Consider the following 72,089-nt stretch of genomic DNA (forward strand, 5'->3'; position numbering starts at 1 on the left):
ACTCAACTCGCTGAGTCTGGCGTGGACTCGCCGAGTGTCTACGAGGACCCGATTCCTCTGAGTCCCTTCCGACTCACCGAGTCACTCACCCGACTCGGTTACTCAACCCCGGGTTCGAAATCACTGAACAACCTGCACCAACTCGTCGTGTCTGGAAATGGACTCGGCGAGTGCATTCCATGCACAACCCCAAACGACCTTCTGAGGTCAGATCTGCTCCACTAACTCATAGATCCAGTCCTTCCAAGCTTATTTATCACGTAAAGTTCATGTCTTGGCGCTCATAACACACCTAATGACTCATAAATGGTGTTTTGACCTCAAGCACCAAGATCCCAAACCAAAACCTCCATGGATTCATAAAAAGCTTGGACAAAGGGACACTCTGGACCTCCAAGGGTCTAGATCCAGAACCTAACTCGCTTAAGGGACCAAGGAAGCACTAGATCTAGCCACAAAAGGGCTCAATAAGCCCTAAATCAACATGAACATCACCTTAACAGAAAATGGTTCGAAAATAGTACCTCAAACGTGATGTTCTGGACCTCAGATCTTCAGGAAGTTGATCCTCTTGTTTCCCCTTGGCTATAGCTTCCTTTCCCTTGCTAGATAACACCTCCAAGGTCAACAATGGCTCCTTCTCTCACTCCAAACGCTCAAGCTCACTAGGGTTTCGCTCTGGGGACTGGTGAGCACAAATGACGGCCATAAGGCCCTTTAAATAGGCCCCAAACCCGAGAAATTAGGGTTTCATTAAACAGCGCAGACTCGTCGAGTCCGGTCATTAATCCGGGTGAGAAATCGCGTCTCTACTCGGCGAGTCTACGCACCAACTCGCCGAGTTCTTCCACAAAACTCAAAATAAAATGAATAAATATAATACCTGAAATTCCGGATGTTGCACTTGGTGCCTTCGGCCTGAAAGTATAGTGAGGAGAACTCACCTCACACTGTTGATTCTCACAAAAAGAATCTCTAGGCACTGCCTCGCTAAAATCCCCATGCTACAAATCACCATAATAATTATCCATCAATAATCAGATTTGGTCCATACTAATTGTCCCAACTGGGGTAAAAGGCCTTTTTAACGTCAATTCAGCATGACCCAAACCTAGGTCCAAACCAGCAATCCAAAGGTCCAAAGATCCAAATAAACACTCAAGGACCATACATGCCCAATTTTCTAAATTGGGCCCAAACCCTTACATGGTCCTTACCCTAAGGCCCACTGGTTTTCTCTACTCCAAACTCTTGCATTCAGGTGGCCCAACAAAGCCCCAAGCCATAAATCCCATAGAATATCCCAAATAAGAGGCCCAAACATGCAAAGTCCACCAGAATGAATACGCGGGGCATACTCAGAACGTACGCGCAATGTACTCACTTAAGGGCTTATACACTAATCTTACCTACTTTTACGTCCAACATACTCACCCATTCAACCCAAAACTTGATTTCATCACTTAATCCCTTAAGACATAGCTCCAAAACATAGATCTGACTTCCTTGAGCTGGATTATCCTGTAAAGTTGCTAAATTTCGGTTCATGCATGGCTAAATGAAGCTCTTAAGCTTAAAGAGGACTTAATAAGTCTGTCAAGTCACTAGTATGCCTCATTCGCAAAGCCATACTATAAGGGGGGGGGGGTATAAGAAAGCAGCTTATAAAATGACCGCTATTGGGGGTCCAATCTCACCCACCGCTCCCATGGATGCTAGTGGGTCGTTAGACGAATAGATTTGACAGGACATAACCTCTTAAAAGTATGATGCTATTAAAGTACTAAAACCTTTTAAATAATCCAAACTCTAGTTACTTTAGGAGAAAAATGTGAAGTGCATGCTAGTCCATGAAAACACACATCACTCTTTATATGTCATTAGTGGAGCGTGCGTGGTTAATCGACACACTAATTTAGGACTATAAAGTTGAGTGACGGACAAATCGAAAATTGTCATTGTTAATTGACTGTGTGTGATTTACCAGCATATTAATTTGAGATGATAAATGACATCGAGGTTGTCAAGTGGGTTTGCATGGTTATTCACATCGTATTTGTGATCCTCGGCATCCCAGTCACAAATTTGAAGAGCATAGTCTGATATTAAACATGTCATTGATAAGATTCAATGAACCTTAAATGATCTGGGAGTTTCATGCTAGATTGAAATTGGTAAACTTGTATTACCTACCTTGATAAATTCACAATTAGATTACGGCATCCCCCTTCTTTATTATGAATTGTATTTTGTATCCTAGCATTAAATATTTATTTTGGGTTAAAATATTAAGGATTTATATCACTAGCTAAAAACTATGTCTTTTATTAAGATGTTTGGAAATGGTGAACTCGTTGCTACTCAAGTCGGCTCCTCCAACTCAAAATTGTATCTACTATCGATTTTGTCGAAAGAGAAGCTCATCAATCCCAACTACATCGACTGGATGAGGAACTTGAAGAAGACTCTTTGATATGAGGGAAAGGAATATGTACTCGAGAATCCTCTTTTCGAAACAAATCATTCCACCTCCGCTCTTGAGGAAATTGCCTCATAAAACAAATACTCTAATGATGCCACAAAGGTTGTTTTCATCATGGTGTCCACTATGGCACCTGAACTGGACAAGTTCTATGAAGAATATTGACCATACAAGATGCCTCTCAACCTTGCTGGAAAGTTTCACAAGAAGGCAAGACAAGAGCGCTTCAAAGTGCTCAAAGCATTCATGGCGTGCAAGCTCAATGAAGGAGAATTTGTTTTCCCTCATGTAAAAAAGATGCAAAGGTACATGGAGCAACTCCATAGTCTCAATGTGTTGTTGATGAGTTGGCCATTGACATGGACCTTAACTCATTACCTCCTAGTTATGATCAGTTCATTCTAACTTATTATTTGAACAATACAGAGAAGACATTGACTGAGCTCCATAATTTGTTGCAAATTGCTAAATCGAGGATGAACAAAAATCATGCCTCTACTGCAACAAATGCTCCTGTCTTGGCCATTAGATCAAGAATAGGGAAAAGGGGGAAGGCTCATTCCTGGTCTGGCAGGCAAGGGAAGGCCGATGTTGGAGGGTCTAGCAGTGGGTCAAAGTCAAAGCCCAACTTTGATGTCACTACGGCCAGTGATCCAAAGGAGGCCACTTGCTTCCATTATGGAAAAAAGGGTCGTTAGAGAAGAAGCTTCCCTGAGTACCTACAAGACACGAGGGATGGCGTGATCAAGGTTTCCTCTTCTGGTATTTAAATTATTCAAGTTAATAACACAAGACATTCTCATTCTTGGATCCTTGACACATGATGTGGTTTCCACATTTTTTCTGATTTGAAAGGGCTAAGTGAAAGTGAGGAGGTAGAGTATGAGAAGCTCAATATAATCATGAGGAATAGTCAATCTTCACTTTACCAAGATTGGAACATATGGGCTTGTGCTTAGTAGTGGTGTTAGGGTTAATTTGATTAACTGTTGTTATTTGTCAAATATGACGTGAAAAATTATTTCAATTCATGCACTATTCAGACAAGGTTTTAGATATTCATTTGATAATGAACTTGGTTCCATTTCTGCTTATCATAATGGAATTTTTTTTTTTGAAGCTTTATCTTATAGTGATGTGTATAAAACTATGACTTGTGTTGACAACCTAGGCAATAGTGTGTTTTATATTGGTTCGTCCAATGGTGTGGAAAAAAACATATTTGTGGCATTGTCGTCATGGGCACATAAACAAGAAATGCATTTCCCAAGTCCAAAAGGATGGAGTTTTGGAATCATTTGATTTTAGAACAGATGATGAATGTGAATCTTACCTCTTGGGAAAGTTGACGAAATCATCTTTCACTGGAACATGTGAAAGAGGTGAAGGATTGTTTGACTAAATCCATACGGATGTATATGGCCCAATTAGATCCACCAGAAGAGATGTTAATCGATACTACATGACATTTACAGATGATTACAACATATATGGTTATATCTGCTTAACCAAACCTAAATTAGAAAACTTTGAAAAGTTCAAAGAGTTTAAGCACAAGGTCGAGAATCAATTAGGCACGAAGATAAAGATGCTCAGATCTGAAAGACGTGGTGAGTATCTTAGTATCGATTTCCATGACTATCTAAAGGTATGTGGAATCGTTTCACAATTAACTCCTCCCAGAACACCACAACTTAATGGTGTGGTTGATAGGAGAAATCTAACCTTACTAGATGCGGTTCATTCTGTGATGAGTTCGGATTTTATTCCTATTCATTTATGGGGCTATGACTTAGAGACAACAGTCTATATCGTGAATCTTGTTCTAACAAGGAAGGTTGCCAAAACACCTCATGATATGAGGACATGGAAAGCTCCTTCACTTGCACATATCAAGATTTGGGGTTGTGAAGCACTCGTAAGACGAGAGACACGCGACAAACTTGAACCCCAAGCCGAGAAGTGTTATTTCATTGGCTACCCACAGAAGTCCTTTGGATACTTGTTTTACAGAACTAGTGAGAATTTAGTCTTCGAAGCTCTAAGAGGAGTCTTTCGTGAGAGATAGGTCATATTCAATGAGGACAATGGGAGTGCTATTGATCTTAATGAAATTAAAAATTCATCCAATGAAGGAACCTCATACAACACTAGCACTCCACAAGAGGAATAGGTTCCAATTGAGCTAGTTGACAAATCATTACCCCTTTGTTGTTCCAGTTGGTTTAGTATGTCACCCGAGTTCTATAGTTTCTATATTACTTCAGATGGTGACACGTTTTTCGGTGATCATACACTAGTAAATTTGGATGAACCTGCTAACAACAAGGAAGCAATGGCAAGCCATGAGGCTGCTAAATGAAAGGAATCAATGGACAATAAGATTCAGTCCATGTATGATAACCAAGTATGGAACATGGATAATCATGTACCTGGTCGAAAGACAATCGGGTGCAAATAGATCTTCAAGAAGAAGGACGGCATGTATGGGAAAGTACACAACTATAAAGCTAGGCTGGTGGCAAAGGGATTTACTCAAACCTAAGGGATTGACTATGATGAGACCTTTTCACCAGTAGCTAACATAAACTCTGTCAGGACTATGCTTGCTATAGTTGCATTTCATGATTATGAAATTTGGCAGATGGATGTTAAAATCACTTTCCTTAATGGGAAACTATTTGAGGACGTCTACATGAGTCATCCAAAAGGTTTTTGTGTATGCCAAGTTTTCTAATAGGGTATGTAAGCTTAAGAAATCCATTTCTGGATTTAAATAAGCATCTCGCAGTTGGAATCTTTGCTTCCATGAGAAAGTCAAAGAGTTTGGGTTCTCTAGAAGTGAAAAAGAGTCATGTGTATATGTCAAAGCTAGTCGGAGTATAGTGACTTTCCTAGTCTTGTATGTTAATAACATACTCCTTATAGGAAATGATATTCTGACCTTGCAAGAAGTTAAGTCTTGGCTTGGAAAGTGTTTTGCTATGAAGGATATGGGGGAAGCGTCCTATATTCTAGGAATAAGGATTCATCGGGATAGAAATAATCGTCCTATTGGTCTTAGCCAGAGTACATATTTTGATAAAATACTAAAGCGTTTCAGTATGTAGAATTAAAAAAAAAGGGAATTGCCCATTCATAGTACTATAAAGTCGAGTAAGACTTAAAGTCCAAGTACTAATAAGGAGATAGTTGACATGAGCCGAGTTCCATATTCTTCAGTCGTAGGATCAATTATATATGCAATGACATGTACTCGCCCTGATGTGTCTTATGATTTAAGAATGGTTATTTAATTTCAATGAAATCCTAGAAGAGCCTATTGGATTGCGGTGAAGAATATTCTTAAGTATCTACAAAAAACAAAAGACATGTTCCTAGTTCTTGGATGCAGTGATACATGAAGTGTAAGTGGTTGCAGTGACGCCAGTTTTCAAACAGACCGAGACAACTTTTATTCATGGTCTAGTTGGGTGCTCTTACTAAATGGAGGAGCGATTACTTAGAAAAGTTCCAAACAACACATGGTGGCTGATTCCACATGTGAGCCTGAGTATATTCTAGCGAGTGAAGCATCAAAGGAAACGGATTGGCTGAAGAAATTTATCGTAGATCTTGGAGTCGTTCCAACTATTCAAGAACCCATAGAACTGTTGTGTGATAATGACGATGCGGTTTCTTTGACAAAAGATCCAACGGATCATGGTAGATCCAATCATATCGACAGAAAGTACCACTACATTCAACATCGGGTAGAACAAGGACACGTGATGGTAAAGAGAGTATCATCAGAAGATAATGTTGCATATCCTTTCGCAAAGGTTTTGATCAGAGTCAAACACTACCAGCATGCTAGGAGCATATGCCTAAGAGACGATATTAGTTTGATTAGTTAGGTGATACATTTGAAACTTGTAACAAAATAAATATAATTGATTTGGTGAATGAATAATAGAGAATTATTTATGATTATTGTACTGTCTTATTCAATTATTTATTCTTGTGTTTCTTTTTACATGTTTACACTTCCTGAGTAGTTTGAATTATTTGAACTTACACAGTCGTTCATATTTTTGGAAGTAAGTAGTGAATTAAGATTAGCATGTTTACACTTCCTGAGTAATTTGAATTATTTGAACTTACACAGTCGTTCATACTTTTGAAAGTAAGTAGTGAATATATCTATCATGAATTGATTGTAGATTATCGATTAAGGTTAAGACGTTGCAACCTAAATCGTTGCAATATTCATGAGTACTTTAAAAATAGGGATTTTAGTTATTGGATAAACCCATGCTTAGCGATTACTTCATGGATCTTGTCACGAATAATTATAAGACGATAACATCTACTATTCTTAAAGCAAAGATATGTGTTTCATATTTTACAGATTAGTTATGCATTGGTTGACTCAAACGCATTTCGTAACTGAATGTTATAAAGGGTTATTACATGTGTGATTTGATATGTAAATCGTATGACTACATAGTCAAAAAAATTCTTTATTTTTTCCCTAACAAGAGAAACGATATCATTGGTCTCGTCGATGATTTGATACTGACTATATAGTGATGGGCCCAACCAGGACTAATTGATGTGTTCAATTTGAAGTCCAACAAAGTCTTTACAAATCGGGAAGAAAATTTTGGACAATGAGATTGATTTTGATCCATTTCTCGTGTCCATACGATATCTTGAAGAACGAAGAAAGAGCTGATCACTTATCTTAGGGTCAATAGCTGACATGAATCGAGGTTTGGCAGTTGCTTTAGAAATCACTATTTGCTGTTTATTTCAAGGTCTATACTTACAATTGTAGTTACAGAATTATCCAAGAGGGAGACTGTTGAATTAAGATGTCTAAGCCAATAACTAAATTTGTATATTCTTGAATTAGAAGCAAAGTCCTTTTTGGGTTACCCTCAAAACTAGTATTTAGATATAATGACTTTTGGAGGAAGAGACTGATTTGTTAATTTATTTAATGATTAATAAATCAATTAGAAATTGAAATAAATGATTTATTAATATATTGTATGATTAATATATTAATTGGAAATAGTAATAATTAATTTGGAATTAATTAGAAATTAATCGTTATTAATTTAGGGATTAAATGAATTATTTAAAAGTGTAGGGACGTACTTAGGTTGTTATTGTTCAAAAGTTGAACAAATGAAGACTTCCAGAACCTTCCCCATAGGGATGGTCTTCGAGGAGCCCTAGATAGGGTTTCTACAAGCCTCCTAATGATAAGGATACTAGATAATTATCTTGAATTTGAAATATTATTATTTTATTTAAGGTTAGGATTTTAGGGTTATCCTACATCCTATAAATAGGACCCCTTGGGATCCTATTTTTGTCCACCACATACACTCTCACAAGAGCCGAAATTTTGCTCAAGTATCGTCCCTCCTCAAGTCTTCTTGCTACTAGGGTTTTGGGTACAATCCATTAGAGGTACCATAGCTTTGCTGCCAGCTCTTCCAAAATCTTGAAGAAAGATTCTACTTTGGTTATTTAGAATAATAATCAGAATGTGTGTAACACTAATTTGATATGAGTTTCGATTTCATAGCCTCTCTCTCTTAGGGCTTCTTGATATTCATAGTTAGTTGCTATCAATAGAAAACGTAGATCATTTCTAAGTAGTACACGAACTTAAGGGTTTAAGTGTTTTTTCGCCACATGTAATTATTTTATAACCTAGAACCCATCAATTTATAGCATCTTACTTTTGTATATTTTTGTTATTTATGTTATATGGTTTTGTTTTAAGTTTTTATAAAACTGTAACACCCAAAATCAGAAAGACCAAGAAAGGAAAGAAAACCCTAAGTCAAGGGGGTCAACTCGTCGAGTCCAAAGAGGAACTCGACGAGTCCGAGCGGGATCCGGGTCGAGGAGTAAGTGACCGACCCGGGGAGTCGGAGGATGAACTCGGCGAGTCCGGTCTGAAGAGGGAAACCCTAAATCCGGGACTTTGTGCACTATTTAAGCGCCTCATTCTCTTCCTTAGGGTTCCTTTACAACTCCTCTCATCCAGAACATCAAACCCTAGCCGCCATATCCGTTTTTGAGCAAAGATCTAGCCTTGGTGTTGTGATTTGAAACTTGGAAGAGAGGGAAGTTCATAGTGGTGCAAGAGGAAGCCTTGGATCCAGAGTTGGTGTGGCTTTTCAGAGCATTTGAAGGTAAGAAGTCATTACCTTCACTCCTTTGCTCATAGTTTCCTTTTGTCATGAGATTTGGGGCTTTATGCTATGTTCTAGAGCCAATTGGAGTTAGAAGTCTAGATCTGAAGTTGCTACTTCAGATCTAAGTGTATTCTGGCCTAGAGAGTCATAAAGTATCAGCCTTCGGGTGTAAGTGAAGCATGGTTGTCTTAAACCCAAGTATGGAGTGTTTTGGACCTAGATCTCCTTAGCTACACGTAAAGTTTGCAACTTTACGTGAGGAATAGGCCTTGGAAGAGTGGATCTACAGTTTGGAGTCCTTGCATGACTCAAAAAGCTTCTGATTGTATGAAGGACTGAATAGACTCGGCGAGTAGTATGAAGATTAGGAGAAACTCGACGAGTTGGATGAACAACTCGGCGAGTCTGTTGAAGTTTGCCTTGAACTCGGCGAGTCTGTTCTTGGACTCGGCGAGTCAGGTCACGAAACCCAGAACCCTTCGAGTTAAGACTCAAATCAGTGAGTCGGGTGGAGACTCAGTGAGTTAGACAGGACAGGACTCGGAAATCGGTGGACTCGGCGAGTCATGGGTTGACTCGGCGAGTCGAGTCGCGAATGGAAGGACTCTGAGCATATGAACTCGACGAGTCAGTAGGCAGACTCGGTGAGTAGGGTTGACCTGGAAGGTTGAATTTGACCAGGACTTTGACTTTGACCAGAGATGACTTAGTTGACTTTCAAAGGACAGTTAGACTAAGTGTTATATTGATATTGATAGCTCGGGGAGCTAGTGGACCCGCAGTTCGGTAGAGTGGTTGGGCAGTAGAGGGGTTTCAGCAAGTTCAGCAAGTGCAGGTGAGTTTCCCCTTGTGTGAATGGGTCTACGGCCACAATGTCGGCCCATGTAGTTATGAGTAGGAAGACCCGGGGGTTAGCCCTAGGCACAGTATGCTAGTATGATATTCAGGACGAGGTCTAGTGTAGCGGGCGGGTACCCGTATCTCACTATCAGTAGGAGCATGGACGGGGTTCCATGACTCATCAGTTGTAGGACATGGACGAGGCCCAAGATAGGCGAGGCCTTTAGAAAAGGATTCGGTAGTATACGTTTAGTTTATGTGTTGTGATATGTTATGTGTTAGTATATGTTGGCGGGCGAGGCCCAGTGACAGGCGAGGCCTAAGCGAAACAGATATGTATCCGAGCGGGGCTCGAAGCCAGGCGAGGCCTGGAGCGGCGGGGCCGTTGTAGCGGGCGAGGCCCGAAGTAGGGGGTGAGACCCAGAATAGCGGGCATGGCCCAATATGTGCAGTATGTGGTTATGCATGGTAAGTGGTAGGTTGGGGGACTCACTAAGCTTTGTGCTTACGGTTTTCAGTTTTGGTATCAGGTACTTCCGGTATCAGAGGAAGGAGCTCAGGGTGATTGCATGGCACACACCACAGATTAGAAAGCCTGGGATGCTTTACTATGATAATGAACATATGTTTTGGAAATTAATACTCTGATTATGCTATGGATTGATAACTATGCTTTAATTAATGTTTTATAAAAGAAATTTTTAGTCTGGAATTTTAGGACGTTACAAGTTGGTATCAGAGCCTTGGTTTGAGGGATTCAGACATGCTCTCGGGTGTGTCTAAACTCAAACTAAGGAAATGGTATAGAAGTTTTCAAAATGAAAAGACAGTTTTGTAAAAAGAATGTTTTGAGAAAGAAAACAGTTTTAGAAAAGCAAAAAGAATTCTGAAAGAAAAGAACTTTGAAAAGAGAAAAAGGGGTGTGGTGTATGCAATCAGCCGAGCTCAAGTAAGTACCCCAAAATACCCATACTAGTTTAATGTTATGATTATCAGTTAATAGAACAACATGCTAGATTAGGACTAAGGATCTAGGGAGGATGCCTTATGTGCCTGTTATATGTGCTTTTGAGTTGCATGATAGTACTGATCAGTCAGTGATAGGATAGCCTGTTTAGGTTATGCCTGAGTTTATAAGCTTGTGTTGCATGCTATTACAGATCCTTGATATGAGAATATGATTGCTTGAGTATGTTATGGTTAGATTTTCCCTTGTCTGAATGCTGCTTGCTTTGTGCATTGTGGGATTCTAAGTGATGGGAGTTAGCCATTAGGTGGATGCCTCACGTCACATGTGATCAGGGTTGAATAATCCCAGAGTGCTGGATTTGGCCCTATTGCGCAGCTCTCATTTGAGTCCAACCTTTGTAGGGACGAGTCTTTTACTCGAAGGATTATCTGAGCCTCGTCACATGTGATGGTATCCAGCTGATGGCTAATTGGCATCACAAGGAGGCCTTCAGCAGATGAGGACTGGTTTGGTTTGAGTTAGAGGTTTCCCTAGGGTAAGCCTAGGATGAGGTAGTGCTGGGAGCAGTAGTAGTAGCAAAGGGACCTGGTGAAGTCGAAGCAGTTCCCGAGGAAAGTACAGATAGATGTGGAAGGTAGTATGGGCCCGTACTACTGAAAGCAGAGGATCCGTACTCGATTCGGGAAAGGCCGAGATGAGACCGGGGAACTTGTAGTGTGAACGTGTATGATCCCTCAGTAGTGATGCGTATTTTGATAGTTGTGTGATATGTTTGTCAGCATGGTGACATTCCGAGAGAGGCCAGTGGGCGGACCAGGCGCCGGAGAGGGATCAGGCTTGGGTTCGGGAGCCGAGCAGCTCGAGGAGCGGATGAGGGAGTTGATATCAGCTGAGGTTACGCGCAGCATACTAGACCAGACTCCTGTGGTCTTTGGCAAGGTCAAGGAGGGCATACTGGAGATCTTGGATGAGAGGCTGGGAGCCTTCCGTGTCGAGATGATGGCTTTGATGGGAGCTCGTACTTTGACATTCCGAGAGTTCAGTGCTTGCGGGGCACCAGATTATCATGGAGCTAGGGACCCCATTGCTAGCAGCAGATGGTTGGCTGATGTTGTCAACGCTTTCTGTCCGAGCCGGTGTCCCGAGGAGGACAAGGTCAGACTCGCCTCCTGTCTACTGAAGGACAGAGCGATGGATTGGTGGGAAGAGATCGGTCATGCTTTGGGGGATGATGCCGCGTTGGACGCGATGAAATGGAGTGATTTTTCAGCCAGGTTCAGGGCTGAGTTTTCGCCGATTATTGAGGTGCAACAGTTGGCACAGGAGTTTCAGGATTTGACACAGACCACTGAGACTGTGGCGGAGATCACCGCCAAGTTCAGGGAGAGGGCTCTTCTTGTACCGCAGTATGTCGCGGATGAGGAGATGAAGAAGGCCCGATATCATGAGATGTTGAAGGATGACATCAGGCAGTTTGTGAGCAGGTCCAGCTGCAAAACGTTGGAGGATATGATCGCTCGGGCTAGAGAGAGGGAAATTGATTTGGAGCAGATCCGGAAGAGGAAGCTGGATGAGGTTCAGGTAGCCACAGGTTCGGGCAAAAGGCCCAAGGGATCGGATTCGAGATCGAGGGATTATTAGGACCGCAGCCGGTGCGGGAAGTGTGGTAGGGCGCACTGGGTCGCGTGCAGAGGTGGTAGCGGTGGTGAGTTTGGCTGCTTCAAGTGCGGTCGGACTGGTCATTTTAGCAGGGATTGTACTGTTACCACCACCACAGGGATCAGACTCGATATGTTTTCACTGCAATCAGCGGGGCCACAAGAAGGCTAAGTGCCCCAATTTGCTTCCGGCAGGACGGGTGATGGCACCTGCCCCTGCAACTTTGAGGATCACAGACGGCCGTCAGGGCCGTGCAGAGACGCCTGCGGTAGGAGGCAGGGCTTTTCAAATGAATACCTTCGAGATGCAAGCAGCGTTGGACGTTGCAGGTATGCGACTTTCGTTTTCTGTTTTATTTATGCATGATTATATTGTTATGGTTTTGCATCATTATCGGTATGAGTATTTTAGTTTTGTGTGAATTGCTTGTGATTAAGTTATATTCCATCTGCATACCTTGGATATTTGAATGGTAGTTAAGGAATGTGCTCTATTGGAGAAGGTTACTTAGGATGCAGTAACTATAGCATGCATGGGAGGGATTGATATGTCTCGCTAGTTTGGAGTTGTATAGTTTTAGAGATGGACTGGTTAGATCCCTAGCTATGGTAAGCTTGGGTTCCTCAGCAGATTGATTATGGAATGGTAGCAAGGATCGGGGATTCTTTTCGAGCATTGAGCAGTGAGGTGTAAGCAGGATTGAAGTGGGGGAGAACCCTCCGAGTGTACAAGGGTAAGAGCACGCAGATCCAGGATGAGTGCACGATCTCTAAGAAGGAACAGAAGTAGCACAGCGTTTGATGGAATGAAGAATTCCGGATTGGGAGTTTGAGAAACTCCCCATCAGTTAGTGCGTGTAATGGTGATGGTTAAAGCCTGGTTGGGAATTCAAGTTGGAGGATCGCCTGTAGGACTCCAGTGATTCGGAATGAAGATCTTGAGGACAAATAGCATGGGATGCTTTCGTGTTAGTAGACAGTGGCAGAGGCAGCATGTAGAGCATGGTAGAGCGGCGGGAGAGCCGCAGCTTTCTCCAGCAGCAGTTAGTGGTGGAAAGTGTTGTAAGACTACGGGGCAGCCGTAGCATTCACTAGCAGTCAGTGGTGGAAAGTGTTGTAATACTACGGGGCAGTCGTAGCATTCACTAGTAGTCAGTGGTGGAAGGTGTTGTAAGACTACGGGGCAGCCGTAACATTCACTAGCAGTCAGTGGTGGAAGGTGTTGTAAGACTATGGGGCAGCCGTAGCATTCACTAGCAGTCAGTGGTGGAAGGTGTTGTAAGACTACGAGGCAGCCGTAGTATTCACTAGCGGTCAGTGGTGGAAGGTGTTGTAAGACTGCGGGTAAGCCGTAGCATTCCCTAGTGGCTTCGTTAGCTGAGCTGGGGCGAGGCCCTTACCTCTTAGCGATCCAGGAAGGAATCAGGATTGGGTAGTGGATGGGGATAGTATGGAGCTTGCCTACATAGCCCCAGAGAGGTGAGACCTTGGGAAAGGCCGCTCCAGGATGTAGTTGGGTGAGACCCGTGGGCGAGGCCCGTATGAGAGTAGCAGTATAGGTGAGACCTGAGAGCAGGGTTGCTCAGTAGTGTAGTTGGGTGAGACCCGTGGGCGAGGCTCGTATGAGAGTAGCAGTATAGGTGAGACCTGAGAGCAGGGTTGCTCAGTGGTGTAGTTGGGTGAGACCCGTGGGCGAGGCTCGTATGAGAGTAGCAGTATAGGTGAGACCTGAGAGCAGGGTTGCTCAGTAGTGTAGTCGGGTGAGACCCATGGGCGAGGCCCGTGAGTTTATGGTAGAACAGGTGGGACCTGGTAGGGACTGTAGGGTCAAGGCAGGGGATCGAGGATCCCAGGACTAGTAGCACCAGAGTGGAAGAGTAGATAGAGCGGTAATAGATAGCTGAGGTTTCTTCAGAAGTCGTTGGGAACGGCTAGAAGATTGGGTTGGGTATAGTGACCGGTGGGAGTCCGGTAATCCAGATATTGATAGATCTGTAGGGACCAGGGTGGTCTCGGTTCATCCGGAAGACGGATAAGGGACAACAGAGATTTTCAGTCAGTGGCAGTGGAGTTAAGAAGTGTCCAGTGGATACTGGCGGTAATGACCCGTACTGGAAGTAGCGGGGGTAATGGAGTTGGTGAAGGATAGGACCTTAACAGTGACAGAGGAAGTAGTTGGTTATGGAATGTCGCATTGGAAAGGCTAGAAATCGCACAGGGAAAGAAAGGGGTGAACCCCCCCCCCCAGGGTGTTCAGCATAAGTACTCGAGGAGTACCAGAAGGTTGTCAGTTGAGTAAGTTGTGTTTCCAGGATGACCAGGGTTAGGGTGAACCCGAGGATACTATTCGAAAGGACTAAGGGTCGTCAGGATGACCGGGCGGAAGGCCAGCGAAGGTAGGCAGCTGGTGTTGGATTAATAAGTAGAGTATAGAAAGCAGATTGAAGGGCGATTGGCCGTAGAGAAACTTCGAGGACGAAGTTTAGTTTAAGTGTGGGAGAGTTGTAACACCCAAAATCAGAAAGAACAAGAAAGGAAAGAAAACCCTAAGTCAGGGGGGTCAACTCGTCGAGTCCAAGGAGGAACTCTACGAGTCCGAGCGGGATCCGGGTCGAGGAGTAAGTGACCGACTCGGCGAGTCGGATGATGAACTCGGCGAGTCCAGTCTGAAGAGGGAAACCCTAAATCCGGAACTTTGTGCACTATTTAAGCGTCTCATTCTCTTCCTTAGGGTTCCTTTACAACTCCTCTAATCCATAACATCAAACCGTAGCCGCCATATCCGTTTTTGAGCAAAGATCTAGCCTTGGTGTTGTGATTTGAAGCTTGGAAGAGAGGGAAGTTCATAGTGGTGCAAGAGGAAGCCTTGGATCCAGAGTTGGTGTGGCTTTTCAGAGCATTTGAAGGTAAGAAGTCATTACCTTCACTCCTTTGCTCATAGTTTCCTTTTGTCATGAGATTTGGGGCTTTTATGCTATGTTCTAGAGCCAATTGGAGTTAGAAGTCCAGATCTGAAGTTGCTACTTTAGATCTAAGTGTATTCTGGCCTAGAGAGTCATAAAGTATCAGTCTTGGAGGTGTAAGTGAAGCATGGTTGTCTTAAACCCGAGTATGGAGTGTTTTGGACCTAGATCTCCTTAGCTAAACGTAAAGTTTGCAACTTTATGTGAGGAATAGGCCTTGGAAGAGTGGATCTACAATTTGGAGTCCCTGCATGACTCAAAAAGCTTCTGATTGTATGAAGAACTAAATAGACTCGACGAGTCCTTCGAGTGGACTTGGCGAGTAGTATGAAGATTAGGAGAAACTCGACGAGTTGGATGAACAACTCGGCGAGTCTGTTGAAGTTTGCCTTGGACTCGGCGAGTCTGTTCTTGGACTCGGCAAGTCAGGTCGCGAAACCCCGAACCCTTCGAGTTAAGACTCAAATCAGTGAGTCGGGTGGAGACTCAGTGAGTTGGACAGGACAGGACTCGGAAATCGGTGGACTCGGCGAGTCATGGGCTGACTCGGCGAGTCGAGTCGCGAATGGAAGGACTCTGAGCATATGAACTCGACGAGTCAGTAGGTAGACTCGGCGAGTAGGGTTGACCTGGAAGGTTGACTTTGACCAGGACTTTGACTTTGACCAGAGATGACTTAGTTGACTTTCAGAGGACAGTTAGACTAAGTGTTATATTGATATTGATAGCTCGGGGAGCTAGTGGAGCCGCAGTTCAGTAGAGTGGTCGGGTAGCAGCAGAGGGGTTTCAGCAAGTTCAGCAAGTGCAGGTGAGTTTCCTCTTGTGTGAATGGGTCTACGGCCACAATGCTGGCCCATGTAGTTATGAGTAAGAAGACCCGGGGGTTATCCTTAGGCATAGTATGTTAGTATGATATTCAGGACGAGGTCCAGTGTAGCGGGGAGGGTGCCCAAGGAATGGTTTGCATGATAGTTATACTTGTTGTCTGTGTGATACATGTATGTGCCTGGTAGGAAGGTGAGTGTGGGCGAGGTCCCGTATCTCATCAGTAGCAGAGTATGGACGGTGTTCCATATCTCATTAGCAGCAGAGTAGGGGCGAGGCCCAGGTTAGGAAGAGAGTGAGTGAAGGTCGGGCCCGTATCTCACTATCAGTAGGAGCGTGGATAGAGTTCCATGATTCATCAGTTGCAGGACATGGGTGAGGCCCAAGATAGGCGAGGCCTTTAGAAAAGGATTCGGTAGTATATGTTTAATTTATGTGTTGTGATATATTATATGTTAGTATATGTTGGCGGGCGAGGCCCAGTGACAGGCGAGGCCTAAGCGAAACAGATCTGTATCCGAGCGGGGCTCGAAGCCAGGCAAGGCCTGGAGCGGCGGGGCCGTTGTAGCAGGCGAGGCCCGAAGTAGGGGGCGAGGCCCAGAATAGCGGGCGTGGCCTAGTATGTGCAGTATGTGGTTATGCATGGTATGTGGTAGGTTGGGGGACTCACTAAGCTTCGTGCTTACGGTTTTCAGTTTTGGTTTCAGGTACTTCCGGTAGCGGAGGAAGGAGCTCGGGGTGATCGCATGGCACACACCACAGATTAGACAGCTTGGGATGCTTTACTCTGATAATGAACATATGTTTTGGAAATTAATACTCTGATTATGCTATGGATTGATAACTATCTTTTAAGTAATGTTTTATAGAAATTTTTAGTCTGGAATTTTGGGACGTTACAAAAACATTGTACTTTAAATATTACATTGTTTTTTTTCCTATTTGAGCATTGTACTTTTTTATATTTTTGTTATTTATAACATTTTTTGTATTTTTCCAATTATAGCATTGTATTTTAAAAAATTATATTATGTTATGTTATTTTCTATTGTAGTGGTTTACTTCATGTTTTCATTTCCAATAATATAATCCTACTTTATTTGATTTTTTTACAATCCACATTGTTTTTTTTTTATAAAAAATAGCATTCTTAATAATAGCATCTTACATTATTTGCTTTTTCGATAATAGCGTCCTACAATAATAGCATTCTCAATACATATATCAAATACACAATAACATCCTACTTATACCAAAAACATATACTTTCACGTACATATATAATAACATCAAATATGCGTACTTTCACATACATATACCACATATACACCAAATACACATACATTCTCAATACATATATCAAATTCACAATAGCATCCTGCGTATACCAAAAACGTATACTTCCACATAATACATACTAGCATCAAATACACATACTTTTGCATACATATACCATATATACACCAAATACACATACATTCTCAATACATATATCGAATACACATTAGCATCCTACTTATACCAAAAACACATACTTTCACATACATATATAATAATATCCTACGTATACCAAATACATAAATTTTCACATACATATATCAAATACAGACATGTGCCACATATACACAAAATAAACATATATTCATGTATATGTTGTACACACATACATACACCAAATACATATTTTCACATATATACACCACATTGAAATACATATATCAAATACACATTTATGTTGCAATTAATCTCCAAAATCATAGTAAATAGAACTTGAGGTGGCAAAATCAACAATTGGTGCAGTGGTGGTGGTAATCATCGTCGGTGACAGCAACAGCCGACGGTATCGGTGGTGACAATGGGGAAAAAACTCTTCTGAAACAATTTTTTGCAATTAATCACGAATACAAGTGGAAATCGACATTAAAAGAGAAAGAAACTGAGAGATGAGGAAGGAAAACACGAACCTCGATAAAAATTGACAGCAACATTGCTAGAGTTAATGTCACAGTGGAATCTTCAGAGATGTCAAAGTAAGGAGTTTTCGGTGGCCTAAAGTCATCGCTGATATCTCTTCTAACCTTCGGAATGATCGATTAAGCGAAAGTTGTCGAAGGAAAAATGGAAAAAAAAAAACGTATATAAATGAAAGTTGAAAGCAGAAAGATGAGTGTTATGTACGTCGACCAATAGCAACGACACTAAACCTATAGCTACGAATATAACAAATAGCAATGACATCTAAGGATGGAACTTATGTCGTGTCTCTTTTTCGACCTTTAGCGACGACTTTTTGTCGCCGGTATTGGGTTTGTGCGAAAACGAGGCCACAGTCGTTGGATTAGATACTCGATCGGACAATTGGGATTTATTAGAAGGGGATAATGTGAATTCGATAAACAAGACATTACCGGCGACGCCTTTAATGGCAACACGGATTTTAGCGGCGACAAAGTGATAAATCGCCGCTAAAGGTCATTGTCGTTGTTAAAGGTGTCCTCGGTAATGCCTTGATTTCTTGTAGTGCTTTTGGAAAACCACATGGACCAATTCTGAAATTCTGTCTTAATAAAATTTTATAAGAATTGAATGATAATCATAATCTACTTGTACTCTACATTTAATACCATCTATGTCCAAATAAGATTTGAACCTTCAATCTCATGGAGTAAACCTTTTTTTTTCAAATTCATACATGTTCCCGCCACTTTCAATCCATCTTATATAAATGTTGTTGGTGTACGTCAAAGTTCTAATAACTAAAACAGTTGATAGCTTAGGCTTGAGTACTCAGGAAGACATGCCATTTGCACACAACCATGTAGCTAATTTAATTTACTAAGATTTTTAGAGATTTATGTAATATTATAAGGTCAAATATGGAACGCCCCTACTATTACAAATAATTGGGGATAAGTAAAGGAGTAGCATTCGTGTACTACTAGATCGCCATAACGATAAAGTAATGCAACTTTTTAATACCCTCTATAGTGATGGAAGTGACAAGCACGAACCAACATATAAATAGTAAGGATTTACGAAGCTATATGTTAATTTTATAAAATATACAAATATTGACGAATTTAAAATTTTAGTTTTGTGGTCTTGATGGAAATATAACAAACCACAATTTCCCATTTTGGTCGCAATGATCCGAGATTTGTTAACAATTTTTCACGTTTGTTTGGGAATCCACTTTTTCTTTAAGCGGCAAGGTCGTAATATTGACTCGGAGACTTACATGGCAATCGATGAAGGTGTGCAATGACTAAGGATACAATTTAACACATCAAAATAAAATACTAAAACAACAATAGTATACGGTTTATCAACGCACAATACTAACAATTTTTACGATGACAAAGATGTTGAATAAGACGAATATGAAGGCAACGATGGTCGATGGTGATGAATACTACCAACATTCTTTTAGAGAAAATTAAATTTATATTTCTTTCATTTTGTAATGTAACCAAATAACATTAAAATATGTTTCTTTCATTTCCACTTCTTGCCACTGTTATAATTCATCACTGCTGCCTTTTCTTGGGCATGAATTTAAATGCACGTGCTAAATTAAGTAAATTAATAGGAAATTTATCTGCAAAACTTTGGAAGAATAAGATATGAAAGAACATAGGCCCATTGACGCACTATTAATGAGGGGAATCTATGTGAATAGATTGGTAAAAAAGAACAGGCGCGGGCTAAAAAAGAAGGTATTGAAGAGGATAGATAACGACTCATAGCTATTAAAATTCTCCAAGTCTTACAAAAGACGCACTAACACTCAAGTCCAAACATTAAAAAGAAACAGCACATGTACACACCACAATTTCGAAATTAAAACAAAGTAACATGCGGATGGAAAACAGCCCCCACCACTTAGACACTCCACTTCATGATTACCATCAAGAAAGATCTTTAGTTCCCACAAGAAATTTCCCCACAAACATTTTTTCTTTCTGTTTTCTCTCTTGGCAATAAAAGATTCAACCTTTGAAGAGTAATCCCCATTAATCTTTTCATCTTTTCTTTTAATGGGTTATTTTCTTGTTTATGTCCTTAGTAGCTTGTTGTTTTTGTGGTTGAGTAAAAGAGTGAGTAAAAGAGCGAGTGATGGGTAGCTGCTGGTGTAAGTGGAAACCCTCGATATATAGAGTCTCATCAAACTCAAAATCAGGTGTGTTTTCAATAAACTTTTTAGTTTTAATCCATATAAATCGCAACTAGTTTTTGTAAACATGTTCTTTTTCCTACCTTCTTTTACTTTTTTGCTTTTGAGATTCCTCATTCAAGGTATGTTCTTGATTTGGCTTCTTGTTTTATGATGAAAGGAAATTAAGAGATAAGGTGGCATTTCTGAATATGCTCTTCTAATCTAAAGCTTTTTATGATTTTTTTTTTTATATTATGTTCTTGTCTTTCATATGTTGGCTATATTTGGCATGGTTTGGTCTTCGTTTTCAGAGTTGACTAGGGATGAAAGTTCATTGGCAAGAAGAAAGGAGGAAGACAATAAACTGCCGTCAAACCCTGAAGAAGTGGAAGATTTTCGTCGTAGTTCTGCAACTAATCCTTTAATCGTTTTCACATTTGATGAACTTAGAAAAATCACTGGTAATTTTAGACAAGATCACATGCTAGGTGGAGGCGGATTTGGTAGTGTTTATAAAGGGTTTCTTGAAGATGATTTAAAAGAGGGGGATTCAGCCAATCCCGGGTAGCTGTTAAAGTTCATGATGGAGATAACAGTCTGCAAGGCCATAGAGAATGGCTGTAAGAAAAAAAAATCTCTCTCTCTCTCTCTCTCTCTCTCTCTCTCTCTCTCTCTCTCTCTCTCTCTCTCTCTCTCTCTCTCTCTCTCTCTCTCTCTCTCTCTCTCTCTCTCTCTCTCTCTCTCTCTCTCTCTCTCTCTCTCTCTCTCTCTCTCTCTCTCTCTCTCTCTCACTCTCTCTCTCTCTCTATATATATATATTATATATATATATATATATATATATATATATATATATATATATATATATATATATATATATATATATATATATATATATATATATATATATACACGCGCACCTAACAAGTTTATATAAACTTAGCTTACTTACTCAACTCTTAAAACTACCTTGTATTTATTCAAATTAGAACTTCATCACATACTTAACTCTTAAAACTACGCATTCTTAATTTAAATTAGAATTTTCCTCCTTATTTAGGTAATACTTCTATAATATTTTATTTTCTTAAAACTATGTGGTTTTTTATTCATTTTTGACCATATAGTTTTTCATCAGAGTTTTTCTTTTTAGTCTTATTGGCTATTTTTGGTGAAACAACTACTATTCATATTCTTGAATTAGTGTAACATAATGTATCATCGTATAGCAATTCGGAAATAAAAAAACTCTTTGTTGCGTTCGACCATAAACGTAGTCGATCATTCTAATCGTATGAACCATATATATTATTTGTGTTCTTATTTTTGTTTTGTTTTTATTACTTTGTGTATAAAATCGATTATCATTTGTTTAAGTACTTAAACACTAACAATAAGTATTAATGTCATGTAACAATTCTTTAGATGAGTACATTCAAGTTACAACTTGCAGGTGAATCATCGAGAATAATACTCTTATCTTGCAACTATTACAATTAATTAGTTACTACTTAGAAATAGTACTTATGGAGTCATCATCTATTATAATCATTCTCAACAACTTTTGTTTCGAGCAACAGAATTATATTTTGTTTGTATCACACGTTTGCATTGATCATTTATATATACGTATGACAAAAACATATACATACAACTCTTGGATCTATAGTGACTTTTAGTGACTGAATATATTCCGTCACTAAAAGATCAAATTAAATTTAACTACAACATTTCCTTAAAACTTTTTTTAATGCACATTACTTAATGACTACAGATTTCGGACACTACTAAAAGTCATTGATCTTGCGTTCCGAATATCAATGATTTTTTTTTTTTTGGGTGCTTAACAAGGTTGCCCAGGGGTACATTTGAGTAAGCCGGCACAACGGGTGAGTGTCTCAACGGGTATCTTTGTCTCAACTTCAAGCATCCCAGGGGGATGTTGTATATTACCACCTGATGGTATGAAAAAAGCTCCATTTAGCAAAATATCATGTTCCGATTTCCAATTCCATGTCTTCCATTCTGCCTCAGTGGCCTCAGCCCTTCGTGTCACCTTCACAACATATCTTTTCGTTAGACAAATCCAAAAAGAAAAGAATGATGAAAGTTTGTATATATTAATATTAACATACACAAAGTCCATGCTAATAACAACTTTGCAATACCTGTTTGTATTGTTTGTCATCAGGAGCCACAAATCGGTTACCTTGGCTAAGAATGGTAGGTTTATCCGTACCACCGATAGCATACATTTGCCATTTGTCATAATCATTGTTAACCACGTGTGTAAAACCACATCGACACCTAGGCAATCTTTGGACACATCCGCAACCAAACTTGTTATATGCAACAGTGACTTTCATGTTCATTTCAAGTTCATTACCTACCCCTAGCAACATGACCTGTTCATATGTTAATCACAAAGTGTACAAGATTAGATATAATATACATAAATCTACGTACTTTGTCGTGATCGTTGAATATGCAATTGGAAATGGTTACGTCTGTGCCACCCATTGTAACATCTATAAGCCCATCTGCACCATGATCGAGTGTACAATGGTCAATCCATATCTTGGAAGAACCAAAGATGCAGATACCATCGCCATCGCTTTTTGCTCTTGGCCCAGAATGTGTATCTGAATCCTTAATCACTCCCCCTGGTGTTTCTTTTATATGGTGTATGTGAATCCCATGAATGATGACGTTCTTGACCTTCATTATGGTGATACCAGCACCATTAGCGATCTGGACGCATGCACCCCTACCATCGATTGTCTTGTCACCAGTCATTACAAGCTCATGTTTGAGTGTAATCGTCATATCTTTCTTGAAGATGATCCATAAAGGTCTGTTTTGGGTAACACCACACCGAAGTGTCCCTGGTTTTGGATTCACAGCATCGTCATCCGAAGGATCAGTGACCTCGTAGATTTCTCCGCCCTTTCCGCCGGTGGTTCCCTTTGCAAAACCGAGAGCGCAATCGGCTAATAATTGACGGTTTGTTGCCCAATCGGGTTTGCACCTCCAGCACTTATCTATTTTGTTTGTTGCTTCGCATGCGGTATGTAGGCCCCTCCTTGTTGAATTTGCTCCAAGAATAGAGCTACACGAAAGTTACATATAAATAAGAGTTGATATATACGAGAGTTAACTAAATTCATATGCCTATAGGTTTATCAAACATATATATACTCACCCTTCATCTTGTATGGTCCTAGCTAAAATACCCGACACCATAAAAAGAAAGGCATGGGTGAAAAAAAGAAGGAAAGAGGGTTTTCCCATTGTATGATTCTCCTATATCCACCCTTTTTACGATCTATTTCCTCAAAAAGTACCTAAAATATTGTATTGCTATGAATCTAAAAGGAATCACTAGCTTTATTATTCCATATACACCAAAAGCAAGTGATTCGTTTATTATGTATTTTGTTGGAGATAATTTTCTTCGTTTAAATAAGATGACTTTGCTTATATATATTTAGTAATAAACGGTTTACCGAAAAATTATTGTGGTCATTATTTTCGCTACTAACAATGGACAGAAAGGGAACATACAAAGACCGATGAAATTCATATATATTTTCCTCGGTCGAAAAAAGTCACTACGTATATATAGTGGTTGTGGGACGTCCTTCTATATATATTAAAACTCATAATTGTTAAGATTCAAACGATTGACCATTTCTTATCATACATGTATACATGCTTAATTTGAGTATATGTTTTCGGAATTATATTCCAAAAATAATAGCTCTTCTGTGCTTTGTAGGCCGAGGTTATATTTTTAGGGCAGCTTACTCATCCAAATTTAGTGAAATTGATCGGATACTGCTGTGAAGATGAGCATAGAGTCCTTATATACGAATATATGGCACTTGGAAGCGTGGAAAATAAATTATTTTCGAGTAAGTGCTCCATGAATTCGTGTAGATTCTAATATTCCATAGAAATTTAACGATTATATTGAGATTTGTAAAAAAAATACTATATTTTTGAAGGAAAGTGTACTACTTTTCAAGAAAAAGACCAATAATCACATTTGCTATATCTAAAAACAAAGTGATTTTGCTTACTTTACAGCTCATAAGAAAGAATAATTTGACTACAAAAGTTAGAAAAAAGTTCATGTAGCTTTTGTTATGTGGTTTAGCTAGTTTCTTGAAATGGTATTGTGTTGTAGGGGTGTTACTTCCTCTTCCATGGTCAACTAGAATGAAGATTGCTTATGGTGCTGCAAAAGGACTTGCCTTCCTTCATGATGCACCAAAACCTGTCATATATCGTGATTTTAAAACTTCAAATATTTTGCTAGACCCGGTTAGTGCACAAATACTCAACAAAACATATATTATTTAATAATTTATTGTGTCATTTGGAATTTCTTGACTAATTATTATGTGAGCATATAGGACTATAATGCAAAACTTTCCGATTTTGGGCTAGCGAAAGATGGTCCTGTTGGAGATAAAACTCATGTTTCTACTCGCATAATGGGAACGTATGGGTATGCAGCGCCTGAGTATATTATGACAGGTTTGTTAACTTTCCCCAGTTAGACCCTCTTTCTTTTTCTATTAAGTGATGTGATAAATAATGTTTCTTTCTTTCTTTTTTCCATTAAGTGATGTGATAAATAATGTTTCTTGCTTTCTTTTTCCATTAAGTGATATGATAAATGATGTTTCTAAGACATTGGAGACAATAACGCCAATGGAAAGAAAAAAAAAATTTAGGACCAATTTGTAAAAGGTTAAAGACTTAACGAGAAAAGCTCATTTCTTGGATAGTCCACGTTAAAAAGGAAATACCCACTTAGCGTTTACCAAATTAAGACTTTGTTTTTTTGTTTCAGAGTGTAGAGAGCTTTAAATGGCTATCTAGAGTAAGTGTTCTACACATAAATATCGTTTTCTGGGCAAATGAAGTAATTGCGTAAATGATAATTAAGTAAATGGCTATTTTACCGGCACTCTAGAAATGAAGCTCAATAAAAATGATTGTTTGTTTGAGAATTGTTATAAATTGAAATTATTAATGATGAAATAGAAAAAAATTAAATAATGATACAAATACAATTATATCCAATCAACATGATTATACGTGAATTGAATATAATATTTGATGACAACATAAGCGAGTCTTCTATGTAACAAGTCAAAAAGAAACAAAAAGACACATTTCTCTTATTTTTCCGTATTAATGTTTATTGCTCACATAAGATATGGATTAATCCACATAATACGTCTGAATAAAAGTAAAATTATCATTTTATCCTCCTATCTCTATTGAGTAAAAAAGAAACAGAAAGTTAGTATCATCAGATCACAAAAATGTAATACAAGTTAATTGGAATTGAATAGATTTTTTGTTTCTTGCATGCTAATGACATGTTCCTCTAATTTTAGGCCATTTGACTCCAAGAAGTGATGTTTATAGCTATGGTATCGTTCTTCTTGAACTTCTAACCGGAAGAAAATCATTGGACAAATCAAGGCCACCTCGAGAACAAAACCTTGCAGATTGGGCTCTCCCATTACTTAAGGAAAAGAAGAAGTTGCTAGACATCGCAGATCCTAGGCTAGGTGATTACCCTATCAAAGGGTTCCAAAAGGCAGCCATGCTAGTTTACCATTGCTTGAATCGTAATCCGAAAGCTAGACCACTTATGCGGGACATAGTAGATTCTTTGGAGCCGCTGCAAGTTGCACCCGAAGTTTTGTCCCAGGGAACTACCTTGACTTTGATTGCTGATAATTAAAGATGCAAACTATTATTCAAACTACTATATTTTTTTCAATTCTTTTTGTTTTCAATCATAACATGCAACTTATATGGTTACTTTGGCAACTTATGTTGTAGTGTATATGGAAAATGAAGATGTGTTTAAAATGGCATTGGCATGTTCTTGTGATTCGTTAGTAGCTAGTCCTTAAAAACTTCATCAATAGCCCTACACTCTAGCACACCGTTGGTTACAAGGTTGTGTATTGCATAAATGATCAAGGGCTTGAGTATTGACGCTATATATAGTGTGGGATTTTTAATTCCAATGTGAATTAGTCACCTTGTGGACATTACTAGTAGCTCTTATTCCATCTATCTAGCATAGTTTATTGTAAGTATTTTAATAACTTAGTCTATATATGTATGTGGAAGTTTTCAAGGTCGGACCTTCATACTCGAATCTGGATAAAAGAAAATAGTAGAAGGAGATAGTGTACCTGCTTCCATTGAAGCTTTTGGATCTGAAGAACAAGCTTGGTTTTCCAGTTGATCTCAAGACAACTCTAAGAACCCTTTGCACTCAAGAAAAATGAATTTGTGAATTAATTTCGTCCTCTTTGATTTACTCATCATCACATATATTTATAGATAGAGATAAACCCTAATGTGAGAGATGGAAGGGATCTTGAGGATCTTGAGTCAAACCGGGAACTCAAGCCACAAATGGTAAGTGAATATCGGTTCATCAACAATCTTATACACTTGCCATAATATTTTGGATTTAAATGATAACAATATATATGTTCATTTATAGAATGGTCCCATGATTTTCTAACAATCTCCCACTGGACCATGAATATATAAATGTACATATAACCATATTAGCGCTTTAATGTATGTTATCATGATATTGGTACCCTTAAACAGTCTTGTCCATTAATCATAACTGTATAGGATCAATGCGGTCTTTGTTACAATTTACGTAACTAAACCATCAATGGTCACATATATAAGTATAACTAACGACATAGGTTAAACATGATGCGTGGTCACAAAATCAAAATTGATTTCCGACGAGTTCCTTTTTAACTTGAAGTGAGATCAAACTTCAAATAAGTGCAACTAATAATGAAATTTATCGAATTCTTAAGTCTGTACAGAAAAAACATAACTGTTCTTAAACCAAAATAAAGCACCCAAAAATAAATTGTAAAACTCCCACTAAAACAAAATATCATCAATATTTATCACACTCATGTGTGTAGTATGCTCATGAAAGACCTTGGGAGGTAATCCTTTCGTGAGCGGATCCGCTATCATGGAGTTTGTCCCGATGTGCTCTATTGCGATTTTTCCATTTTGCACTCTTTCTTTAACAATAAGAAACTTAATGTCAATATGCCTTGACTTTGTGGAACTTCTGTTGTTGTTGGAATACAACACTGATGACTTATTGTCACAATACAACTTTAGTGGTCTTTCAACACCAATAATACGCAGCCCTGTGACTAAGTTCCGCAGCCATATTACATGATCTGATGCCTCGAAACATGCTACAAATTTTGCCGCCATGGTGGAAGAAGTTACTAAAGTTTGTTTAGCACTCTTCCATGAAATAGCTCCTCCTGCTAATAAGTAAATGTAGCCTGATGTGGATCGATAACTGTCTTGGCATCCAGCAAAATCAGAATCAGAATGCCCAATGATCTCCAAAACATCTGATTTCCTATATGTGAGCATGTAGTCTTTTGTTCTCTGTAGATATCTCAAAACCCGTTTCGCTGCTTTCCAATGGTCCATACCTGGGTTGCTTAGATATCTTCCTAACATCCCTACAATGAAAGATATGTCGCGACGTGTACACACTTGAGCATACATAAGACTCCCAACAACCGATGCATAAGGAATCTTCTGCATCTCTTTAACTTCAAGGTAATTTTTAGGGCATTGATCGAGACTGAATTTGTCTCCTTTTGAAATAGGGGTGTCTCCTGGTTTGCAGTTTTGCATGCCAAATCTTTCAAGGATCTTTTCAATATAGCTCTTTTGTGATAATCCTAGAATTCCACGAGATTTGTCTCATTGAATTTGGATTCCTAATACAAATGAGGCTTCCCCAAGATCTTTCATCTCAAAATGCTTCGAAAGAAATTTCTTGGTCTCATATAAGACCCCTAAATCATTGGTGGAAAGTAATATATCATCAACATACAAGACCAGAAAAATGTATTTACTCCCACTGAACTTGTGATATACACAATCATCTACTATATTTGCCTCAAAACCAAATGAGACAATGATCTGATGATATTTGTGGTACCACTGGCGGGAGGCTTGCTTGAGTCCATAGATAGATTTATTTAGCTTGCAAACCATTTCCTTTGATTCTTCCGATACGGAGTTTTCTGGTTGCTCCATATATATAGTTTCATCAATGTCACCATTGAGAAATGTTGTCTTAAAATCCATCTGATGTAACTCAAGATTGTAATGTGCAACTAGTGCCATGATCAACCTAAAAGAGTCTTTTGTTGAAACTGGAGAAAATGTCTCTTTAAAATCAATTCCTTCCTTTTGAGTATAGCCCTTAGCTACAAGACGTGCCTTATGTCTTTCCACATTACCTTTTGAATCCCTTTTGGTCTTAAAAATCCATGTGCAACCAATAGGCTTCGTACCTTCAGGTAATGGAACAAGATCCCAAACTTTATTGTCTTGCATGGACTTATACTCCTCGTTCATGGCATCAATCCACTTTTGAGAATTTGAACTTTGCATGGCTTGAGAGAAGTTGATTGGATCATTTTTAATCATTCCATCTGGTTCTTCATTTTCTTGGAGATATACATGGAAATCCGAAGGGATTGCACTTCTCCTTTCTCTAGTGGATCTCCTAAGTTGAGGTTGTTGAGGTTGTTCATTATGAACAGGAGAGTGAATGACATTGTCTTGTTGAGGTTCCTGAATTACTTCTTCTCTGATAGGCACATTAATTTGTGTATCGTTAAAAGTAACAGTAAGAATCGAGATTGATTCCTCCTCAAAGACAATGTCTCTAACCTTATTTCTCCCTCTAAACTCAACATCCTCAAAAAACGTTACAGTTCCTGTTTCAAAAATTGATTTTGTTGCAGGATCATAAAACTTATAACTCCTGGATCGTTCAGAATAGCCAATAAAGTAGCTGCTAACGGTTTTGGAGTCCAATTTCTTTTCATTCGGCCTATAAGGCCTTGCCTCAGCTGGACATCCCCAAATACGAAGATGAGTTAAACAAGGCTTTTTCCCTATCCAAAGCTCATAAGGTGTTTTAACACCTGCTTTAGTTGGTACTCTATTAAGAATGTAAGCTGCAGTCTTAAGTGCTTCACCCAGAGTGACTCTAGTAAAGTAGAATGACTTATCATACTCCTTACCATATCCATAAGAGTTTTGTTGCGTCTTTCAGATACACCATTCATGCTAGGTGAACCTGGCATTGTGTATTGAGGGACGATTCCATATTCCTCTAGGAATTTAGAAAAAGGTCTTGGACGTTGTTCACCCGATCCGTCATATCTACCATAGTACTCACCACCACGGTCAGATCTAACACATTTAATCTTTTTATTAAGTTGGTTCTCAACTTCAAGTTTAAATGATTTAAACACTTCCAGTGACTGAGATTTTTCATGAATAAGATATAGATACCCATAACATGAGTAATCGTCTATGAATGATATAAAATATTGTTGACCATTCCAAGAAGCCGAAGGGAATGGTCCACAAATATCTGTATGTATCAATTCTAAGACATCTGAAGACCTAGTGGCATCTAATCTTTTGGTTTTTGTCTGTTTTCCCTTGATGCATTCAACACAAATTATCAAATCTATGAAGTTGAGGTTACTTAACACTTCATCTGACACAAGCTTATCAATTCTCATTTTTGAGATATGGCCTAAGCGTTTGTGCCATAGTGTTGTTGAACTTTCATTATTTAATTTTCGCTTAGTACCACGTGAATCCACGTGCAAGGTTTCATTATATGAAGTAACAATATCAAGCATATATAACTTATCACAATACGTTAGAGAACCAGTACCGATAACATTTGAATTTAAAGACAAACTAAATTCACCATTTCCAAAAGAACAATAATAACCAGATTTATCCAATTTAGAAACAGAAACCAAATTGCGTCTAAAAGACGGTACAATGCAAGTGTCTTGAAAATCCAAATAAAAACCAGTATCTAGTAATAAACGAAATGTGCCAATTGCTTTGACTTCAACCTGCTTGCCATCACCCACATAGATATATCTTTCAACATCATTTGGTTTCCGGTAGTTCAGGCAACCCTGCATAGAAACACTTATGTGAGTAGTAGCACCAGAATCTATCCACCAAGTATTTCTAGGTACAGAAACTAAATTAACCTTAGAACAGACCAAAGCATGGATTAGACCTTTCTTAACTCGCCAAGCGTGGTATTTTGGACAATCCGGCTTCAAGTGACCAGGTTCTTGACAAAAGAAGCATTTAGGAGGTCCCGATTCCTTTTTCTTTTGATCATTGCCTAAATGTTGTTTCTTTTGCACTGGTCCCTTAGTAGCAGCTTCATTTCTCTTTCTTTTGCCCTTACCTTTAGATATACTAGCAAAATGAGCACTCTCTGTTGTTTCCTGCTTCATCCTTTCTTCTTCTTGCACACAGAAGGAAATGAGCTCATTAAGAGTCCATTTGTCCCTTTGGCAGTTGTAACTGACCTTGAACTGGTTAAATTGTGCAGGAAGAGAAAGCAACACCAAATGAACTAGAAAGTCATCAGAAATTTCTAGTTTCAAAGCCTTAAGTTTTGAAGCAAGATGAGACATCTCCATGATGTGCTCCCTTATGTTTCCTTTGCCTTTATACTTCATTGAAATCATCTTTTGCAAAAAAGTACTTGTTTCAGCCTTATCATTTTTTGCAAAACGTTGTTCAATTTCAGCAAGAAAATCTTTAGCATTAATAGACTACTCATTTGCACCTCTAAAGGCTTCTGGAACGCCGCGCTTAATGATCATTAGACTCATGCGATTTGAGCGATCCCATTTTTCAGCATCCCTTTTATTCTCCACTGAACTTGTGGCAGTAAGGATGGGTTGCTCAATTCGAAGTGCAAGGTCAAGATCCATGAAGCCGAGAACTAACATAAAGTTCTCTTTCCATTCCTTGAAGTTAGTCCCATTGAGAACTGGAATGTGATTCAAGTTGGAAGATATTATGCCACAATTAGCATTTGCTGTATTTCAGAACAAAATATTAATCAGTTTTTATGCTCATTAAACCATAATTATAATCAATAAAATTCAAATTATGACATCACAAGGCAGCAACACAACATTAATATCAAGTCTTTGAACAACAATATTAACTTTTAAGAGATATCTTGTTTAAGTAGTAAAAATATTGACAATAAAACATGTTAATCAATAAGCCCCTCTTTGGATTGACTAATTAATCACATGAAAACCCAAAAAAAATTATCATATATTTACCACTATATAAATTTATGTTTATCCGACCAAATATTAACCTACCTTTGGGTCGATTAATATCCGCATTGACAAACACATAAACCATAAAAATTTAATAATAATATTTGACAATAAATCATCCCGTTTAACAAGTCCCTCTCTGGATTGACTTATTAACGAAATGTAACCAAAAATAATTGTCGCATATTCATTATCATATGCGTGTTTATTCGGCAAAATATCAACCTACCTTTGGGTCGATTGGTATCCGCAATAATAAACACATAAACCGTAATGTCATAACTTAATTTATTGATAAACCAAAATAATTTTATATATTATTAACAAATCGAAATTCAAATTAACAGTGCGTCACTTTGGAGATATTATCTACCACAGTTGATCATGATTTAGGAAGCATAATTGAAAATATATCATCATAAATAAACCAGGAAAATATCATTGTTGTTGGGACAAATAATATTAATTAGTTTTGTCCAAAGCATATGACATCGTGAATAAATAAATAAACAAATAATTTTGATGGTGATTAACAACAGAGAACTAATTAATCTATTTTGACCATTAATCAAACATGGTAAAACTTTAAAGATATTACATATGTATAATTTAAGTAGTTACATAAAGAACATTCGTTTTACACATAAGGCATTATTTTAAAGCATAAATTACATAAAGAACATTCGTTTTACACATAAGGCATTATTTTAAAGCATAAATTTCACAAAATACAAACAAAGTTGTATTATAAATTTATCTTTGTTCGACTATAATATATTATAAATGTACCAATTATGTCATGAATGGTAACTGCATCCATTGAAAGATCTCTTTCAATAGTAAACATACAGGAATGTCAGAATAAAAAAGAGAAAAAAGCAAATAGTAGATCAGTTTGGCAACTCAAACAAGGAAGGCACTGCTACGGATAATAATAAAATATTTGAAGTTTTAGTTTCTTATCGAGCAACATATCTCACACCCATTCTTCATACATTGTTAATCAATAAAAAACAAGCGTACGAAAAACAGACGAAAGGAAGAAGAAACAAGTTTTGAAGATCTCAAACCAAAAAAAAAATCCTAATATCAGATTCGAGAAGGCTCTGATACCAATTGAAAGTATTTTAATAACTTAGTCTATATATTTATGCGGAAGTTTTCAAGGTCGGACCTTCATACTCGAATCTAGATAAAAGAAAATAGTAGAAGGAGATAGTGTACCTGCTTCCATTGAAGCTTTTGGATCTGAAGAACAAGCTTGGTTTTCCAGTTGATCTCAAGACAACTTTAAGAACCCTTTGCACTCAAGAAAAACGAATTTGTGAATTAATTTCGTCCTCTCTGATTTGCTTATCATCACATATATTTATAGATGGAGATAAACCCTAATGTGAGAGATGGAAGGGATCTTGAGGATCTTGAGTCAAACCGGGAACTCAAGCCACAAATGGTAAGTGAATATCGGTCCATCAACAGTCTTATACACTTGCCATAATATTTTGGATTTAAATGATAACAATATATATGTTCATTTATAGAATGGTCCCATGATTTTCTAACAATATCTTAATTACATGATATCATGATGATGCCTAGCTATTGCAGAAAAAATTTCAGCAATATTATGTTTTCTCTTTTTTGAAAATGTCTTATAAACTAGGGAGATAAGTCATGTGGTGCCACTTGAGTTGAATTTTACATGATGGTGTTACCATGTGAGGCTAAGCTTGAACTCGGTTTGATAGTTGAATGAGGTTTTCTATGTAATTAAGCTTGTGCTCGACTTTAGAAAGATTCGAGCTTGAATAACTTGAAATTTTTTATCTGAAATATGCTCCATAAACTAAGATCGACATGAATATATATATATATATATATATATAGAGAGAGAGAGAGAGAGAGAGAGAGATATGTTCATGTAACACCCATAAAATTCACGCCAATTTAAACATTTTAATCCATTCAAAAGAAACCATTAAGTTATTACAACTTGTTTTCAAAATAGTTTAAACATCAGAGTATCCCCACAACCAAATCACAAAAACATGAAATATGAGGAGCGGTACGATCACACTTTTGTCTTGCCACGATCACCTGATGTACCTAAAACAATAAACTGAAACTATAAGCTCGAAAGCTTAGTGAGTTCCCCCAAAATACTCGTACACATATAACCATACACATACAACAATGAACAACATACTATGGGTCCAATCAACCGTCAGGTTGGAATACCCCAGGCCCTCAACCATCGGGTTGGAATGCCAACATACTACGAGTCCAATCATTATCGGGATGGAATACTCTCGGCCCACAACCATCGGGTTGGAATGCCCATACACCTATACATACAATAACTACTATGGTTCCAATCATCCCTCGGGATGGAATACCCCAGGCCCTCAACCATCAGGTTGGAATGCCCACCTACTATGAGTCCAATCATCCTACCGGGATGGAATACTCCTTGCCCTCAACCATCAGGTTGGAATGCCCACCTACTATGGGTCCAATCATCCTACCGGGATGGAATACTCTCGGCCCACAACCATCGGGTTGGAATGACCATACACCTATACATACAATAACTACTATGGTTCCAATCATCCCTCGGGATGGAATACCCCGGGCCCTCAACCATCAGGTTGGAATGCCCACCTACTATGAGTCTAATCATCCTACCGGGATGGAATACTCCTTGCCCTCAACCATCGGATTGGAATGCCCACATACTAGCAAATATGTGCACCTATCAAATAATCATATAACAGTCTACAAGACAGCATACTAGGGCCTTATCATTCTACCGGGATGGAATACCCTCTACTACTGCTCAACACGTGCACATATAACAGGTAATCTCCTACCAGCATACGGACAGTCAGACCAACTACAGTTCACTAAGCATAGCCACATCCAATCTACCAGAAATACCAATCTGACAGAGCATACCGTCATATAGCCATCCTATCTACCCAGATGCCAACTAACATATCACGACAGTAACTATTTCAAATAACAAATCAAAGGGCCGACCTTGGTCACCTTGCAACTGCCGAACCAAACCACAAAAACACAATCCCGAAGCATTGCCCCAAACTCCAACACCTATAGCCATCAATGATCCATTGACATAAATATCCAAATTACCATAATACCCTTGAAGGTCAAACTGGTCAAAGTCAAAGTCCTAGCCAAAGTCAACCTTCCTGATTGACCCTACTCGCCGAGTCAACCCACTAACTCGCCGAGTTCCTAAACTCAGAAAACTCTCATATCACGACTCGACTCGCCGAGTCACCCCATGACTTGTCGAGTTCAACAATCTCAGAGTCCTATCATGTCCAACTCACTGAGTCACCACTTAACTCACTTGTAAAACCCCGTTTATTTATTAAATAAATAAATAAATTAATGAATGAATAGAAGCCCTAAAATAAAGAACTATATATCGAATGATGGTCTCGTAGAGCTAATTGTAACACTTTAAGACATTGGGGGTTAAAAGTGTTAAATCCGGACTTAATTTGTAAGTATTATGGAAGGCGGGGACTAAAGGGCAGTTATTAGGACTTCATTGAAGAGATTTTGGAGGCCTAGGGGCGGTTTGGTAAATCAAGTATCAAATTTGAAGGGAATTTCCGAAGCTGGGGTATAAAAGGTAAAATTTGGGCTTAGTTTGGAAAAGATATGGTAAGGAGGGGTTGGTTGTGACAAATCTGTAGAAAGGTTATATGGGCTGCGGGTATTTAACCCATCGTCATGGACCGGCCTCCTAAAACCCTAAACCTAATATCATATGCAGCCGCCACTCAAGTTCATCAGCCGCCACCATCGGTTTCTCTCTTGTGTTCCGACCAGATGAAGCTCCAATGACGCCACTTGTTGCCTCGACATCGAGATGCCGTCACACCTTGCTGCCAGACTCCATGCACGAAAGAAGAAACCACCGAGAGCGACTTCCGGGTGTCGTGATGGCGTTCTCGGATGCTCCTCCTCTTTCTTCTCCTGCTTCGCCTTCAGCCAACGTTGCCGATGTCGCTAGGGTTGTCAAACACCACCACCTGTTGTGCATCCGTCGTGGGGAAACTAGAAGGCTGACGACTTTATGGAGCTGTGGTGGTTCGGGGTTGGAGTGCTACCTCCCTTCTCCATGTATTGCTGCAAACGCGCCGTTCCGAGATGATGAAGCCGCTCCTATCGCCACTGATGCCTATCCAAGCGCTGTTATTGTCGGCTGTTGCGCCACTACCGCCGCCGCTTACCTTAGGTGGGTGGCTGGGTTCGTTTTGCTAGTAGAAGACGAGTGTGTATGTGTGTATATTACAGTGAAGTGATGTTTGGGTGTTTCTTGGTCGGTTTTTTTTTAAAAAGGAATCACCGCCACCACCGTGAGGTGGTGGCTGCATCCATTTACCACCACCGGCCACCATAAGGTGGTTGTGTTTGTGTGATTAGTTTGTTTAGTGTTTTTATTTTGGGTTTAGAGTTTGTAAAATGTAATCATAAATTGGAATAATGAAAAAGGAACCCTAACCACCACCGTAGGGTGGTGGCTGCCGCCACCGGCCGCCGTGTCGGGTGGCGGTGTGCTTGCCTTGTGAGATTGATTCGTTTGGGGTGCTAGAAACCCTAGTGGGCTCAAAGGAGCTCTAATGGGCCCAATGAAGCATAATGTTCTCTAATGGACCCAATAAAACCCTAATGGGCTTAATAATATTTTAGCGGGCTTGATAGGCCCAATAAAGCCCTATTTGACATAAAAGGCCAACAAATTGATAAATGGGCTAATATTTGGATTGGAAAACCCTAATGCCAATAAAACCCTGACTTTAAGAATTATTCGGGTCATACACAAGAGTTATTTAATAACTTGAGATATTAAATAATAAACTTTGGCAAAGATTAATTTAAGCGATAATGGACTTAATGGATTAAGTCCTTAATGGGTTAAGTAGGAAACTTAACCCTAATCATCATTTTATGTGAAACCCTAATTTCACTTGGGTTATTTGTTGGGCCTTTCTATTGGGCCTTGATGATTTGGGTTATTAAATGGACTATCCAAGATCAAGCAAATGGTCTAGAGTAATTTAATAGGCCTAGGATAAGGCCCATGTAAGGGGCTTGGGCCCAATTTGGAAAATTGGGCCATAGATGAGCCAAGGTTTGGGCCTTAATGAGTATATGATGTTGGGCCTTAGAATGAGACCATGTATAGGCCTAGGCCCAATTTAGAAAATTGGGCCATATGTTGGGCTTTAATTCCTAATTGACTTTGGGCCTACGGATTGGGCCTTGGGCTTGAATAAGCCAAGCAAGGGGTAATGTAGTAATTACCCAAAGAATATACTTATGGTTATGTATTGGGACCCAATTATTAATTAGGTGTTATTTTGGTGTTGACAGTTCGGGAATCTGTTAGCCAGCAGCTGGGTCGAGTCTGCGGGACTTCAGCAAGTGTGGGATTGTGTTTTCAGGACTTCAGCAGTGTGAGGTGAGTTACCTTCCAGTAGAGGTGGGTCTACGGCCATAATGCCGACCCACCAGTAGGAGTTGTATGTTAGATGATTGTCTTTGTGATATCATCTAGGTTTACTACTACCTGATATGTTATATGCTGGCATGATATGTTATATGTGATAGTAGTAGAGTTCGGTTATTAGGACCGAAGGGTAGGTCAGACACCCCAGATATGTCTGACAGTATGTGATGATATGTTTATTGATGGGTTTTGGCCATATGAACATCCCTATGTGCACATGCAAACCCTAATGCTTGGATCTAGGTTTCTCTAATTAACATGCTTTGAATCCAAGACTTCTAATGACTAATTAGGTATAAGAACAATACAAAATCAGATCTAGAAGTTTACCTTTGAATCTCTTGTTTGATCTTGTTGTCTTGGAGCTCTAGAGTCATAATTGTCACTCCTCTAATGGCTTACAAACACCAACTAGCAAGGAGGATGATTTGAGAGAGAGGAGAGGGATTAGAAATCGGACAGGGTTTCTTTGCTTTAGCAGAGGTGCCGATTTCCCTTGCCCTAGGGATCTATTTATACTTGTAAGGCTCCTAGGGTTTCACCTTAAACCCTAGTTGGATAATCTTTCCTTAAAGCAATCCAAATCCTTTCCAAAGATAAGCCTTGGACAAATTTGAGGCTATCCCAAGCCCTAGAATCGTCCAACCCTTATCCCTTAAGGATTTACAGCCCAAAGTCCAAACTATCAAACAATTGACAGTTTATACCCTCTTATTTAATTAATCTCTTTAAGTCACCAAATTAATACTAATTAATCTATGACTTATATTAATCAAATAACAATATTATTATTCCTTATATTATTCTCATAATATATTAATAATATCTATTCTCTCATAATAAATCATCCTGTCAAGTTGCTTTGGTGAAGGCAACCCAAAAGGACCATGCACAATCGGGTCAAATACTTGCCTAATATAGTTGTAGCCTTAGACACTATTCCAACAGTCTCCTACTTGGATAAGTCTAGTAACTATATGCACAAGTACAATTCGATTTGCAATCGTAGCTCTCAAAGACGCTGTTAAACTCTAATCTAATCAATCTTGTCCTTTAGATAAGGGATCGTACAGTCCTCTGTTAGATATCATGCTGACAATTCTATGGAATAATTAGTCAAGCATTTAGGTTTCTCGATCTCTGATTTATTCGACATAGAACTTAATTGAACACATCAATTCAGTTCTGACCGGGCCCGGCACATAAGTCAAATCAAATCATCGAGCGGCCGAGATATCGCTTTTACCTTCTTAGGATAAAAGTTACAGATAACCTTCGACTTATATGCATTTACTTATTCATTAATCAACTATACACAACAATGCGTTTTATAACACCGAGTTACTGATGCGTTTTCGCATTATCAATGTACAACCAATTAACAAATAACAAACCATATATCTAGGTTTTAAGACTATATGATATTATCGTCTTGCGATCACCCTTTTATATATCATATTCCATAAGGTGATTCCAGCAAGCGCGGGTTTGTTCCAATGCTCAAAACTAGTTCATAAGCACTCATGAACGTCGCATCAATCGTTTGCTATGTCTAATACCATTTAGTCAATCTACGCACCAATTCACGACAATCTTCATTCATATCTACTTCCAACATATGAACGATTGTGGACAATTTGAATAACTCGATTATTCGTAATAATTTTAATTATTCTGGAAGTCAAAACATGCAAAATGAAACAATAGTTAAACAATTAACATAAGACAGTAACATTACTCATAAATAAAACTCCTTTATTTAATCATCAAATGTTAATTACATTTATCTATTACACGTTTCTAATACTATCTAATCTATGCTAATATCATCCTTCAGCCCAATGCTCCTAGCATGTTGCAAGTGCTTAACCCTACTCAGTCCCTTCGTAAGCGGATCTGTTGGGTTATCTTCTGATGATATCCTCTTCACTACAAGTTGTCCTTCTTCTACACGATGTCTAATAAAGTGGTATTTTATGTCGATGTGTCGTGATCTACCATGATCTCTCGGTTTCTTGGTCAAGGCAACCGCTCCTTCATTATCAAAGAAAATCTCCATGGGCTCCTTTATGGCGGGTACAACTCCAAGATCACCGATGAAGTTCTTCAACCATATTGTCTCCTTCGATGCTTCGCTCGCTGCAATGTACTCTGATTCGCACGTTGAATCAGCTACGGTTTCCTGCTTGGAACTTTTCCAAGTCACTGCTCCTCCATTCAGGGTAAAGACCCAACCCGACTGCGAACGGTAGTTGTCGTTGTCGGTCTGAAAGCTGGCGTCACTATACCATCGCACCTTCAAGTCATCACTCCCTCCAAGGAATAAGAACCATTCCTTCGTCCTCCGAAGGTACTTAAGGATATTCTTAACCGTAATCCAATGGGCTCTGCCAGGGTTCCCTTGATATCTACTAACCATGCTCAAAGCAAAGGCTACATTAGGGCGAGTATAAGTCATAGCGTACATGATTGAGCCAACTGCGGAAGCGTATGGTACTCAGCTCATTTCAGCTATTTCAGTTTCGGTACTCGGACTTTGAGTCTTACTCAACTTGGCATTACTTTGTATCGGTAATTCTCCCTTCTTCGAGTTTTCCATACTAAAACGTTTTAGTACTTTCTCTAAGTAAGTGTTCTGACTAAGTCCTATTAGTCTCTTACTTCTTTCTCTTACTATCCTTATTCCCAAAATATAGGAAGCCTCTCCGAGGTCCTTCATAGCGAAGCACTTCCCGAGCCAGGACTTAACTTCTTGCAGAGTCGGGATGTCGTTTCCTATGAGTAATATGTCATCGACATATAGAACGAGAAAGCTAACTATACTCCCACTGGCTTTGACATATACACATGATTCATCTTCGCTTCGTACAAATCCAAACTCTTTGACCTTCTCATCGAAGCAAAGATTCCATCTGCGAGATGCTTGCTTAAGTCCATAAATGGACTTCTCAAGCTTACACACTCTATTCGGATGCTTCGAATCCACAAACCCCTCTGGCTGAGCCATGTAAACATCCTCAGCCAACTTTCCGTTAAGGAAAGCGGTCTTGACATCCATTTGCCAAATCTCATAATCATGAAATGCGGCAATCGCTAGCATCACTCTAATAGATTTTATCTTCGCAACTGGTGAGAAGGTCTCGTCATAGTCAACTCCGAGAGTTTGAGTAAAGCCCTTCGCGACCAATCGCGCTTTATATGTGTGTACGTTTCCATCCACGTCGGTCTTCTTCTTGAAGATCCATTTGCACCCAACGGTCTTATGTCCGGGCACATTATCAACCAAATTCCAAACTTGGTTATCATACATGGATTGGATCTCGCTATCCATTGCCTCTTTCCATTTTGCAGACTCCGGGCCTGCCATGGCTTCCTTATAGCTATTAGGTTCATCAAGGTTTATTAGTGTACCATCACTAATATATGTTTCCCCTTCGGTAGTAATATGAAAACCATAAAACTGGGGTTGATCTCTAACTCTCTCGGAACGTCTAAGAGGTAAGGACTCGTCAATTGGTTCAACCGGAGTTTCCTCCTCGGGTTGAGTGCCAGCGGTAGAGGTTCCTTCATCTATTGATTCTTGAATCTCTTCAAGCTCAATTTGCCTCCCACTGTCTCCTTGGCCTGTGAGTTCTCGCTCTCGGAAAACTCCTCTCCTCGCAACGAAGACAACATTGTCCTTCGGTCTATAGAAGAGATATCCAAAGGATTTCTACGGGTAGCTGATGAAAATACATCGCTCACTACGAGGTTCAAGCTTGTCGTGAGTATCTCGTCTTACGAAAGCCTCGCAACCCAAAACCTTGATATGTGCTAACGAGGGAGCTTTCCTGGTCCACATCTCGTGAGGTGTTTTGGCAACCTTCTTAGTAGGGACTCTGTTAAGGATATGGGCGGCAGTCTCTAAGGCATACCCCCAAAAAGAGATTGATAGTGAAGCATGACTCATCATAGAGCGAACCATGTCCAACAAGGTTCGATTATGCCTTTCTGCCACACCATTCAATTGTGGTGTCCTAGGTGGCGTCAATTGTGAAACTATTCCACACTCCTTGAGATAATCGTGGAATTCAAGACTTAGGTACTCTCCTCCTCGATCGGATCGAAGCATCTTGATTTTCCTGCCCAATTGATTCTCCACTTCATTCTTGAACTCTTTGAATTTTTTCAAAAGTTTCTGACTTTTGCTTGATTAAATTGATATACCCATATCTACTATAGTCATCGGTAAAAGTCACGTAGAAGCGGTTCCCATCCTTCGTGGTTGATCTAAACGGTCCACATACACCGGTATGTATTAGGTCCAATAGACCCTCGCCCCTTTCACACATACTTGTGAAGGGTGACTTGGTCATCTTTCCAAGTAAACAAGATTCGCATGTGTCATCTTCCTTAAGGTCGAATGACTCCAACACTCCATCCTTTTGGAGTTGGGCTATGCGTTTCTTGTTGACATGTCCAAGACGACAATGCCACAAGGATGCTCTATCCATATTATTGGAAGAATCTATGTTCAAAACATCATTTCCTAAGTTATCAACAATCATAACAGTTTCATAAATTCCATTACACGGTATTGCTTCAAAATAAAAGACACCATTTAGAAAAGCCAAAATAGAACCATTCTCATTATTAAAAGAAAATCTAAAACCTTCTCTAAACAAACCATGAAATGAAATGATGTTTCTAGCCATTTCTGGCGAATAGCAACAATTGTTCAAATCTAAACTTAAACCATTCCTAAGCACTAAAGAATACACTCCAATCTTGGTCACAGGCGACGATCTTCTGTTCCCCATGATTAGATTTATTCTTCCAGCCTCCACATCCCTATTTCTTCTTAGTCCCTGCACATTAGAACAAATGTGGTAACCACAACCGGTATCAAGAACCCAAGAAATAGCATGAGATGAATTGTTAGATTTGATTGTGTATATACCTGCGAAAGACGGCTTGATCTTTCCTTCCTTGATGGCTTGCAGGTACTCTGGGCAGCTTCTCTTCCAATGTCCTATCTTGTGGCAGTGGTGGCACTCTGCCTCCTTTGGGTTAGGGCAGGGTTTAGCAGGATCAACTTTGGTCCCACTAGAAGAGGCACCATCTCGGGCTTTAACCTTGCGATAGTTCTTAGACGAAGTCTTCCTCTTCTTTCCCTTTCCTTGTCCAATAGCCAAGACAGGAGTAACGGGTGGATTGGGAGTTGGTGCAACAGACTTGTCCTTGAAGTTGCTCTCAGCGACCCTCAAGAGACCTTGTAGTTTGCTTAGGGTGACCTCCTCTTTGTTCATGTGGTAGGTCATCCTAAATTGATTGTAGCTTGGAGGCAAAGAGTGAAGCACCATGTCGATCGCCAAGTCTTCCCCAAAGTCAACATTCAACTTGCGAAGACGGTTGACATACCTTTGCATCTTTTGCAGGTGCACGGTAAGAGACTCTCCATGACCCATCTTAGCGGAAATCATGTTAGTGGAAATCTCATAACGCTCTTGTCTCGCGTTTTGGTGGTATCTCTCCAGTAAGTCTTGATGCATCTCGTACGGGTACATGTCCTCATAGGAATTTTGGAATTCGGAGTTCATAGTGGCTACCATGATGTAATGTACCTTCGTTGCATCTCGCTCGTGAGTTTCAAAAGCGGTCATTTCAGCCGGAGTAGCGGTTTCAGGGTTGATTTTCTCGAGCTTCTCATCGAGGACATACTCCTTATCCTCATAGTGAGCAATAGTGCGAATGTATCTTATCCATTCACTAAAGTTCGTTCCATCAAAGGTGACCTTTTGACAAAGGCTCATCAATGTGAATGAACTAGCAGCAGTGTTGTTCGCGTTCGACATCTACAAATAGAAAGGACAAAGATAGATTAGAATATGAATCCCTAATTATCACCCAATAAGAAAAATTAGGGCTAGGATCAAACAACAATATTTACATATTAGAAAAGGGATGTCGTAATCTAACATGCAAACAATTTAAAGGTAAGTGAATGACGATTCACTAATTCTCCACCATGAAAACCTAACTATAAGTTCTAAATGAATTTGAGAATTCCTAGGTTTAGATGAGATTCATTGAAACTTTTCAATGGCATGTTTAAATCTCGATATGCCCCTCTTGTTTGTGACTGGGATACCGAGGATCACAAAGCGAGTGTGAATTACCATGCAAATTCACATGGTGCCTTCATTGTAACGATCACCTATTCGATGTGCCGGTAAACCACACACACTCCATCGAACTATGATAAACAATGAATCACCCTTTGCCACCTTTGCTTAGAACCAATTAGTGTGTCGGTAAACCACACACGCTCCACTAACTTCTTAGCAAGGGTGCAAAGTGTAATTTCATGGGATTGCATCAATTCACTTTTCCTAAAGTAACTAAGATTGGGAAATTTTTAAAAACATGTAGTTACTTTGTATTTCATATTATACTTTTAATGAGAGGATGAGGTTTCCCTATCCTACCCGTTCGGCTAACGACCCTCCACCGATCAAGCAAGCGGTGGGTGTGAGTGTACACCCATTAAGCGCCATTTTATAGGCCGCAACCTTATACCCACCTTATAGATCAGCTTCGTGAATGAGGCCTACTAACGGTAAGACTAGCATTTTAGTTATACATACATACACACACACACACACACACACACATATATATATATATATATATATATATATATATATTAATCTTGTAATATTATATTAGTATAGGGTTGTATTTTAAACTTATAAAATTCTAGGGATGAAAATTTAAATTGTCTAAATTAAACTTTTAATCACAAAACATAAATTTCAAAACTTGAGGACAAGTTTTAAACATTTAAAACATGGAGGATCAAATAACAAATAATCTTAATTAACAATTAATTCCATAATTATCCATATTTAATTTATTTAAGATTTCTTGCATAATAATTTACCAATTTAATCAAAATAATTAATTAATTATCACATAAGGAAATTAAATATTTTATTAATTGATAAATCTCTTTAATTAGACCAAGATTATAGTCATATATATCAAAAAAATCGGATTAGGGTTGATCTAATATGATAAAGGCAAGTTTGCATAAGATAAATATCAAAAAATCCCGAATCTGGCCCTTCCTGACGCTTGGACTCGTCGAATGCACCATGGGACTCGCCGAGTCCATGACTCAGAAACATAAAATTCGAATTTTGCAAGCAAGATTCAAACAAACAAGCAACAATTTAATAGAAACCAATCTAGGCTCTAATACCACTGATGGGTTTTGGCCATATGAACATCCCTATGTGCACATGCAAACCCTAATGCTTGGATCTAGGTTTCTCTAATTAAAATGCTTTGAATCCAAGACTTCTAATGACTAATTAGGTATAAGAACAATACAAAATCAGATCTAGAAGTTTACCTTTGAATATCTTGTTTGATCTTGTTGTCTTGGAGCTCTAGAGTCATAATTGTCACTCATCTAATGGCTTACAAACACCAACTAGCAAGGAGGATGATTTGAGAGAGAGGAGAGGGATTAGAAATCGGCCAGGGTTTCTTTGCTTTAGCAGAGGTGCCGATTTCCCTTGCCCTAGGGATCTATTTATACTTGTAAGGCTCCTAGGGTTTCACCCTTAAACCCTGGTTGGATAATCTTTCCTTAAAGCAATCCAAATCCTTTCCAAAGATAAGCCTTGGAAGAATTTGAGGCTATCCCAAGCCCTAGAATCATCCAACCCTTATCCCTTAAGGATTTACAGCCCAAAGTCCAAACTATCAAACAATTGACATTTATACCCTCTTATTTAATTAATCTCTTTAAGTCACCAAATTAATACTAATTAATCTATGACTTATATTAATCAAATAATATTATTATTATTCCTTATATTATTCTCATAATATATTAACAATATCTATTCTCTCATAATAAATCATCCTGTCAAGTTGCTATGGTGAAGGCAACCCAAAAGGACCATGCACAATCGGGTCAAATACTTGCCTAATATAGTTGCAGCCTTAGACACTATTCCAACATTTATATGCTGGCATGATATGTTATATGTGATAGTAGTAGAGTTTGGTTGTTAGGACCGAAGGGTAGGTTAGACACCCCAGATATGTCTGACAGTATGTGATGATATGTTTATATGTTGGCATGATATGTTATATGTGATAGTGGTAGTAGGAGGGGAATAGTCCCCAAGTTCGGTTGTTAGGATCGAAGGGTAGTTCGAACACCCTAGGTATGTCTGATAGTATGTTTGTGTTATGATATATGTGATAGTAGCTGAGTGTGGGCGAGGCCCGTATCTCAGAGATAGTGGAGTGTGGGCGAGGCCCGTATCTCCCAGCTAGCGGAGTGTGGGCAAGGCCCGTATCTCCATGAGTGTGGGCGAGGCCCGTATGTCCTAGTTGTTCAGTATATGATTGTATATACTTGTATGATATGGTTTAGTAGCTGAGTGTGGGCGAGGCCCGTATCTCAGAGATAGTGGAGTGTGGGCGAGGCCCGTATCTCCCAGCTAGCGGAGTGTGGGCGAGGCCCGTATCTCCTAGTTGTTCATTATATGATTGTATGGTATGTGGTATGATGGGGGAACTCACTAAGCTTTGTGCTTACGGTTTACAGTTTTGGTTTCAGGCACTCGTTTTCAAAGGAAGGAGCTGGCTTGATCGCAGCGCATCACACTATGTTTTCCGCACAAGAGATCTTTGGGATTACACTCTGATATGGTTTTACGGTAAAATGCTTTGATTATTGACACTTTGGTTTTGACATGAGATATGAATATGAATGCTTTATTACTGATGGTTTTATATAATAGTATATTTAAAAATGAAATTTTTGGCCTTGAATTTTTGGATGTTACAAGTTGGTATCAGAGCCTTGGTTTGAGGGATTCGGACATACTCTCGGGTGTGTCTGAACTCAAACTAAGGGCTTGGTATGAAAGTTTTCAAAAGTAAAACCATTTTATAAAAGGAGTTTGAAAAGAATCTGAAAAGAGAAAAGAACTTTGAGAAGAACAAAGTGTGTGATGCGTGCAATCAACCAAGCTCAAGTAAGTTATCCCCAAGATACCCATACATGTTATGATATGATATGATATGATTATGAGAACTGCATGCTAGATTAGGTCTAAGGATCTAGGAGGATGCCTTATATGCCTATTGTATGTGCTTGTAGACTTGCATGTTAGTACATATCAGTCAGTGATAGGATAGCCTGTTTAGGTTATGCCTGATTGTGTGAGCCTTTGAATTGCATGTACAGATTCCTGATTAGAGGATAGAATGATTTGATTGGAATATGATGGTTAGAGTTTCCATTGTCTGAATGCTGCTTGCTTTGTGCTTTGTGGAACTTTTAGTAATGTGAGCTAACTATTAAGTGAATATGCTAAGTCACATGTGGCATAGGCTGGATAATCTCAGAGTGATAGATTTGACCCTATTGCGCAGCTCTTGTTTGAGTCCAACCGTTCTAGGGATGGGTCTATTACTCAAAGGATTATTTGATCTCTGTTGCATGTGGCTATATTCATGAGGTAGCTAGTTGACATTACTGGGAATCTTTCAGCAGCTGAGGACCGGGTGAGTTCGGGAACCTCGGGACGCCTAGGATATATTTTAGTGAGTTAGTAGTGAGGCTCAGTTAGACTTGGATGTACCAGTTGAGAAAGTGACTTGGAGGATCCGGGAGGATTGCTGAGGAAAGTATGGATAGGTGTGGAAGGTAGTATTAGGCCCGTACTACTGAAAGCACAGGATCCATACTCGAATCAGCGAGAGTCTTGGAGAATCTAAGAAGCTTCAGGGAAGAGTTTGTGACCCAATTTGGGGACAGAGGATGTTCCAGTTGTTGCAGCTTAGCCATTGGCAAGCGAGCTAGTGTGCGTGACAGGGTGTCAAACCCTGAAAGATATGATTTCCAAGAGTTGCAGATGTGGGATCGATTTGGGAGCACCCTGGAAAGAGAGGTGCGTGCCAAGTGCGTATAGTAGAGGGTACCGGGAAGAGACCCATGATTTCTGATCATCGGGTGAAAGGCCAGCAGGGTCGGAGTCAGTGCAACGCGTATGAGTAAGTGCGCGAGGGAGTTTGTCACTCCAAGGGTTTAGGCTGCTACAGGTGTTGAAGGGTTGATCATATCAGCTGGAGGTGACTCGGATTCCTCCAGATGTTGCGGGTATGTCATATTTTACTGCTACTAGTTGGATGTTGGGAATATGTATCGCTTTGGAATTGTGAGTGAGTTGGATAAGTTAGACCTCGGGTCGGTTTTCCTGCTAGTGTTTGGGTTATCAAGGATCATATACGCCATCATGCATGCCGAAAAGTCCTTGATGAACCCAAAGAGGGATGCATCTTGCGGAGTGGCTTCCGCGCATACCATTATCATTTCGGATCTTTGTCGGGATCTATGCAGGAGTATTATAATAATAGAGGATACTCGATCAGGGTTGGAGTGATTGTTCTCCAATGAAGTCAACGTTCAGAGGTTCTATCATTGTTCAGGTATGGTCGGTAATTGTTTATGGATGAACCTTGGAGTTCAAGGCACTACCGTTGCTAGGATAGAACTGGTGACAGGAAGAGGGTAGTGTTAGTCATGGGTGTTAGATGCATAAATGGTTGGTCACTGGATGTTCAAGAGAATTGTGTTTTCGCATGGGCTGTGTTCGATTAGAGTTCAGTAGTACTGCGAGATTGGAAACGAGAACGAGGATTCATCAGCCAGAGTGAAGATTGAGATCTTCAATTGACAACATAATAGATAGATCGAGGTGTCAGATTGGATCAGATTCCAAGAGTACTCATCGAGATTTCCGAGGATGGGAGATCTCAAGGTTTAATCGGCGATTAAGCGCTACCATTGGCAGGCACAGGATGTCATCAGTGGGATATTAGAAAGCGAGAAGGATTGGGAATCCTTCAATTCTCATGTAATGTGAAGACTTAGTCAAATCTAAGTAGGGGAGAGACTTTTTATAAAGTTGTCCAATTGTGAGTTTTGGTTGCACAGGGTGCAATCTCTTAGGCACCCTGTCAACCAGAAGGGTATTCTAGTCGATCCGGCCAATATAGAGGTCATGATTCGGTGGAAGATTCCGAGGTCTCCATCTGAGATTAGGAATTCCCTAGGTCTAGCGGGTTATTACCGAAGATTTATACGGGACTTCTCCGAGATTGTGGTTCCTTTGACCCGACTAACCAAGAAGTCGGTGACCTTTCGTTGGGGGCCTGATCAGCAGGCATCCTCGAGACTCTCAGGCATCGGTCATGCGAGGCACCGATTCTCACCCTGCCAGAGGGTGTAGATGATTTTGTGGTTTACTGTGACGCTTTGATCATGGGCATGGGTACGGTACTGATACAATGGGGTCACGTGATAGCAGGTTTCGGGAACCAGGTTAGAGTTCCGGTTAGGACTCGAGTTCAGTTGAGGGTTAGGTCGAGTGCGTGTTCGACCCAGGTTGGAAAGTGTTGTAAGACTACGGGGGTAGCCGTAGCATTCACTAGACGTCAGTTAGTATGGAAGGTGTTGTAAGACTACGGGGGTAGCCGTAGCATTCACTAGCGATCAGATAGTGTTAGAGTGTTGTAAGTCTGCGGGTGTAGCCGTAGCATTCACTACCAGCAGATAGTGTGAGGGGTGGTGTAAGTCTGCGGGTGTAGCCGTAGCATTCACCAGGTTGGCAGATAGTGTTATAGTGTTGTAAGTATGCGGGTGTAGTCGTAGCATTCACTAGCAGCTAGATAGTAATAGAGTGTTGTAAGTCTACGGGTGTAGCCGTAGCATTCACTAGGTTGGTAGATGGCATGAGCGTCTTGTTAGAACACGAAAGGAACAGTAGTACCCACCAGTTCGGGTGTAGCAGTAAGGATAAGGAAATCCACGGATTGGATTTCGGAATTACTTAGATGGATTAGATCTGGTTGAGCCAGTGATAGGACAGTAGGAGCGCTACTACAGTAATGGGATCAGGAAGGCGATAGACTGTATAAGATTGCGTGTGAGATAAGGCTACCATTGGTCAGGTAGCAACTACTTCCAGCCTTGGATTTGATGATGACAGGAATCGATGTATGGACTCGATCGGTTAGATCAGAAAGTTGTTAGAGTCACAGTGGCATGATAACTAGTTGAAACTAGTTCCAGAGGAGGATTTCGTTTAGGAGTCGTGTAAGGCGACTAAGTAGGGAGTCCTTTGGCTCCACAGCCGGGTGGAAACCCAGTATTTCAGAGGATTGGCAAGCGAATTAAGACCCAGGAGGTCTTGGTAGCTTTTGGTAAGCAGCTATGTAGCAACTTACTGCTTCAGGCAGTCCAGCGTTCGGGCATTTTCAGCGATTGGGCAGCATTAGTATTTGCACTCCATGTTGCAAATACAGAAAAAATAGCTGGTTGATTGGGAAGTGGTAAGTCACTTACAACAAAATTCAGACGAGTAGATATGATCTTGATGCGAGGAATTAGTTCGCCTACGGATTATAGGGCTTTTCGAAGATTGGTCACGGCTACCCTGGGAAGGCTAGGGTGTGCCCAGGAAGATGACTATGTTGCTAGAGTGGCTTAGTGTGTAAGGATTGGTAAGGAATGATTTCGAGGACGAAATCTAATTTAAGTGGGGGAGAGTTGTAAAACCCCGTTTATTTATTAAATAAGTAAATTAATTAATGAATGAATAGAAGTCCTAAAATAAATAACTATATATCGAATGACGGTCTCGTAGAGCTAATTGTCACACTTTAAGAGATTGGGGGTTAAAAGTGTTAAATCCGGACTTAATTTGTAAGTATTATGGAAGGCGGGGACTAAAGGGCAATTATTAGGACTTCATTGAAGAGATTTTGTAGGCCTAGGGGCAGTTTGGTAAATCAGGTATCAAATTTGAAAGGAATTTCTGAAGCTGGGGTGTAAAAGGTAAAATTTGGGCTTAGTTTGGAAAAGATATGGTAAGGAGGGGCTGGTTGTGAAAAATCTGTAGAAAGTTTATATCGGGTGCGGGTATTTAACCCATCGTCATGCACCGGCCTCCTAAAACCCTAAACCTAACATCATATGCAGCCGCCACTCAAGTTCATCAGCCGCCACCACCGGTTTCTCTCTTGTGTTCTGACCAGATGAAGCTCCGACGACGCCACTTGCTGCCTCAACATCGAGATGCCGTCACACCTTGCTGCCGGACTCCATGCACGAAAGAAGAAACCACCGAGAGCGACTTCCAGGTGGCGTGATGGCGTTCTCGGATGCTCCTCCTCTTTCTTCTCCTACTTCGCCTTCAGCCAACGCCGCCGATGTCGCTAGGGTTGTCAAACGCCGCCACCTGTTGTGCATCTGTCGTGGGGAAACTAGAAGGCCGACGACTTTATGGAGCTGTGGTGGTTCGGGGTTGGAGTGCTACCTCCCTTCTCCATGTATTGCTGCTAACGCGCCGTTCCGAGATGATGAAGTCGCTCCTATCGCCGATGATGCCTATCCAAGCGCTGTTATTGTCAGTTGTTGTGCCACTGCCGTCGCCGCTTACCTTAGGTGGGTGGCTGGGTTCATTTCGCTAGTAGAAGACGAGTGTGTATGCGTGTGTATTACAGTGAAGTGATGTTTGGGTGTTGCTTGGTCGTTTTTTTTTTCAAAAAGGAATCACCGCCACCACCGTGAGGTGGTGGCTACCACCATTTACCACCACCGACCACCATAAGGTGGTTGTGTTTGTGTGATTAGTTTGTTTAGTGTTTTTATTTTAAGGTTAGAGTTTGTAAAATGTAATCATAAATTGGAATAATGAAAAAGGAACCCTAACCACCACCGTAGGGTGGTGACTGCCGCCACCGACTGCCGTGTCAGGTGGCGGTGTGCTTGCCTTGTGAGATTGATTCGTTTGGGGTGCTAGAAACCCTAGTGGGCTCAATGGAGCTCTAATGGGCCCAATGAAGCTTAATGGACTCTAATGGACCCAATAAAACCCTAATGGGCTTAATAATATTTTAGCGGGCTTGATAGGCCCAATAAAGCCCTATTTGACATAAAAGGCCAACAAATTGACAAATGGGCTAATATTTGGATTGGAAAACCCTAATGCCAATAAAACCCTGACTTTAAGAATTATTCGAGTCACACAGAAGAATTATTTAATAACTTGAGATATTAAATAATAAACTTTGGCAAAGATTAATCTAAGCGATAATGGACTTAATGGATTAAGTCCTTAATGGATTAAGTCCTTAATGGATTAAGTCCTTAATGGGTTAAGTAGGAAACTTAACCCTAATCATCATTTTATGTGAAACCCTAATTTCACTTGGGTTTATTGGTGGGCCTTTCTATTGGGCCTTGATGATTTGGGTTATTAAATGGACTATCCAAGATCAAGCAAATGGTCTAGAGTAATTTAATGGGCCTAGGATAAGGCCCATGTAAGGGGCTTGGATGTTGGGCCTTAGAATAAGACCATGTATAGGCCTAGGCCTAATTTGGAAAATTGGGCCATATATTGGGCTTTGATTCCTAATTGACTTTGGGCCTACGGATTGGGCCTTGGGCTTGAATAAGCCAAGCGAGGGGTAAGGTAGTAATTACCCAAAGAATATACTTATGGTTATGTATTGGGACCCAATTATTAATTGGGTGTTATTTTGGTGTTGACAGTTCGGGAATCTGTCAGCCAGCAGTTGGGGTCAAGTCTACGGGACTTCAGCAAGTGTGGGATTCTGTTTTCAGGACTTCAACAGTGTGAGGTGAGTTACCTTCCAGTAGCGGTGGGTCTACGGCCACAATGCCGGCCCACCAGTAGGAGTTGTATGTTAGATGATTGTCTTTGTGATATCATCTAGGTTTGCTACTACCTGATATGTTATATGTTGGCATGATATGTTATATGTGATAGTAGTAGAGTTCGGTTGTTAGGACCGAAGGGTAAGTCAGACACCCCAGATATGTCTGACAGTATGTGATGATATGTTTATATTCTGGCATGATATGCTATATGTGATAGTAGTAGAGTTCGGTTGTTAGGACCGAAGGGTAGGTCAGACACCCTAGATATGTCTGACAGTATGTGATGATACGTTTATATGCTGGCATGATATGTTGTATGTGATAGTTGTAGTAGGATGGGAATAGTCCCCAAGTTCGGTTGTTAGGACCGAAGGGTAGTTCGGACACCCCAGGTATGTCTGATAGTATGTTTGTGTTATGATATATGTGATAGTAGCTGAGTGTGGGTGAGGCTCGTATCTCAGAGATAGTGGGGTGTGGGCGAGGCCCGTATCTCCCAGCTAGCGGAGTGTGGGCGAGGCCCATATCTCCATGAGTGTGGGCGAGGCTCGTATCTCCTAGCTGTTCAGTATATGATCGTATATACTTGTATGTTATGGTTTAGTAGCTGAGTGTGGGCGAGGCCCGTATCTCATAGATAGTGGAGTGTGGGCGAGGCCCGTATCTCCCAGCTAGTGGAGTGTGAGCGAGGCCTGTATCTCCATGAGTGTGGGTGAGGCCCGTATCTCCTAGCTATCCATTATATGAATGTATGGTATGTGGTATGATGGGGGAACTCACTAAGTTTTGTGCTTACGGTTTATGTAACACTCGTGTTTCTAGCCTAGGCATTTATATTGAGTTAATAGTCTAGGTTAACCTTTGTAACTCATTTTGAAGAAATGAAAAGGAATTATGTGAATATTATGTGAATTATGTGTTTTATGCTTAATTATTAGGGCTTAATTAATTAAGAATAAAAATAAGCGACAAAATTAAAGTGTAAGATAAGCCCGATATCTTTACACAAAGTTGTAGTGGTCGAAACAAGGATTTCGGGGATATAAAGAATACCAAAATCCGAGTTATAACGAAGAAGTTATGACCTGTCGAAGTTTCGCGACAAAACCGGCACGGTGCTGAATGTCGTAAAAAGTGAGTTTTTGATAAACTACTTTTTAGCCTTAGTAATCTAAACGAAAGTCGTAGTATTCGTTAAACCGAGAAGTTCGATAAAAAGAACGCCCAAATCTTTCTTCGTATGAGGAAGTTATGATTTTTCGAAGTTTCGGCGTAGCAGTAGACAGCTAAAAACTCGAATTTTAGATCGAGCGATTTTTAGCCGACACAACCTAAATGAGAATTGAAGGTCTCGTCATTAGGAGCACAACGGTAAAAAGTATGACGAAAACGGACGTCGGATGAAGAAGTTATGAATTTTTAACGGATTTCATGTCCCGGTCTGTTAAAAATAATAATATAAAATTTAAAGTCAAAATTAGCCGACGAAGTCTAAACGGAAGTTGTAGATCGTAATTTTAGCTACGCTTGCATATAAAGAACGTCAAAAACGGAGCTCGTATTCAAAAGTTATGGATTTTAGAAGTTTTGGCGCGAAAACCGAGAAATTTCGCATAGTCACACTTTGCCACGTCACCCTCGCCTCGCATGCGCCACGTGTCCTGCTGAGTCACCAGGCTGCTGAGTCACCGTAGCTGCTGAGTCATCCGAGCACATGGCCCTATCCGAAGTGGTCCAGTGAAGATCCGACGCGTGCCTTCTCCCTCGTGTCCGAGCCCTCGCAGAAGCCACGAGCTTCCCTCATCGGATCCGGACTTCGGTCCAATCACAGGCCGCCAGCAGCTCCTTCGCACACGCAGACCTCATGCGAGCCTCCCCCTCCCCCCTGCGAGCCTTCTCAGCCGTCGGATCAGAAGACTCCTGACCGTCCGATCAGAAGCTTCCCCTATAAATAGAAGGTTGCGAGCCTTCTCGGATAATTTTAAGAAATTGCCACTTTTAACCTCTAAACCCATATTTTCTTCATTTTAACATCCCGCAAAGCCCCAATATCAATTGTAAAGCCCGGAATACCCCACGAAGTGCCCTAGAAGCCCGAAAAATTTATCTTTTCAGTTTCAAAGCCCGACTTTTACAAAGCCCGGTTTCTCAATAAAACTCCCGGTTTTATTAGAAACGATCATTTTAGGAAACGAATTGCTGCCCGATTATCATCAAATCATGTGAGTGTATAGTCACTTTCATTTTACACATAGATATGAAGTATTTACCTTATAATACGTGCTATGTGTAAATATATTAATTATTTATTTGAGGTGATTGTTGTGTTGATGTTTTATACAAGTTTTAAACTGTATAAGTATTTTTATCTACAAATATGTTGGGTAGAACATGGGTAGATTGTGATGTGTGATAAAATAAAATTGATGAGAGGCCTCGATGTGTTTTGAGATCCAGTCATCTAGCGGAGTTTGGATGACGACCACGGACTTTCTAGATAGTCCAGTGGGAAACATTAGCAGGTCTGCAACCTGTAGGTGTTAATGAACTAAGAGTGTTCATTCGCTGTACTCCATCTCCCTCATGGTTGCCTTTAGGACATGTATGGCTGAGGAAACCCCTTAGCAGTAGTGTCCATCCCAATGATATTCTTTAGGGACATAAAGTGAGGATAACGGGAACGGGTAATCAGGGTTATTGTTGATTGATGAACTTAGTAAGTTTATTATTATTGTGGGTTGAAAACCCTATATGCTCACCAGGCTCCCAAGCCTGACCCACTCAGCTTTTTATGTTACAGGTAGTGGACCCCGAGCATAGTCGGAGGACAATGAGAGATTTTTGGATTATAGGCCAGTAGTTGTAAATAATTGTTGAAAGGCTTATAATGTCTTGTTTATGCTTTTGATCTGTATCGGAACATGACATCCCGAGGTTTTGATATATATATATATATATATATATATATATATATATTTTTTGTTTGGGGACCAATTCTGCAACATCTTTTAAAAAGATTTCTCTGATTTTATTTTAAAAAGCATAAATTAAATCGGTCTTTTCTGGCCGAGAAATATGGGGATGTAACAGTTGGTACCAGAGCATTAGTTTAAGCGAACTAAGAAATTGTGGAATTTCTAGACTTGAACTTAGAATGCTAAGTGATGATTGTGAGATGAGTGTCTACCATATTTTAGACACGAGCACTAGTTTATTTTAGGGAAGATGCTTAAAAAGCCCTTATGTGCTAAATGCTATGTGTTTGCCATGTGTGCCATTATTTGTTCGAATCTATGTTCTGTTACCGACCGGATCTGGAAACCTTATGTGTGTAGGATTCTAAGCGTATGATTACGAGATTAGAACTAACATGTAAACGTTTCGGAGTGATAAGGGAATTGACATGTCTAACAAGGATAAAGACCTAAATTCGCCTTATTCGTTATATAGATTGTAATGGCTATAACTCGTAGTGGAGCTGCAAATGCAAATGGAAACAGGGATTAACAGCCTCAACCTCAAGTAGTTGAGCAAGTACCTGTTGTAGGAGCTGCACCTGAGCCAATGACGATGGTTGGGGTACAAGCAATGATGCAAATGATGTTAGATCGCCAAATGGAGGAGTCAAGGCGATTACTACAACAACATAGGGAAGAGACTACGATGCCTGTTGAACAACCTGTATTGAATGAAGGGCAATCATTAGGAGGGAACTACAGTGGGACTCTTGGTTAAGCCAACCCACCGATAGTTAGGCAAAACAACCAGGATGGAGGAGTTGATGGACGCGGATGCAAATACAAAGATTTCATGGCATCTAAACCGTCGTGTCTATCTGGAAGTCCGACACCGGTGGAAGTCATGAATTGGATCTCCGAAATGGAGACGATGTTTGAAAGTTGCGAGTGCAACAACAAACAAAAGACCGCACTTGCGATTCCTCTGTTAAAGTCTGGTGTGTTAAGCTGGTGGAAGTTACTAGCTGATTCGATGCCCAAGGGTGAAGCTAGTAAGATGTCTTGGGAAGAATTTGTGGTACAAATGAAATTGCAGTACTGCTCTGAGCAGGATCTTCTGGAAATCAACAATGAGTTTCAGAATTTAAAGAAAGGAAAGATGAGTGTTACTGAATATGCTGCTAGTTTTATGGAAAAGATGAAGCTAGTTCCTCATCTAGTTCCAACTGAACTCTCTAAGGTCAACAAGTTTGCCCTCGGATTACCAGCGGACTTTGGTCCGATGGTTAAGCAAGCAACCACTTTGAAAGCCGCCATCTGGGCTGCTAAGAATGTCGAGGTTCAGATCAAAGAGAAGGGTCTGGAGAGGGCAGAAGTTGGTGAAAAGAGAAAATTTGAAGGAACTTCGGGTTCCAACAAGAAAAGCAAATTTTCTAAGTCCAAGAAGTTTGGAGGAGGAGGAGGTGAAGTGAAATGGTGTGAGAAGTGCAAGAGAAAGCACTCTGGGAGATGTAGTGAGGAGGTGACTTGCTTCAAATGTGGAAAGACTGGGCATTATGCCAACGTGTGTCCGTCCGACAAGAGGGTATGTTTTGAGTGCAATGAAGTAGGGCATGTTTTTAAAGACTGTCCAAAGAGGAAGGATGCCGCAAAGCCCAATCTACCACCAAAGCCGAAGGCGAGAGCCTTTCAAATGACACTTGAAGCTGCAAAAGAAGAAGTCGATGTTGCTTCCGGTACCTTTCTCGTAAACGAATTGCCTGCCCAAAATTTGTTTGATTATGGAGCCAATTACTTCTTTATATCGCATGAATTTGGTAGAAAGCTAGCTTTTCCTGTAGATAGGCTAGTTAATGCCTTATTAGTCGAGATTGCTAGTGGCAAGTTTGTACCTGTTAGCCATCGTATGAAAAACATCCTCATTGACTTGGATGGGAATAAGTTCCAAGAGGAATTATTGCCTATCGAGTTAAATGCATTTGACATAGTTTTAGGAATGGATTGGCTTAGCGCCAATGATGCAGAAATACTATGTAGAAAGAAGATAGTTAAAGTAAACCTGCCAGGGAAAGAGTCGTTTATGGTGTATGGAGACAAACGCAGAGTAAACTCTGGAATCATTTCCCTAATGAAAGCCAGAAAGTGTTTGGCCAAGGGATGTACATCATATCTAGCGTTCGTGATCGATGCCAAGATGGAAAAGAAGGAGGTGCAGAATATTCCGGTGGTGTGTGATTATCCAGAAGTCTTTCCCGAAAATCTTCCCGGATTGCCCCCTGATCGACAAGTAGAATTTTGTATCGACTTGTTACCAGGAACGACGCCGATAGCGAAAGCACCTTATCGATTAGCGCCAACCGAAAAGAAAGAACTTATGACACAACTTCAGGAGTTATTGGACAAAGGTTTCATTCGACCTAGTTCATCGCCCTGGGGAGCCCCTGTGTAATTTGTAAAGAAGAAAGGTGGAAGCATGAGAATGTGCATCGATTACAGAGAGCTGAACAAAGTGACGATAAAGAACAACTACCCGTTGCCAAGGATCGATGACTTGTTCGACCAGTTGCAGGGTTCGAGCTATTTCTCGAAGATCGATCATAGGTCGGGATACTGTAACACTCGTGTTTCTAGCCTAGGCATTTATATTGAGTTAATAGTCTAGGTTAACCTTTGTAACTCATTTTGAAGAAATGAAAAGGAATTATGTGAATATTATGTGAATTATGTGTTTTATGCTTAATTATTAGGGCTTAATTAATTAAGAATAAAAATAAGCGTCAAAATTAAAGTGTGAGATAAGCCAGATATCTTTACATAAATTTGTAGTGGTCGAAACAAGGATTTCGGGGATATAAAGAATACCAAAATCCGAGTTATAACGAAAAAGTTATGACCTATCGAAATTTCGCGACAAAACCGGCACGGTGCTGAATGTCGTAAAAAGTGAGTTTTTGATAAACTACTTTCTAGCCTTAGTAATCTAAACAAAAGTCATAGTATTCGTTAAACCAAGAAGTTCGATAAAAAGAACGCCCAAATCTGACTTCGTATGAGGAAGTTATGATTTTTCGAAGTTTCAGCGTAGCAGTAGACAGCTAAAAACTCGAATTTTAGATCGAGCGATTTTTAGCCGACACAACCTAAACGAGAATTGAAGGTCTTGTCATTAGGAGCACAACGGTAAAAAGTCTGACGAAAACGGACATCGGATGAAGAAGTTATGAATTTTTAACGGATTTCCTGTCCCGGTCTGTTAAAAATAATAATATAAAATTTAAAGTCAAAATTATCCGACGAAGTCTAAACGGAAGTTGTAGATCGTACTTTTAGCTACGCGTGCATATAAAGAACGTCAAAAACGGAGCTCGTATGCGAAAGTTATGGATTTTAGAAGTTTTGGCGCGAAAACCGAGAAATTTCGCATAGTCACACTTTGCAACGTCACCCTCGCTTAGAATGTGACACGTGTCCTGCTGAGTCACTAGGCTGCTAAGTCATCAGGCTGCTGAGTCACCGAAGCTGCTGAGTCATGCGAAGCGACGTGTCCTCTTCTGATTCGACCGAGGAGGAGGCCCTAATCCGAAGCAGCCAGCTCCCGAGCCGAAGCTTCGCCCTACTGCTGCGTGTGTCCGAGCCTCGCATAGCCTAACTCCGAGCCTCGCAGGTGCACCAGTAAGCCACGGTCCACTTAGAAGCCGCCAGCGAGCCCTCGCAGGTGCGAGCCATGTGCGAGCCATGCGAGCCTTCGCCTGCGAGCCTTCTCAGCCGTCAGATCAGAAGACTCCTGACCGTCCGATCAGAAGCTTCCCCCTATAAATAGAAGGCTGCGAGCCTTCTCGGATAATTTTAAGAAATTGCCACTTTTAACCCCTAAACCCATATTTTCTTCATTTTAACATCCCGCAAAGCCCCGGTATCAATTGTAAAGCCCGGAATACCCCACGAAGTGCCCGAGAAGCCCGGAAAATTTATCTTTTCGGTTTCGAAGCCCGACTTTTACAAAGCTCGGTTTCTCAATAAAACTCCCGGTTTTATTAGAAACGATCGTTTTAGGAAACAAATTGTTGCCCGATTATCATCAAATCACGTGAGTGTATAGTCACTTTCATTTTACACATAGATATGAAGTATTTACCTTATAATACGTGCTATGTGTAAATATATTAATTATTTATTTGAGGTGATTGTTGTGTTGATGTTTTATACAAGTTTTAAACTGTATAAGTATTTTTATCTACAAATATGTTGGGTAGAACATGGGTAGATTGTGATGTGTGATAAAATAAAATTGATGAGAGGCCTCGATGTGTTTTGAGATCCAGTCATCTAGCGGAGTTTGGATGACGACCACGGACTTTCTAGATAGTCCAGTGGGAAACATTAGCAGGTCTGCAACCTGTAGGTGTTAATGAACTAAGAGTGTTCATTCGTTGTACTCCATCCCTCTCATGGTTTCCTTTAGGACATGTATGGCTGAGGAAACCCCTTAGCAGTAGTGTCCATCCCGATGATATTCTTTAGGGACATAAAGTGAGGATAATGGGAACGGGTAATCAGGGTTATTGTTGATTGATGAACTTAGTAAGTTTATTATTATTGTGGGTTGAAAACCCTATATGCGCACCAGGCTCCCAAGCCTGACCCACTCAGCTTGTTATGTTACAGGTAGTGGACCCCGAGCATAGTCGGAGGACAACGAGAGATTTTTGGATTATAGGCAAGTAGTTGTAAATAACTGTTGAAAGGCTTATAATGTCTTGTTTATGCTTTTGATCTGTATCGGAACATGACATCCCGACGTTTTGATATATATATATGGAAAACATATACCTTCTTGATGAAGGGTTTTGATAAACTTTTATCATATTTTGTTTGGGGACCAATTCCGCAACATCTTTTAAAAAGATTTCTCTGATTTTATTTTAAAAAGCATAAATTAAATCGGTCTTTTCTGGCCGAGAAATTCGGGGATGTCATAGATACCATCAACTAAAGGTAAGAGAGCAGTATATCGAAAAGACTGCTTTTAGAACGAGATATGGACACTATGAATTTTTGGTTATGTCGTTCGGACTAACCAATGCCCCAGAAGCTTTCATGGATTTGATGAATAGGGTTTGTAAACCATTCTTAGATAAATCCGTGATAGTATTCATAGACGATATCTTGATTTATTCGAAAAGCAAGCAGGAGCATGAAAAGCATCTACGTGAAGTGCTAGAAGTCCTGAAAAAGGAGAAGTTGTATGCAAAGTTCTCCAAGTGTGAATTTTGGATTCAAGAAGTCCAATTTTTAGGTCATGTGGTTAACCAAGAAGGAATAATGGTTGACCCAGCAAAGATTGAAGCTGTAATGAAGTGGGAACAACCAAAAAGTCCTACGGAGATTCGAAGCTTTTTAGGATTAGCTGGATATTACCGAAGGTTTATCCAAGGTTTTTCTTCGATTGCTACTCCATTAACAGCTTTGACCCACAAAGGAGCCACTTATGCTTGGAATGAGAAGCATAAGGAAGCCTTTGAGAAGTTGAAGAAGAGATTGTGTGAAGCACCGATTCTTTCGTTGCCTGAAGGAGTTGATGACTTCGCAGTTTATAGCGATGCGTCTGGAGTTGGGTTAGGTTGTGTTCTGACCCAAAGGGATAAAGTGATAGCATATGCATGGAGGCAATTGAAGGAACATGAAAAGAACTACCCCACTCATGATCTGGAGTTGGCAGCGGTAGTATTTGCCTTGAAGGTATGGAGGCATTATCTTTATGGCACAAAGTGTAAACTTTTCACTGATCATAAGAGTCTCCAATATCTCTTTAATCAGAAGGAATTAAACATGAGGCAACGACGCTGGCTAGAGTTACTCAAGGACTACGACTGTGAGATACTTTACCACCCTGGTAAAGCAAATGTGGTTGCTAATGCTCTCAGTCGGAAGGTAAACCTTGAAAAGAAAAGGACAAGAGCGTTGAGAATTGAAGTTGTCTCGACAATTGTGGAAAGTATAAAGAAAGCTCAAGAGGAAGCTCTAGAGAAAAATGACCTAAAGGAAGAACGTTTGGGCAAAACGTTAGTGTTCGGCACAAACAACCAAGGGTTGAAGGTATTTCAAGATAGAATTTGGGTACCTAAGACAAGCGGAATAAGAGATCTTCTGATGGAAGAAGCTCATAAGACCATGTACTCAATTCATCCCGGCAGTACAAAAATGTATAGGGACCTAAAACCCTATTATTGGTGGCCGACGATGAAGCTCGATGTTGCTAAGTATGTGGACGAGTGTGTAACTTGTGCTAGGGTTAAGGCACAACATCAGAAACCGTATGGGAGTTTAGAACCTTTACCCGTACCCATGGGTAAATGGGAAGACATCACCATGGATTTTGTGACTAAACTACCCAGAACAAGGAACGGTCACGACATGATTTGGGTGGTCGTTGATCGCTTCACTAAGAGTGCGCATTTCATAGTGGCCAAAGAGAAATGGTCTATGGATAAACTTGCGAATTCTTACGTGAAGGAAATTGTGAGGCTTCACGGTGTTCTGTTAACGATTGTTTCCGATCGTGATAGCCGTTTTACCTCAAGGTTTTGGAGGAGTCTACAAGAGGAATTGGGTACCAAGTTGTGTTTGAGTACAGCTTACCATCCGCAAACCGATGGTCAGAGCGAGCGAACGATTCAAACATTGGAGGATATGTTGAGAGCATGTACCCTAGAATTCCAACGTAACTAGGATGAACACTTACCTTTAGTAGAATTCTCCTATAATAATAGTTTCCACTCAAGCATTAAGATGGAACCTTATCACGCTTTGTATGGGGAAAAGTGTCAAACGCCATCATGTTGGCTGGAAGCTGGGGAAAAGCAATTTATGGGACCTGAAATAGTCCATGAGACTGCTGAAAAGTTGAAAGTGATAAGGGAAAGGATGTTAGCTGCTCAAGATCGACAAAAGAGTTATGCTGACAAGAAAAGACAACCGATATCCTTCGATGTTGGAGATTCGGTTTTACTTAAAGTCTCGCCGTGGAAGGGAAAGGACTTATAAGATTTTGTAAGAGAGGGAAGTTGAGTCCAAGGTTTATTGGACCATTTAAAGTTCTTCAGAGGATCGGGAATCAAGCTTACAAGCTAGAGTTACCGGAAGAACTGGAAGGTATTCATAACACCTTTCATGTGTGTTATTTGAGAAAGTTCACAGGAGATGTGCCCGACATAATTCCGATTTCTGAGTTAAGGTTGGATGAAAACAAGAGGTTGATCGAGGAACCTGTGGCAATCGTTGACCGTAAGACTATGAAGTTACGACGCAAGATGGTCGATTTAGTGCTTGTGCGCTGAAAACATACGAATGGACCAAATCTCACTTGGGAAGCGGAGAGTGACATGATGAGTCGCTACTCGCAGTTGTTTGGTGATATGTGATTCCGGGGACGGAATCATCCTAAGGGGGAGAGAATTGTAACACTCGTGTTTCTAGCCTAGGCATTTATATTGAGTTAATAGTCTAGATTAACCTTTGTAACTCATTTTGAAGAAATGAAAAGGAATTATGTGAATATTATGTGAATTATGTGTTTTATGCTTAATTATTAAGGCTTAATTAATTAAGAATAAAAATAAGCGTCAAAATTAAAGTGTGATATAAGCCCGATATCTTTACATAAAGTTGTAGTGGTCGAAACAAGGATTTCGGGGATATAAAGAATACCAAAATCCGAGTTATAACGAAGAAGTTATGACCTGTCGAAGTTTCGCGACAAAACCGGCACGGTGCTGAATGTCGTAAAAAGTGAGTTTTTGATAAACTACTTTTTAGCCTCAGTAATCTAAACGAAATTCATAGTATTCGTTAAAACGAGAAGTTCGATAAAAAGAACGCCCAAATCTTACTTCGTATGAGGAAGTTATGATTTTTCGAAGTTTCAGCGTAGCAGTAGAAAGCTAAAAACTCGAATTTTAGATCGAGCGATTTTTAGCCGACACAACCTAAATGAGAATTAAAGGTTTCGTCATTAGGAGCACAACGGTAAAAAGTATGACGAAAACGGACGTCGGATGAAGAAGTTATGAATTTTTAACGGATTTCATGTCCGGGTCTGTTAAAAATAATAATGTAAAATTTAAAGTCAAAATTAGCCAATGAAGTCTAAACGGAAGTTGTATATTGTAATTTTAGCTACGCGTGCATATAAAGAACGTCAAAAACGGAGCTCGTATGCAAAAGTTATGGATTTTAGAAGTTTTGGCGCGAAAACCGAGAAATTTCGCATAGTCACACTTTGCCACGTCACCCTCGCCTCGCATGCGCCACGTGTCCTGCTGAGTCACCAGGCTGCTGAGTCACCATAGTTGTTGAGTCATCCGAGCAGATGGCCCTATCCGAAGTGGTCCAGTGAAGATCCGACGCGTGCCTTCTCCCTCGTGTCCGAGCCCTCGCAGAAACCACGACCTTCCCTCATCGGATCCGGACTTCGGTCCAATCACAGGCCGCTAGCAGCTCCTTCGCACGCGCAGACCTCATGCGAGCCTCCTCCCCTGCGAGCCTTCACAGCCGACGGATCAGAAGACTCCTGACCGTCCGATCAGAAGCTTCCCCCTATAAATAGAAGGCTGCGAGCCTTCTCGGATAATTTTAAGAAATTGCCACTTTTAACCCCTAAACCCATATTTTCTTCATTTTAACATCCCGCAAAGCCCCGATATCGATTGTAAAGCCCAGAATACCCCACGAAGTGCCCGAGAAGCCCAGAAAATTTATCTTTTCGGTTTCAAAGCCCGACTTTTACAAAGCCCGGTTTCTCAATAAAACTCTCGGTTTTATTAGAAACGATCATTTTAGGAAACGAATTGCTGCCCGATTATCATCAAATCATGTGAGTGTATAGTCACTTTCATTTTACACATAGATATGAAGTATTTACCTTATAATACGTGCTATGTGTAAATATATTAATTATTTATTTGAGGTGATTGTTGTGTTGATGTTTTATACAAGTTTTAAACTGTATAAGTATTTTTATCTACAAATATGTTGGGTAGAACATGGGTAGATTGTGATGTGTGATAAAATAAAATTGATGAGAGGCCTCGATGTGTTTTGAGATCCAGTCATCTAGCGGAGTTTGGATGACGACCACGGACTTTCTAGATAGTCCAGTGGGAAACATTAGCAGGTCTGCAACCTGTAGGTGTTAATGAACTAAGAGTGTTCATTCGCTGTACTCCATCTCCCTCATGGTTGCCTTTAGAACATGTATGGCTGAGGAAACCCCTTAGCAGTAGTGTCCATCCCGATGATATTCTTTAGGGACATAAAGTGAGGATAACGGGAACGGGTAATCAGGGTTATTGTTGATTGATGAACTTAGTAAGTTTATTATTATTGTGGGTTGAAAACCCTATATGCTCACCAGGCTCCCAAGCCTGACCCACTCAGCTTTTTATGTTACAGGTAGTGGACCCCGAGCATAGTCGGAGGACAATGAGAGATTTTTGGATTAGAGGCCAGTAGTTGTAAATAACTGTTGAAAGGCTTATGATGTCTTGTTTATGCTTTTGATCTGTATCGGAACATGACATCCCGAGGTTTTGATATATATATATATATATATATATATATATATATATATATATATATATATATGGAAAACATATACCTTCTTGATGAAGGGTTTTGATAAACTTTTATCATATTTTGTTTGGGGACCAATTCCGCAACATCTTTTAAAAAGATTTCTCTGATTTTATTTTAAAAAGCATAAATTAAATCGGTCTTTTCTGGCCGAGAAATTCGGGGATGTCATAGTTTACAGTTTTGGTTTCAGGCACTCGTTTTCAAAGGAAGGAGCCAGCTTGATCACAGCGCATCACACTAAGTTTTCCGCACAAGAGATCTTTGGGATTACACTCTGATATGGTTTTACGGTAAAATGCTTTGATTATTGACACTTTGGTTTTGACATGAGATATGAATATGAATGTTTTATTACTGATGGTTTTATATAATAATGTATTTAAAAATGAAATTTTTGGCATTGAATTTTGGGATGTTACATCACTGATCTGAATCTTAACCTGAAGAGGTTGGGGTTTTGCGTTCTGACTCGCCGAGTCCAAGAACAGACACGCCGAGTCCACAACAATCTTCAACAGACTCGCCAAGTTGTTCCTCCAACTCTTCGAGTTCATGCCTATCTTCATATGACTCGTCGAGTCCACCCAAGTGACTCGTCGAGTCTCTTAAGCCCTTTATTCATACAGAGGCTTTTCGAGCCATGTTGGGGCTCTAAACTGTAGATCCACTCTTCTAGGACATGAATCTCACGTAAAGTTGCAAACTTTACGTGGAAACAAAGTGCTATAGGCCCAAATCACTCTAGGGCTAAGGTTTAAGACAAGGATGCTTCACCAACAAACCAAGGGATGATACTTTGTGAGTTTCTGGACCAAGACAAGTCTAGATCTGGAGTAGCAACCTCAGATCTAGACCCCTAACCCAAAATAGATCCTTAACATGCCAAAATGGCCCCAAATCTCATTCTTGAATAGATATAAATGCAATAGAGTCAAGGTAACAGCTTGTTGCCTCCAAACTGTGCCCAAGCTGAAGTATATTCTAGATCTACACCAATCCCTTGATGCTAGCCTCTTGATCTTGAAGCTCCCTTCTCAATATTCCTCCTCCAAAGCTCAAATCTCTTTAACAATGGAAGATCACACGATTTTAGGGTTTACTGACTCTCAAGGGCAATAAGGAGGCTGAAGGGAGGACATATGGTCCTTTAAATAGGGTGCAACCCTTAAGATTAGGGTTTTCTCTTTTCAGCACCAAATCGTCGAGTCCAGTTGCCGACTCGGCGAGTTGGTCACTTAACTCGCAACCAGAACCCGCTTCGACTCGACGAGTAAGCATACCTACTCTTCAAGTACCTTCTTCAATTTACACTTAAGTACTTCAATCATACTTATAAATTTTGGGATGTTACAACTCTCCCCCACTTAGATTAGGCTTCGTCCTCGAAGCCTACTGCAGTATACGATTCTGAATATACCTCTTGTACTGCAGACTCCGATTTCCCAATCAACTTAGGTCCTTCCAGACCCTACCATTGTACCCCTTTTAAAATAACTTCTTCTCGTGTGGTATCCTTGCCAATACTCTCGGCTGACCACCGACCTTTTTTACCTAATGCCAGAACACATCAAACCAATATCACCTGATGATACTGCCACCTTCCTGTCATGAACATGCCTTCGAGACTTGCGAAAGTTAGACACCACAATAATCCACTGAGTTCTACTATTACACTAATCCACCTTTCCTCCGCCCAAAATTGGTGATAACCCAGATAACCTGAAATAGGGAACGGATATTGTTACTATCCTGAATCTATTCCCTTTTTACAATGACAGGATACTGCATCCTTCAGCTTCTAGCAACTCCCGTGAATCAGACAGCTATATCACATAACCATTCGTACCTAGCCCAATCAGCCTCGGGCTGGAATACCAGGTACGCCTATAACAGGTCCAGTCATCCCAAGGATGGTATACCCTCCCATTCTCACGCATGCTTGGCCCAATCAACCCTCGGGTTGGAATACCAAACACACCAGGTCCAATTAATCATAGGACCTAGTCATCCTCATGATGGAATACCCTAGATTGGAATACCACTACTCACAACCCATGCCTACAACCATACTTGAAGCTCAAGGATCCAACCTTGCAGCTCCCTCAATCTACTCTGATTCGACACAACCGAGTGTAACTCACCCAAATCTCGACATCATGTCTACTCCAAATGTACCATGATAGGGAACATTACTCTCGCGATCTCTATGTCCATGACCTACGACTAGAATATCCTCACACGGTTCTCAGCGCCGGTCTAGACTGCTCCCGAGTCTATCCACTCTGCTATCTCTAGCTCCTCTATCCAAATCTCCAATTTGGAGCTACTCACCTTCTCCTCTTCCAAGGAGACCTGAACCATGACTTCACATCATCAGTCGGTGCCGAAATGTCGGAACCTCACTCTACATCATCCACTTGTGGAGCATGTCTCTATCCCATAATACGTATATATACTCAGAAACTAATTGCATAACCTACAATCCATAAAGAGTCTTCCGCATGCCCCTCAACATTTTCAACACTTGGGAATAACCCCACTGATTGTTATAGCATAGCAGTATCATCACTGCTCGCTCTAAGATCCACCATACATACAGGGTTCTTACCATAACTGGAACGCCTCATCGCACCATTTCCCGTAACCGACATCCAAATTGCATCAGGCGACATCCTTCCAAACCACGCCCCATCCGAGAATTTCCAATTCTCCCCCACTTAGAGCACTAACTACTGTCTACCGGCGGCGAAGCTGGTACGCGACTCAATCGTCCCAATCCGAGACAACGAATTTCAAGGGATCCTAGTTTCCGCCGATGAATCTGAATCTCTGGATCATGACCTTCCTCTCTCTTGAATGCATCACCAGATACTACCCCTCTATAATTTCTCGATAATAACTTCTCACTATCATCAACTATGCTCTAATAACTTATGCAGGAAACAAACAACTCATAATATCATGAACAAGATATAGAATAAAAGACATACTGGCTGTCACCTCTGGCGTGGTCCCGATCTCCTCGGCCACAAGCTAATAAGCACGCCCTAGAGCCTTCGAAGGCTCTACTCGACCCAGACCCCCGTCAGTAAGTCTCAAAGTGGCTGGTGTTGGGACCTGCACTGGCTTGGCAGCCAAGAGAGGACACTGGACCTTCATATGGCCCACCTGATCACAAATGATAACAAAGTCAGACTCCGGCAGCTGGAGCCTGCTGCCTGCAATCCCTGATTATGTGGCCCTCCTTGCCATACTTGTGGCACCCAGAAGAGGATCGACAAACTCCATCATGTACCTTACCGCACTTCCCACAAGTGCAACTCCTCTTACTTCCCTGTCGATAATCAGGGGCCCTCATCTGTTTCGGCGCAGGCTGCGAATGCACCGGGGCCTGCCTCTGCTCCCTCAGCTGGAGCTCAATCTCTAACTTGCGCCACCTGGCGGCCTCCTGCAACTCCAACAAGGTACTACGTATCTGCGTAGATACAAACTGTCTGATATCCGTCTTGAGCATGCTCAGATACCGGGTCATCTGAGCCTGCTCCGAAGCAAACTCAGGGCAAAACATCACCTCTCTGTAAACATCTTGGTGATCTCCGTCACCAACTCTGAATCCTGTTTCAGCTCCAAAAACGCATGAGCCAACCTCTCCCGCTTAACCCACAGAACATAATGGGTACTAAATATGTCTCGGAACTGGTCCCAAGTAACCGCAGCCCGCTGCGCGTCAGAATATGATCTCGTAGTCAACCTCCACCAATCCTTTGCCCCAAGCCTTAGCAGGTTCAGAGCACACCTCACCCTCTGATCAGCAGGGCATGAGCACGTGAAGATACATCCCTCTACGTCCGACAACCATCTCATCACAACAGTCGGATCCTGAACTCCATTAAAGGTAGGGGCTTTGTATTATTGAAGTCCCGATACTGAAAGCCCTGACCGGCTCCTCCCCCTGCCGCTGCCGCTGCAACGGCAGCTGTCTCTGCAAGAGCTGCATAGCGCTCATTGAAGTACTCAACCATGGCGGTCTTGATCGAGCCAAATTTTTCCGATAACTGAGCCTGGAACATAGCAACAACCTTGTCATGAAGGATCTCACGAATCCTAGCATCTAACTCATCCGTCCTCATCTGACCAATGACCTCGGGTGGCGCTGATCCATCCTGACCACCCTCTCCTGATCCTGATCCTGAACCGGATCCTGCTGCAATGCGCCTCGTAACCACCATACTAAAATACATCCAAAAAGGACATTATACATTCCTAATAACAACACAGAAACTAGCTCCCAACCAAAACCCTAGGGGTTGTGACTTCCTTGATACGCGTATGGGTCCTGTGCTTTCAGTAGTATGGGCCCATACTACCTTCGACACCTACCCATGTTTGTCTCAAGTATCATCACAACACCCTAAAAACACAAATGAACATAGCGAGCGCTCAATCCTCACTCCTAGAGGAAAGCTAAATATCTCATACTGACCTACCGGTCCCACAACTCACCCAACCATGAAACTTCCACCAACCCTGCAACACTAGTGTACGCTAGTCATACATAACGCTGGACCCTATAGACTTTTGAATATCCAATCCTTCCCTAAGCTCCCAATCAGACAAGAACAGAACATAAGGCCAAATCAAACATTCTCAGGCTATAAGATCTTTGTTATGTATAACCATGATGCATACACTAAATATCTACAGTAATGATGTCAATTTCACACAAAGGAAACCCTAGGCTAGCAGGCATCATGTAATACGCCAATTCTATCATGCAATTCCTGAAGATCCCTAGCCTAGTACTAGCATGATGTTCTAATCATATCACATAATCAAATAACTTGTATGGTATTTTGGGGTCAACTTACGGGCTCCAGCTGATCGTACCCTCTGCATCCTCCTTTACTTATTTTGAAAACCATTTGAAAATCTTGCCTCGATTTGAGACAGGATTCACACGAATGTTTCTCCAATTCACTCAAACCAAGGCTATGATACCAACTTGTAACACCCATAAAATTCACGGCACTTTAAACATTTTAATCCATTCAAAAGAAACCATTAAGCTATTACAACCTGTTTTCAAAATAGTTTAAACATCAGAGTATCCCCAGAACCAAATCACAAAATCATGAAATATGAGGAGCGGTATGATCACGCTTTTGTCTTGCCACGATCACCTGATGTACCTAAAACAATAAACTGAAACTATAAGCTCAAAAGCTTAGTGAGTTCCCCCAAAATACCCGTACACATATAACCATACACATACAACAATGAACAGCATACTATGGGTCCAATCAACCGTCAGGTTGGAATACCCCAGGCCCTCAACCATCGGGTTGGAATGCCAACATACTACGAGTCCAATCATTATCGGGATGGAATACTCTCGGCCCACAACCATCGGGTTGGAATGCCCATACATCTATACATACAATAACTACTATGGTTCCAATCATCCCTCGGGATGGAATACCCCAGGCCCTCAACCATCAGGTTGGAATGCCCACCTACTATGAGTCCAATCATCCTACCGGGATGGAATACTCCTTGCCCTCAACCATCAGGTTGGAATGCCCACCTACTATGGGTCCAATCATCCTATCGGGACGGAATACTCCTAGCCCACAACCATCGGGTTGGAATGCCCACATACTAGCAAATATGTGCACATATCAAATAATCATATAACAGTCTACAAGACAACATACTAGGGCCTTATCATCCTACCGGGATGGAATACCCTCTACTACTGCTCAACACGTGCACATATAACATGTAATCTCCTACCAGCATACGGACAGTCAGACCAACTACAGGTCACTAAGCATAGCCACATCCAATCTACCAGAAATACCGATCTAACAAAGCATACCGTCATATAGCCATCCTATCTACCAAGATGTCAACTAACATATCACGGCAGTAACTATTTCAAATAACAAATCAAAGGGTCGGCCTTGGTGCCTTAAAACCTTGGGTATAGTAAGGATAACTCACCTTGCAACTGCCTAACCAAACCACGAAAACACAATCCCGAAGCACTGCCCCAAACTCCAACACCTATAGCCATCAATGATCCATTGACATAAATATCCAAATTACCATAATACCCTTGAAGGTCAAACTGGTCAAAGTCAAAGTCCTGCCCAAAGTCAACCTTTGTCACACCCCGAAACTGGAACAGCGGAATCATTCCAGGGTGGAGGACGTCATGCATAGTATCACAAAAATTGTATCATAGTGTAAGGTCAAACATTGTAATATGATGATGTTTGAAACTGGTCACTCAGCGTCAACGCATGACTCATCGTCAGTATCAGCGTCAGCGTAACAGTTGTTCAGTGTATAGCTTAATATTCAGCATTTTGTAACAGATTTAGTACTTATCTAATTTCCATAGTTATCGTCTATTAGTTAGTTGGTATATCCCTAATTTGTAGGGATAACCTAGAATAGTTATATATATTCGTTTGTACCGGTTTGTGATAGGCACGCCTTTCACAAACCCTAATAGCCGCTTTGTGCATACGATAACCTCTTGGTGAGATTATCATTCTTAGTGAAAGTTTTCTTTGTGAATCTTTATTATTATTATTTACAGTCATTGTTTGATAAGTTGTTTGATCTTTGGGTCGTTCAATTGGTATCAGAGCACTGTTCGCTTATCAAACAAATGACTTCATCATCCTCTTCTTTAAACTCATCAAATCATCCTTCTGCTAAAATTCCTCCATTTGATGAAACCAATTTTGCTATGTGTAAAATCAAAGCTCTCTATGCATTAGAATCTGTAGATGAAGACATGTTGGACATCATCGACAATGGTCCATATGTTCCGATGTATCAGCCCTTGAAAAACAATGTTCCTGATGGTGTCATGAAGAAAACACCTAGAGAAAACTGGACAACAGATGACAAAAGAAAGAATGGTCTCGATGTTCGTGCTCGGGCTGCAATCAGCTATGCTTTGCCATACAGTATCTTTGGGCTGGTTCAGAACTGCATCTCAGCAAAAGAAATGATGGACACGCTGACTGTATCTTTTGAAGGCACTGAGGAAGTCAAGGCTACTCAGATAAATGATCTAAACAGAAGGTATGAACATTTCTTTGCAAAGAAAGGTGAAACCCTGACTCAAACCTTTAACAGGTTTAATACTCTTGTTAATGATCTGCGGAGACTAGATCAGTTGAAGCATCGAACTGTTCTAGTGCAGAAGTTTTTGGATTCTTTGGGTACAGGTTGGGAGAATCATGTTGATGTGCTGAATAATAGTGAGAAGATCAGCACAATGGATTTACAAAGTCTTTATGGAAACCTTCGATACTATGAAGAATCAAAGCTTCAGAGAAAGGAGCTGATGAAGGATGCTCAACGTGAGTCATCAGTGGCACTGTTTTCAAACAAAAGGCAAGAGTCCGATTCAGACACTGAAAACCATTCAGACATTGATTTTTCTAAAAGTAATATTGATGATCTGGAAAAGGTTGTTGCTAGTACGGCTTTCATTGTGAATACTTTTGAGAAATCAGGCCGTAATTTCTCAAAGTTTCAGAAGAAGATGAAAGGGAAATCTTCTAAAAAATCAGATGCTGACAAGAAACATGCTACTGAAAAGAAAGGGAAAGCTCAGTGCTTTAACTGTGGTAGCATTGATCATTTTGCAAAAGAATGCAAGAAAAGAACCCAAAGCTCGGACGAATACTGGAAGCAAAAGTACAACAAGTTGGTTGAAAAGTTGAAAGCAGAGAACTTGGAACATAAAGTTCTTGTCGCTGAAGAAGAAAAATGGAAGACTGATGAGGAGTCATCAGATGATGAAGTTAAATGTCTGATGG

At 40.4% G+C, this 72,089-nt stretch overlaps 1 protein-coding gene and 2 pseudogenes across 2 annotated transcripts; 1 reads left to right on the forward strand and 2 right to left on the reverse strand.

Annotated features, from left to right (window-relative positions):
- Positions 1-19,771: 19,771 nt before the first annotated feature.
- Positions 19,772-25,997, forward strand: LOC145086767 (putative serine/threonine-protein kinase PBL16; annotated as a pseudogene). The gene is made up of 7 exons (XR_013700625.1): positions 19,772-20,118; positions 20,406-20,714; position 21,233; positions 23,873-24,008; positions 24,284-24,420; positions 24,513-24,636; positions 25,509-25,997. The product of XR_013700625.1 is annotated as a putative serine/threonine-protein kinase PBL16 (transcript).
- LOC145086766 (pectate lyase-like) lies at positions 21,506-23,537 on the reverse strand. The gene is made up of 4 exons (XM_079024609.1): positions 23,297-23,537; positions 22,561-23,203; positions 22,263-22,499; positions 21,506-22,150 (listed from the first exon to the last, which is right to left on the reverse strand). The coding sequence occupies exons 1-4, from the start codon at positions 23,383-23,385 to the stop codon at positions 21,938-21,940; spliced, it is 1,182 nt and encodes a 393-aa protein (XP_078880735.1). The 5' UTR covers positions 23,386-23,537; the 3' UTR covers positions 21,506-21,937.
- A 1,051-nt stretch (positions 25,998-27,048) lies between the features above and the next one.
- LOC145089557 (secreted RxLR effector protein 161 pseudogene) lies at positions 27,049-27,837 on the reverse strand (annotated as a pseudogene).
- Between the last annotated feature and the right edge of the window lie 44,252 nt (positions 27,838-72,089).

The sequence above is a fragment of the Lactuca serriola genome, chromosome 2 (genome assembly GCF_051521515.1).
Source record: "Lactuca serriola cultivar US96UC23 chromosome 2, Lser_US96UC23_V15, whole genome shotgun sequence".
Lineage (NCBI taxonomy): Eukaryota > Viridiplantae > Streptophyta > Magnoliopsida > Asterales > Asteraceae > Lactuca > Lactuca serriola.

Excerpts from the sequence above, each read along its gene's own strand:
- LOC145086766 (XM_079024609.1), bottom strand. The coding sequence starts at position 23,385 with ATGGGAAAACCCTCTTTCCTTCTTTTTTTCACCCATGCCTTTCTTTTT. Across the intron at positions 23,204-23,296 it reads AGGACCATACAAGATGAAGG|CTCTATTCTTGGAGCAAATT; the intron begins GTGAGTATATAT and ends ACTTTCGTGTAG. Across the intron at positions 22,151-22,262 it reads ATGACAAACAATACAAACAG|GTGACACGAAGGGCTGAGGC; the intron begins GTATTGCAAAGT and ends TATGTTGTGAAG.